The 72,089-nt window shown below is 36.4% G+C and overlaps 4 protein-coding genes across 4 annotated transcripts; 3 read left to right on the forward strand and 1 right to left on the reverse strand.

Annotated features, from left to right (window-relative positions):
• Positions 1–2,794: 2,794 nt before the first annotated feature.
• On the reverse strand, positions 2,795–24,916 carry LOC135696706 (TPR repeat-containing protein DDB_G0287407). Its single transcript, XM_065216188.2, has 22 exons — positions 24,195–24,916; positions 20,682–20,750; positions 20,196–20,302; positions 19,134–19,267; positions 18,308–18,435; positions 18,045–18,146; positions 17,572–17,664; positions 16,818–16,874; positions 15,534–15,679; positions 14,561–14,669; positions 13,858–13,962; positions 12,678–12,851; positions 11,844–12,031; positions 10,597–11,088; positions 9,854–9,959; positions 9,152–9,396; positions 8,644–8,776; positions 7,997–8,113; positions 7,565–7,699; positions 6,634–6,723; positions 5,800–5,958; positions 2,795–4,498 (listed from the first exon to the last, which is right to left on the reverse strand). The coding sequence occupies exons 1-22, from the start codon at positions 24,684–24,686 to the stop codon at positions 4,388–4,390; spliced, it is 3,492 nt and encodes a 1,163-aa protein (XP_065072260.2). The 5' UTR covers positions 24,687–24,916; the 3' UTR covers positions 2,795–4,387.
• A 6,286-nt stretch (positions 24,917–31,202) lies between these two features.
• LOC135696707 (ribonucleases P/MRP protein subunit POP1) lies at positions 31,203–40,309 on the forward strand. Its single transcript, XM_065216189.2, has 8 exons — positions 31,203–31,827; positions 33,216–33,455; positions 33,922–34,009; positions 34,599–35,375; positions 36,516–36,698; positions 37,298–37,345; positions 38,291–38,537; positions 39,386–40,309. Exons 1-8 carry the CDS (start codon positions 31,459–31,461, stop codon positions 40,215–40,217), a joined length of 2,784 nt encoding a protein of 927 aa, XP_065072261.2. The 5' UTR covers positions 31,203–31,458; the 3' UTR covers positions 40,218–40,309.
• Positions 40,310–40,896: 587 nt separating this feature from the next.
• LOC135696583 (V-type proton ATPase subunit C 1-B) lies at positions 40,897–50,513 on the forward strand. Its single transcript, XM_065216022.2, has 13 exons — positions 40,897–41,206; positions 42,782–42,849; positions 43,046–43,131; positions 43,321–43,415; positions 44,816–44,907; positions 45,211–45,309; positions 45,548–45,616; positions 46,322–46,414; positions 46,701–46,794; positions 47,413–47,478; positions 48,006–48,077; positions 48,339–48,431; positions 49,338–50,513. The coding sequence occupies exons 1-13, from the start codon at positions 41,084–41,086 to the stop codon at positions 49,422–49,424; spliced, it is 1,137 nt and encodes a 378-aa protein (XP_065072094.1). The 5' UTR covers positions 40,897–41,083; the 3' UTR covers positions 49,425–50,513.
• Positions 50,514–68,137: 17,624 nt separating this feature from the next.
• On the forward strand, positions 68,138–71,237 carry LOC148958082 (chymotrypsinogen B-like). Its single transcript, XM_089113686.1, has 5 exons — positions 68,138–68,298; positions 68,449–68,775; positions 69,644–69,971; positions 70,235–70,389; positions 70,802–71,237. Exons 1-5 carry the CDS (start codon positions 68,247–68,249, stop codon positions 71,146–71,148), a joined length of 1,209 nt encoding a protein of 402 aa, XP_088969812.1. The 5' UTR covers positions 68,138–68,246; the 3' UTR covers positions 71,149–71,237.
• Positions 71,238–72,089: the final 852 nt, after the last annotated feature.

The raw sequence follows: 72,089 nt of genomic DNA on the forward strand, positions 1-72,089 counted from the left end.
CTTGAAAAGCCTCAACCATTTTTGTCTGGGGTTGTAGGGTGCAATTTTACCCCAAGCCCATGTAAAGGTTATTAGGTTTCACCTTTAGACTTGTCTCTTCTCGTATCAAGATAAAACAATAGTTCTATTATTTCATCTTTCTTCTCTGCAAGTGCAAAGGCTTGCCTTTAGCTGAAGTACTCTAGAAAATATACGAAGCTTCACTTTCTCCCAGATGCCGTTACCCCCACTATCAACCTAAACTTAAAACATCTTTAAATAAAATTTCAAAAGGTATGGTCAAGAAAATTGTTCGATGGCTTTAATAACCTTAAGTTCTGTGAGGGTATCGAGGTTTTTCATTTACCATTTCATTCATTTACGAGGTATGCAACACTATTGATAATAACCTAGAAATAAGAAGTGTATCTTGTATGTTTAGGTGTTGCCACAAAATAAGTTGGATAGTGTATTAATCTATCACTGAAGATCATCTGCATTGTTACTTCAGATACCAATTTCCTTTTCTCAAGTTTGCATTACTTTGTGAATGGCGGATCAACAGATGATAAAGGTATCGCTGACAGAAAAGTAACATAGATTCTGTAGCGATTATAAATATTTAGATCTGTATCTTACCAACATCGGTAGGAGAGAACCCCAAGATGCTAACCTTAACCCTCGGGGTCCTGATATTTGAAACCTAATTGAAAGACAAAATCATAGCTTGAGAAAAGTAGCACTTCTTTTTAACAACGTGTGGTAAGCTAGCTTCAAGATTTTCGAGATTGAGTATACAAAGAAAGCTAAATCTTGCATTAGAATTAAGACTTTATGTGATCCCTACGGATACGTCACGTTAGAGGGTGGGCTTCTTCATTTCTGACGTCTACTGAGAAGCTCTTAAGTTGTTACGAAAAGAGTACTATTTAAAGATTGGATGAAATAAAACCGATTAAAGATTTCACACAGGCTTAGGAAGTGGCGTAGATAGAGACGGTCAGGGGAGGCGAACCCCCCCCTTCCCCCCTGTAGGGCTAACTGTCATTTTGCCAGAAAACTTGACATCTTGTACCAAAGTGTTACACTTTGAAAGAAATGAATATAGGGATTTCTCCCATTGTTCTGATTAAAATAGGAGGTGAAATGATTTATTTCAAATGGGTATGGAATCCAGTCCGTTCTTCACAAGTTAATCAAAGTTAAGGAACAAGTGCAGTAAACTGTAATTTGGCACAAAGTTATAAAAAATCCTTAAAAAGCTCATCCTATAAGGAGGGATTTTTTGCAATGTAAGACTGCTCTGTGGGAGAATTCTCAAACTTCTAAACACTTGAGAACAGCAACTAGCGATTGCATTGTTTGCAAGAATTCAAGAACAGCCAGGAAATTTAGACCTTAAATAGATTACTTGTCTGATGACGGTGATGAAGGCTACGGAAAACGAGATAAAACAAATTCAAGAATAATTAAAGGCCCCGGGGTCTACAGACGTCATATAATGTGCTGTCGTCAGAGGTGTCTTGGCTGCTACAATAATATGGAGAGTCTAGGTGTACTATAATCGAGCACTTCAAATGCTCCTGAGCAAAGGCAGAAAAAAGGGAGATGAGAAGAAATAGACTCTGGATAGTCTATTTCTATCCATAATCCATAATATAGTCTCTTTCCTTCATCTGCTGTCAGAAATGTGGCTTTTCTTTCGTATCCAGAATAGGTACAGTGAAACCTCGCTTTTCATAGTGCTCTAGAAACGGTAGAGCTGGAGAGACAAAGTTTGGAACTTTCTACATTAAGCTTGCAACAGTCAGGATGGTTTACAATATACAAAGTCGCAAAAACTGAAATTACATCTCTCAGAAGTGCAAAATTTTCAGGTTTTCGTGGTCTCATCATCTGTTAATTTGCTTCTTAGAATATTTAAATAAATGATTTGCAATGTAATAAATAAGAGATTAGGTAAAGAAAGAGTAGTCCTAAAGCTCAAAAGACGTCCAGAAAATACCCCTTAAATTTGCTCGATTATTACTTCTATATGACGTCATTAGTGCCCAGATCGTTTATTTCTGCTTCGCTAGCTTTCTATATTGTGATTGGCTTCCATAGAGCCGGGTAATATCTTACAGTAAGTTATGGATGGAACAGTCTGGTGTAAATAGTCAAAAGGTAACTATTAACAGAAAATCGTGATACTGTCGTATAGACGATAATCTAAAAATCCATTCAGGTTATTACCAACAGAAAAGAGTTGAGTGTAGATCTTAAAAAGACTTTACATAAACCGCTAATGCAGCGGTATCCTTTATGGCACATTGGCTATAGAGTGCCGAAGTGTGACGTCATCAAAAATCTATTTTTAGAATTTCTTAAATTTGATCCCATAATCTGAAAGAACAGCATAAAATACCTCTCAACGTGCAAAATTAGCTAGATACGTTCCAAATTGAGCGAGATATGGCCAACAGAAGATTTAAAGTTTGCTAACGGATTTCTGTTATTCTGGCCTGGTTCATAAAGTTATGAACCAAGACCAAATTACAGAGGTTTGATGGGGCAAGAGCCTATCCTTATGTGGCCATATCTCAGCCAATTCATAATGCCTTTAACTGATTTTGCATATTTAGAGGTATTTTATGTTGCTCTTTTTGGTTCTGGGATCAAAATTCAGAAATTCTAAAAATAGATATTTATGACGTCATCACTTCGGTATTCTATAGAGCAAGGCAAAATTGGCAATACAATTTTCCACTGGCTGTCAGCTGAAAAATATCTGTGTAAGCTGTCACTACAGGAACAAACAACAAGTAGCGAAAGATTTTCAAGCTATTTACTGTCATATTATCCCAATTAAAGTGTTTAGTATCACACTTTATAAACAAATGTATTACGAGATTGGGGGTAGCAAAACCTATTTACAAGATAAAACACAAAATTCCTCATAGAAAAGAAGCAATTGCTAGACAGAAGCGAAAGCGCTGACATCATTTCTTTAATAAAACTGGAGACATACTAAAAGCTTCTATGAATTACAGGAACTCTATGAGGTCTACTGGTAGCATGCCATAGTGGGGACTGTGTTCTTACTATCTGACTTCTGTGTTCTTACTATCTGACTTCCGCATGGAAGAGAGTTCTAAAAGAGCTTTTGCAACTTACTCGATTATACTTTATTACAGTCCCAACTAATTTTCAAGAGAACAGGCTCACAAGCAATGAAATTTCTTACGAATGAAAAAGACGGGCTTTGGGATCTTACGCGGGGGGGGGGGAGGGGTGCAGGGTTGGCTAATTTTAGTTCCCGGGTTTCGGGTACTTTCCGGAAAACAGGCTCGATTCCGGGTTTGAATATTGTATTTTTCCAAATTTAGTCCGGGTTCACGATTGTATCCAAACAGTCTTCCGGGTGTGATCAGTGGTTCCGATACCTCCCCTCTCAAAAAAGCCTCCCTTTGAGACTTTGATATTATAAACTGGATACTAACGGTGCTTATCGCATCTAATTGGCTCCAATGAAAGAGGCAATGCACTACCGAATTGCTTAGGAAACCCTAGACCATTTCGTGTTACTTTACGCTTAACAAAGAAAAAAAATTAAAATGTTTGGAAATTTGTAAAAAATTGAGTAAATTCAAAATATTATTGCTTGTTAATGAAATAAAACAAATACAGTGATACTTTAAATAATGGTTGACTTTTAAAAATAAAATCATAATCAGGATAAATATTCTACCCCCTAGCTGCCGCTATGAAGTTATCTAACAAGGGGTACACCGCAAGTACAAGCTGGGTTGCTACATTCATGACACAAGGGCCCTTGGAAACACACATCTTGCAATTACATACTTAAGGGACTTCTTTATTCAGTGCTCAAGAAGGCGGCCAGGAAACAATATTGGAATAAAACTGTCTTCCTCTCTCCTGACCTTTTCTCTTTAAATCAGGGAGGACGTAATTAGAAAAGGAGCGGGGAGTTGCCAGAGTGAGGAACAGAAAGGTCTTTATAGCAACCCATCAATCAGGGACATTTAGACCTTTAACAAGGAAACAACAATATATTGGGTAATTTCTTAAGCAGAAAAATTTGTTTTGTTGCTGTGCTGTGCACTGTGCAAGTTTTGTGGACTTTGAAATATACAGATCACAGACTAGCCCTCTAATTGGAGAAGCTAACCTTCTTCGCCAATTTCTCTGATGAGGCAACTTTCTTGAGAAACCCCTTATTTACCAAAAAGGGTAATTATGCTGCATGCATTAACATGTGATGCGGGGATTGCATAGGGCCGCTTGGCTGGTTCCATAGTTGGTGGGAATCCTCTTATTTACCGAAAATCTTAAAACAGGTATTCACATGTGATGCGGTGTAAACGATGGGTTAAAAAAATAATCAATTTCTGTATCCGGATGATTTTTAAGCGCTTCCAGCTGCAATTTTCTCTCTAGCCTGCCTGATTCGGATGTATGTTGGCTCAGCAAGGGTGTCCTTTGCTCTGATGCTTTTTGGATGGTCAGCACCAAGCACCTGGAACAAAAGGGTACAGTTAAAAGTGATAGAGTTGAATAGTAGGTATAAGGTAATAATTCAAATTAAATTAATACATATTGAAATTAATCAACAAACAAATTTGTCCATTCAACGACATCATCTGTTTTCTGACACCACATTGTCCGTGGCTTCGAGACAAAATGATCGGCCAAATACGACAAAATTAAGCATGGTTGTAAAATCCATTTGTGTGTGGTAGTCCAGATATGATTACAAATTACAAAAGACTAAACCTGAGGTTGATTTCTAGAAGCACAAGAACAGTCATTTAAATCAAAGACTGCTGGTCAAGAATCAAGATTTTGTACAGGTAGTATTGAGGATCTATGGCTGTTTAAAACCTGATGTATGTGAGAAAGACCACAGAAAAAAGTCCTGAACCTTTGGTTTCCCGTTTGCGACATCATTCATTGAGTCAATAGCCAAAAAATGACAGAGAAGCTCCAAATAGCTCAACAAGGCCATTAAAATACGCCGATAACGGACTGCGGTTTCAATGAATGAATTTACCGCAAGCCAATTTATAGATAACGGTTCGCATTCATAATACAAAATCAGTTCTCGGGTGAAAGCAATACCACCAAGATCGCACTGATTGACAACAACCGAATGCAAGAAAGCCTTCATTAATCGTCTTACGGATCAACATGAGCCACTCTGAATTAAGTCTCCTCAATAGACCTTTCTACGTTGACATGAACAAAGACATGGGCCATTTCAAATTTGAGAGGCAATACCAAACAGACAAGAACATACAGACAGGGAAGCTGTAGAAACTAAATTTTGAATGAATGAAAAACGCTTGGCAACAAATCCCCCCTTCTAAGAAATTTGATGATTATAAAATGTGCTTTATCTAAGAGAGACTTTAACAACAATACGGGCCAAAATGCAACATAGTAACATTTTAACCGCCCAATTTCCCCTTATAATAATCTGTACTGCAGTGTGTATTTCCAATCATTCTGTTACCATCTCACCAAACATAATGAAAAAAGGGGGGAGGCCACCAGCGTGTCCATCATGAACATAAGAGATCGATTTTCCTTTATTTGAAAAATGTTTGCCACTTTTTGCCAGATCTAAAACAAAATTTTCATATTATAGAATTATCCTAGCAGTCCTTCCAGTTGGGTACTTACCTTTGAATCGTAGCTATGAACAACTCGTAAATCAACGAAAGTCTAGTTTTTGGACCCTTCATTAAAAATCTTTATAGAGCGAGCATAACTTCAATAAATAACTTAAAACGATGACGCAAAAGGTAAAATACAAACCACGAGGCAGCATTCGTTCCACTTAACGAAATAATCATAGGCCATCTCGAAATCACGATTATCTTCATAAAGAATGCCAATGTTTAGATATAGCCTGCAGGCCAATAGATGTTTTTCACCGTACGCCTTCATGCACAACTCTCTGGATTTCTCTAGTTGCTGCAAAAAAGAAAATCTAACGTTAAACGGGTTAATTAGGTCCTCATGGGGTTGAATTTGTGTCTACTTTGCATTTAGGTTCAGTTTAAACCTCAAATTAATTTCGATGGTGATCTTAGTCAGGGAGGACGGTGAGGGAGATCTGGGGTATCTGTACAGAAACAAGAACACAGTAGGATCCCCCAGGATAATTCCGTTGTCAATTCGTAACACTTCGCCGTTGATTATATCTTTCTTTAGATAAAGCCATTTTTTGACAATACTATGACATGGTGACAAGGGTCATTTTTACAGACTCGCTCTTTGAGTTACACCAAACCCATTTTTCAGGGTATGACTTCACCACTTAATAACAAAAGCCTTAAATTTAGGCATTTAGCTCTCTTTTATTTTATGATTTGAGTCTAAAAGTGCACATTAAAAGCCAGCACCAATGTGCAACAAATCCGTTGTGACAAAAAGTCAAGATTTTCAAAGAAGCCATTCTGAATATCATAAGATAGGCATATGGGAATGGGATATGGGCACCAGATTACCATTTCGTCAATCATCCGTTTCGATCTAAACAATCAGTGCCGAAAAAATTTGACATCGTATCAATATCAATAGTAATATCAATTACATATTCAACTACATACATATTATGATACAAAAATTTACAAGGATTTCACTCACCACTTTCTTTTCACTAAAAAATCTTGTGCTACGTGGATTGACAAATGATTTTGTCATGATTGCTTCAGCAAGATGTCCGATATCCCCAATCTAAACATCGATTAATGAACCAATCAATAGGGCATAATCAATCATAACAAAACTGCGGAGGAGTAACACAGGGGTTTTTACGATGGCAAATGTCCCTCTGCCCTTGATGATGTAAGTACGATGATCTAGACTATGCGTTGAGACAAAACTGCAGCGACACAGGATTTTATATATTTATATGATCTACGATTCATCTTAAAGATGGCTAAACGGGGGAAGTTTTGAAAGATAGAGAATTTAACTGAACAAATATTCTTGCAGATACGATTTCGATATCACATAAGTATACAATTTTGCACAGCTCAAATGCACAGGGCTCTACAGTTTGCAAGCAAAATTCAATTGCATTTACATTTCACCCCTTGAGAAAATTATTGTATATACAAAGAATAGGTTATGGTAGCAAAGTTTTGGCAATAAAATCACAGCAATTTAACATGCAAATTTTGGTTTAGAAAAGTCTTAGCCAGGCAAAAACATTTTGGTACACAGAATGTAGATATACAGTCGTTTGGTATGAGCCTGCCATAAGAATTTGCCTGCCCCCTCCTATTTATAAAACTGCGTCAGATTCCCGGAGCAACAATTGAGTATCCGATAATACAATTCATAAAAAGTATATACATAGAAATAATAATAAATATTGTGAACAATTTTTGGCGATAAATTGCTTTGAAAAAGTGAAAAACTTCACAAAATATTAAAAGGTTTTTTCGCCTGACATTCAGAGAAAGAGATGAATAATATATACCGAATTGTGACCGGTTGATATAAGATATGACCGGTTAAGTTGTGCAATCAGTACCGCGGGCCCTATAAAGAAAACATATTCTACACTCACCTTTTCAAAGGTTGCAATGGCCTCATCAACTGCTTTAAATGCCTGTTGACGATGCTGAGCCCCCTTCGATGGCTCCAAATCTGCTATTATACTGAGATGATGGGCGACTAGGACATTGGTCATTGCAGCTTTGAACTACAAGGAGAATAAAAAGAAATGTAGATGGGGTGAAAATTTATCAAACGGTTGATTAAAACTATTTAAAGTGTTTCTGTCAAAACTGCCATCAGATCATATCTCCTCATAAATAACATAATTCAACATTATCCAATATCCCCTAGGTGCACTAAAGATAAAAATGACACTATAACTCTGCCTAGACGACATCAACGACATAAAAACAGACCGGTTAAACAGTAATTTTCATTAAGCGAATCTATTATATTCTCAATAGATTGTAGTTTTTGCCTTTTCAAATTTTAGCTAAAATACCTCGTGTTCTTCTCCCCTCATTTTTTTCCGGTATTCCAAACTTTTCATACAAAATTCCACAACTTCTTTGTCTTCCTCTAACTGATCTCTTGTCACGAAATTGTAATTTTTCACAACCTGAAACAATAATGGAAATTTCACCATTTAACCAAAAATAAAATGGACAAAGCATTGAAAACTTCTTACTATGTATAGCTACATCAATTGGAAGGATGTTTATAAAAAACCGTATTGCATACGACTTTTATGAAATTTCAAGCACCCAAACAAAAACTGGAATAAAACCAATGGCTTCAATATTTCAAAAAATTGTTAATGTCCTGTTATTAGGAAAGAGATCATTTTAAATCTTAACTTTTCTTTTTAAAGATTCAATTCCATTCAGTTCAGCTTGTTTCATACAATACAACATTAAAATAAATTTAAGAAAACTTGTATTTTATGCGACGCTTTTGCATCTTTATTATAAAAGAATCAAAAGCTAACTAAGACTACATACAAGCTATAGGGAACCCTTAGATATTTGACAAAACTTAAAGAAACATTTAGTATTAAAATCATTAAGAAACTGAGTACTTACTCTGTGGTTATTTCTTATGAGAAATGCGTGTACTTATTATTCTTAAGGAGAAGCATCTAATTCTCACCTCACTCTTGCATTTGCCCATTAGTTGGTAAATATCAGCAAGCTCATCACCACGTTTACCAAGCTGTTCTTCCTCGATCTCTAGTCTCTCTTCCAACATTGTGTATGCATCCTCGTATTGACCCGCCTGAATCCTGAAAACACAAGTCATTCCTTTAAACTACTGTATGAATAGACTGACCATGTGTGCATTTGTGTAACAGCTAGTGAAACGGAAATGCGCAAAATTAGTTGCTTTTATGGTGAGGGATCAAAGGAATTAGGAAAATTTTTATAGAGAAATGTCTGCCAGCGCCTACTTTTCAAACGTCCCTACCCCCTCTCCAAATTACTATGGCAAAACCATGTGTACCTTTAAATTCGCTAGTGCTAGAAGATTAGGTTGGGTTACAATAGCTTTCTATAGCATATATATTTGTGAATTTTATCGTCTTTCAACTCATTACTGGTTGTAAAAATCTCAAAACTCCTTATGACATAAAAAGTTTTTTAACGAAAATAATACTTACAGAAACATGACGACCTTCTCAAGTTGATCTCCATAATCAATCAAAGATATCCCCGATCTTTTTAATACTTTGCACGACTCTTTATACAGAGCTGATGCAACACTATATCCTCCAGCTTTTCTCCAAGAATGAAGAAGATCGATACTGAAATCTTCAGAGAACAGTCGGTTGAAAACAGGCCATTCTAACAAACATCGAATCAATCTGTTGTTGTCGAGCAACTGTTCCAAGTGATATGGCAATTCCTAAGTAATTAGAAGCATATGGTTAAATAATGGAAGAGATTAAGGAATTGGATATGAAAAAGCTTTATTACGTTGATCAATCATGTCTTTATTTACTCTCAGGTCTATTCAGTATCTAAACTTTACTTTACCTAAGTTGAAAGTTTTCCTGTTAACTATGCAAATTCTACAGTTGCGGCTTTTGCAAACAATCTTTTTGTAGTACAGAATTTAAAAATACCTTTTAAACATTTTAACATTTCAAAACATACTAAAGTTTTCGTCTGACACTCTTCAGAGTATAAAACTTCACAACATAGACGGAAAACTCCACGCTAAGAAAGATATATTGTGGATCTGAAAAGGGCAAACAGGAAAGGAAATGATGACAGTTGAGGTTGCCCAATCAGTGCCGCTTCTCTATTACGGCTTTTGTTGAGATAATGTAGCATCAAGCTCAAAAAACATCATTACATACCTCTGCCTTACGGTCCATATCATCAACATGTTCGAAATAGCCGGCAAGGACACCATGCCAATAATTGTAGACATGTTTATTGTATTCATCAGTGCCTGTGAAGTACCTAAAATTTGAAATCAGATATATGTGAATAAAAACTATCATAAGCGATTAAAAGGAAAAGCAATTAATTTATGTAAAAGTATAAAATGCAAAAAACAGACCATCTATATTCTTTTTCGATTCGGAAACATGTGGCAGATAAAGGGAAATTTGTGCTTCTCTGAAAAAATTTGTGCTTCTCTGAAAAACCAAGAAGGTCCATGTTGTTAAGAAAAACAAAGTACTTTTTCTCGTTCAAGCGGTTAAACAAGATCAGAGTGTACTGAATTTTAGAATTGTATCGCTTCCCATATTGTTTCTAATGCAAAGGCAATGCAACGAACAAACTGTTTCATGTTAGTCATTTTCTTATTCATCAGATCAAATTTAACAAACAAGGAGAATTCAAATGTTTGCTATCCTGTGCAGCTTTGAATTTTTGCATTAAGAATGAACTATTGTTAGAGAAAGACTTGATGCCCACTGGATAGCTTTGATGGATAGCAAACGGCTTGACCTGACCTATATCGGGTCAAGCAAAATTTGGCATGCTCTACATAAAAATAGTGGGACACTAAACGTTTTAAGACGATTTAAGGAAACTGATGTAAAAAGTGGGAAAGATTAATATCAGACTGATCTAGAAGGTAGCAACTCACTTTCTTCTAACTGCTTTGCTCAATGATCGGTGATAAAAATCAAGCCGACCCTCCCCTAGATCACCACAGGGCCTAAGCAGTTGCTTTAAATTTCGATAAATAATAGCCCATTCCCTGGCTGGCAAGAATTGAATCTGCTTTCCTTTCTTTCTTTTGTTTTTATTTTCATCTTTGTCATTCTTATCGTCATCATCCTTCACAACATAGGCATCATTCACCAACTTAGCAAACTGTTCCGTCAGTTTCTCAACATCATCTTTCTCAATACCAACTGTGACGTCACTCTGCACCATATCCTCTGTCTTTGCAACAATACCTGCTTCCTCGCCTTCCACATACTCGGGCGGCTTCAGATTGTTCTTGTCACCCAACAATGCAAGCAGTTCTGTTTCCAGAAGTCCGTGACGAGATACCTCAAGCAAACACAGCGTGGCTATCATAAGCTGGCCACCAGCCTCTTCTTCAAATCGAGAAAATACATCGATCTCAAGGCTATGAAAAGAGACGGTGAAGAAGTTAGAAGCAGTCATACCATACAAAAAATTTGAAAAAATGCTCCTTTACTTAAAAAAGAATACAAAGCATTTATTTGGTTAAAAGCAAGCCTAAGAAAAATTATACGTGTAAAGATAGCAACGCTTTCCCCTACCTTCTTTGTAGGTTACTAGCTACCGACTTTTCTCAAATGCAAAGGGAGGCAAAAATGTTTTGACTTAAAGTCCTTTGACTTGTCAAAAGTTTAATTGACAAGGGCCTATGCTCCGATGAATTTCAGTGGTCACCTAAATTCTCATTGGGTGAGTTTAGCAATAGGCTATTTTCAATGTTCCAATCAGAGCCCAGCGTTCCTGCTTCTCAAATTCAATTGTGAAGCACAAAATATTGTCAATGTGAATAGGACACCGAGGAAACATCGTGCTTTCAACGTGCATGATTTTCGTATTTTGTCAAATGCTGTCATACTTTCCAAACTGATCTGCTGGAAGCGATTTGGATTTTGGTTGCTTACAAATAATCAACTCGGATAACTTTTTCAAACTTTCTTAATCAAATTTTAGGATTAATTCGAACTGCTTAGCACGCAGCAAGAAACTGTGTACCAAACCAGCATTTTCTTGCTAATAATGGCAATAGCATCAAGTACTGTCTTTATTATGTGCAACGGATGACCTATATATTACCTTGACAAACATAGCCCTTCTATCTTGTAGAAAAGTTCTAAAGGGTGGAAAATATTTTGATTTTACCTGATGAGATCATTTGGTAAACTGTGAATTTTCTCCAGCAATTCTTCGAATTTGCCAAATACACGAAGTTCTTCGCAAGCAAGGGTCAACCACAATGGATTGGAGGAACCTTCTTTGTGCAGAAGGGTGTCCATTTGCTGTTGATCTAAGCGTTTGTTGTACTGTGAAAGAATGTTCTCTACGATGGCCTGTGTAATGGAGAAAGAAATTCGTCATGAATTGCACAGAGTCAAAATTATCAACTTAATTCCCTCACAACCGCCTCGTCACTAGACTAAATTTTATTCACTTAGCTTTTATTAAACCAGAGTAGTCAGAAACAATTCAAATAATAGAAAAATTATCCATAAAAACCTTTATATTCAGCTTTAATATATTTTATTTCTATTTATTACTAGCAAGGTTCTAAAAATAGTTTGTAGAACACTGAGAGCCTATGCTTTATCGAGCAGTGTCCTGGTCCTTCCTCTCAATGTTAGCACACCTCGTGTGATTCCATCAACGCCTACACACGACTCAATTCGAGGCTGGCGACTCTCCCAACATTAAGTAAAAGTTTGGGAACGGCAGGGACTTTTTATATGCAACCCATCACTCAAGCCACTGATCTTTTTATATGCAACCCACTCTATGAGTATTTTATATAACGATTGGAACTAAGGACAATGGTTTCTTGCTACAGTGCTGTTAAAACAAACCTAAACATACTCATTCCAGGACACAAGTCTTCAAAGTTTAGTTGCGTTGCAGTAGTTAAATGAACTTGTCTTCTTTTACATTAATCCAAGTATAAAACGCTGATACTATGAAAAGCTGCTTTCGTTTACTTCTTACCTGTCTTGAAGTCAGATCAAGAGGACCACAAATGATTTCTTTGGGATTGGTTTTATAAGCTCTCATCATGCGATGGGTTGGGGTTCCTTCTATCATTGAGACGACAACTTTGACGTTCTTAGCAAGGGTCTCCGGGAGCCATCGATTTAAGAAATGCTGTTTGTCTTCATCCAGCTAGAATATTATAAAGAGCGTTAGAGAAAATATGAGTGACAAAGGTATGAAAATTAAGACAATTCTGATTTACAGGATGTTACTGGCAGCATTATTGGCAGATGTTTTTTAAGACATCATGACCAAGCTGTGTGGCCTATGATTAATAACAAAGGGTAAAAGATAAAAAAGATTGTGTGGATGAAGAAAAGGTCACTGTAGCAGGCTGCTCGACGGGCTCCAAGGAGTTCTTGCGGCGAAAAGTCGATAAAAATGTAGCAAATAAGAAACACCGCAATACGCCGAGAATACACAACAATAAATACACGTAAATCAGTAAAGGCTATAAGAAAGATTGGTTGGATATCTGAAGAACGTTTGTGGATTTGAAATACCACAAAACCCCTTTATAACTTATGCCTGTATAATAAACGTACTTTCTGTTGTAGGCAAATGTCAATTGACGGGGGTTGATTCTGAGGAGACATTTACGCTTGTATACAGAGTAAGGGATTTCTACAAAAACAAAAGGATTTCCAGGGATTTCCAGATAAGACAATGGGATTTACGCCAAAAAATGTACGAGATTTCCATTAGGTGATACACTCCGTGGTTGTGTCTACAGGGTTTTGACACAAAAGAGGAAAATATAGGGTGAAATTGCTTATCTGTTAATTGGAAATGTCCGTTATTGGAAAGTGTTCGTTCTTTTGAAGTGTCAGCCCCCTTGCAATCAGGTTTCTTCTACAATACTCTGAGCGTAGGAAGAAATTTTGGGATGACAATACCTGTCCTAATTTAGTGCTGCCCTCTAATGAAGGTCTCACTGTACAAACTTGAATTGGGGAAAATCGAGAGCATAGGAAAATAAGTGTAGGAGAGATACCCATAGCATGATTATTAATTAATTGGCAAGAGCAGGTAGGTGTTGCCCACAATTACCATGAATTGATAGCCTGCAAATGCTGCAACCACAGGCTTACATGAAAAAAGAAAATCTATAAAAAGTAGGTCTGCTTTTATTTACCTGATTGACAGCATCAATGAACAATATCACAGGTTCCGTGTTCGGATTTGACAGCAAGCTGCCACTGAGTTGAATGAGAGACTCCAAATCACTGACAATGTCTTTCTGTTTGAATGTTAATAGTAGAATACGTTAGGCTATAAGCGGTAAAACCACGAGAATAATAAAAAATTGTCACTAAGCAAAAATACAACAAGAGTGGCGTCAGTGGCGTCAAAGTACAAAAATACTGTCATATGCTCAAGGTAAACGTGTAGGAGAAAGAAATTTTGAAATTTGCAGGTGTATTACTGTGCTAAGCAAGGTTATCAGATTAGTTGTTAATTTGAGGCCAGGGATAACAGAAAACATCGATATGAGTGCATGACCGTATAAATGAGGTGGCTTTTTCTATGATGGTTTTCAACAAGCAAGTAAAAAGTATAAAATGCATTTTCGAAGTTCATAAGGCTTTGGTCATTAAGTGATTGAAGCTGGGGGCTCAAGGGTGTTGAGCTCTCCTTGTTGATAAGGAAAATTAGCCCTTTTATACAACTTTCTATTGTTTTTTAAACTTATTCAGTGGGAGCCCCAATTGATCTTTTTATTACACAAGACCCCCGATTACCCAGGGGACCGCCCTTGGATTCTGATAATACTATCCAGTTTGGCAATGCTAAGAATAAGTTTAATAAATAGATGGGACACAAATACAGGTACTTACAAGATCAGGTTTGACTTCCTTTGTGAGTCTTTGAAGGAAAAACGCCAGATCTGTAGATCCAGGGGTGGCACCAACAAAGTGGAAGAATACTCGACACTTTTTGTAACCACTGGTGAAGGAAATGAGATTCGTGTTAAAATGAAATTACAAAACAACAATTTGGGAAAATGTTTGTTCAAAAATAACAAACAAATAACCTGTGAAAAATTCGGGGTCATTTCTTTGATAATCTAAAAAGCAACTTTGCAAATGCATACCTTAAGAATATCAAGCTGTGTTTACCAAGTGCAATGTGCCTTCAGTTATCTCATTTTGCGTACACTCAAAATTCACTACGCTTTGGGAAATTCTTCGAGTTTTGTTTTTCTTTGAAAACGGTTTTTTGGCACCTAGTGCAATGTGCCTTTAGTATAAGCAAGTATCTATTCGCCACCAAAAAATAAAATTTACAGTGGCCTTGGTTGAAAAAGTTAAAACGAGAATAAATTTAGTATCTTATGATGTTTCAAATATAATCAAAAGAATACTACAGAAATAAAAAAACAATTCCAGATTTAGAGAAAAATGAGTATGGGTAGCAGGGGTAATATTAAAAAGGCAAAGGAAGGAATTATTTCCCTAAAGGTGCATTTTAGAATATCATATCCAATTAGTGAATACAGAACTATATGGCAGAGGAAGTTTGAGGTTTGCATAAGAAGAGGCCCACAGAAGGACTATAGTTTAATCTAAGATAAAAACTAGTATTTTAAGGTATTATATCGCAGTTGCTGAAAGGTATTTTCAAACATTTCAAAAGCGTTAGCAGAGCTTACGATTTGAAACTACAATGAAGCACTAAATGATATTTTAAGTAAGCTCTTGTATATGCAATCTTGTATAAGCTCAACGGCTCGTGAACATATTTCGATCAAATATATTTTGAAAGTAAGGAAGTCAGATGAATAGATCAGAAAAGGTAAGAAAGATTTACTTTGATAGTGGAATCTTGTTTTCTTTTGCTAGTCTCACAGCATCAGCAGCAGCCTTGGCCATTACGGCTGATTTGCCAGCGCCCGCAGTACCAATGATCAGCAGTGGAGCAGCAGGAGCAGCAGGGGATGTTACGTAACTGTGCATCTGAAAAAGGAATACAAAACCATTTATTGACCCCCATCGGATCTGTGCTGGCCTTATCTAATTCTATTGCACTAAATGGTCACAAAATGAATCAAAGAGTATATAATTCAACAAGGCCCAACCAAGGGACACCAAATACAATCTACAAATCATTTGATTCTTGGGAATGCAAAGACCTAATAAAAAACTTCATAAGTATTCTATTGTACCCGTTGCTATATTCTAATTCTTTGAATATCCTATACTTTCTTTTCGTTTCTAAAAAACTTGATTGCGAGCCAAATCAACTGCTATATAAATAGGCAATTAAATTGAATAATTTGTCAACAATAACTTCAATATAAAATACTAAAAATCATGTTTTGTTAATAAAATGGTGATAAAAATCCTTATCGGCTGACGTTTTAGGCTAATAAGAATTATTATCTAGTCAGGAATGATTCGTTTGTCGCAATGTATTTCAAAGGTCTTTCCTTATAACAAACTTTCTCGCTTCCGCGATTGCTTGTTCATTTGTTTTGAAAAGCTGTGAATTAAAAGCTTTGTTGGACCAAAAGCATTACCAGCTTTTTATTAAAGATATTTAAAGAAGCTTGGTGAATCGGCATTAGGAGGCAAAATTAAACTCTTCTTTTATAAATAGCGTTGATTAGCATGATCGTCGCCAGGATGCCAAAAATACAATCAAGATCAACTCTAACTGTTCACTGAATACAATGAAAAATTCTAATTGATCTCGTATAACGATCTACATTGAATTGATCTTTTTGCAATGCTATACTCGATAAAACTTTTTGTATAGCAACCGAACCGACACATCTGCTGCACTGTTGATTCTTTGCTTCCAAGTTGCCGACTGAGTCAATTCATTTTCAAACAGAAAAGGCCGCTTTGGGAAAAGTTAGCTAATATCTCAAGAACTAAATATGTTGAAAACACTTTCTAGCACTTATCTACTAATTAACTCCGCTTCAAACAATGCAGACATTCGTCACAGCAATCGAAAATCTAGAACTCTAGGCAGATACGAATCAGGGCTTACGCAAAGTACATATGTGTAAAGAAAAGCAACGGAGAAAAAGATGACGTAGGCAGGATAAAATCAAATACGCTTTCCACGCCAGTGCAAAAACCTCACCTGCTCCAAAATCCCATCTCTTCCCAATACGCATTGCGATCTGCTATCAAGGAATGTCTGCAATAAAACAACACAAAATTCGTTTAGTTCATACTGGGAAATTTAAAACAAAATATTAACACGACCGAACGAAATAAACTGTTTAAGTTAGCAGAATGTGTTTAGAACAAGATTGAATTTCAAATAATATTGACAACAAAGATAAACGAAACTTAACCGGAATTAAAAAATTTCAACAGTCATTGAGACTGCATCATATTTTTGTATCTAAAATTTGGTTCTTATGAAAGTGATTATACTCTAAATAAGTTTGAAATCAGGTTATTCTGAGGAGGAAATAAGACTCATCACTAACTGCAATGAGAGGATACGCATTTTCAATAAATAATATTCTCATTCTTCGTCCATAAGGTAAATCGGGGTAATTTGGGGGAGGGAAAATTTGTAACAGCACTGTTAATAGTAAGATACCAACAGCAAATGAATATAAAAATATTTTTCTTCAATACCAATTCTTCATTTTCTAAATGTATATTAGCCATTAGCCATTTCAGTAGCTCCGATAGAATGGCAGGTAAAAACAAAGAAATTCTTAAAAATTACTCCGGTATACATCTTTACAAATACCTTAGGCTCCCACAGTAAATTCAAGATAAATGAGAATTTGAGAGTGAAATGAAAGTTAAATACAGCTTGTCGCGTTTAGAAGTTAAAGTCTGTATTTATGAAACAGTATTTCACAACATAAACATACCTCATGTGCCTCCCTTTGAACCTGCAAAGGATCTTCTGGACTTGGATCAAGAGGATAGAGTTCTTCAATTCTTTGTAGAAAAAAATCATAAGCCTGCAAAAAAGGTTTGAATTAAGTCATGGTTGGGAACATTCTGAAAAGAAGATGGGGCGTAGTAATACTTACTTACTTAGAAAAACAAAGTTTAGTTACAGCGTAGAATGGAAATTTTAACAAGTCAGGAAATTTTGAAGGACTTTTTAGCACTTTCTTGGAAACATATTTCACAGAATTCGCTAATAAAAACCGTAGGTTTGTTGAGAATACCTATTTAAATATTTATATCATTAATCATATAAATTATAAAACACAAAGTGAAGAAGAATAAAAAATTTCAATACAATTGAAGCTCCAGTTATAATACATCTGAAATGAAACAAGAAATCCTAGTGCTGAGCTGCAAAACCCAACCTTAACCAATAATAAAAACCAACCTTTTGACCAAAGCCAGTTCGTGAATCGTTTAGGCCACAAAATTCCAGAACATCTCCTTTATTTCGTACACTCTTCACGTCATAATTGTATATGCGACTTTCCTGCAATTCAGGGTAATAAAATTTGATTTTTCGGTAAGCGGTTTGACAAGGCCGGTGGTCGTTTTTAGTTAGTATCGATATTTATTTGACTATTGTACTCAATATAGAAAAACATTGAGAAATATAAATTAGAAAGATGGTTTCGAAAAATTCACACTTACAGGAAATTGTGATTGGATCACATGTTTTAGGGTTTTTACTTTTTGGACGCATTTTGGATCAGTATCAATGAAATCTTCTTTGACCGTTTCAGGGAGATCGTTGATGGTCTTGCGAAACATGAATAAAGCTGAAAACGTCAAAACAGAATATTTCAAATGGTAGGTAAATTATAATGCTTGGCGTAATGGCAAGCTTTATCCACAACCTCTGACAAGATTTCTAAATTCCTCTGTTTCGCTATTTGAAAATAAAGGTTGTAGTATCATTGAAAATAAAAAAAGGAAAGAGTCTGCAATAAATGTATTTCGAGGAATTAAATGCTTGAAAGGGTCAGCTACTAAATGTAAGGCCTTATATCTAGAACGCAAGCTAGAACCTATTCTTTGTTTACTAATCCTCCAGGAGAATTCTCTATATTTTCATTCCAACATACATAGATTGCCAAGTTCGACATATCTACTAAAAATATCCCATTTTGCTCAATTAAGAGAAAGTAGTCTCGCACTTTTTTTACTGCCTCTGTTAGAGAATAAAGGGATTCAAAAAGGGACTGAGTCAAATATGTTACTTTTTGCCTTGGATTTCAACATAACACCGACAAACAATATTTAGTAAACAACATTTTCAATGAAACTTCTAATATCCCTTTATATCAACAACGAAACACCAAACAACGAACACCTTCATTTTTTTGACAATGAATTAATGCTTTCTCTTTTAAAGGTTTCTATTAACCGTCCTCTCCATTGGAAAGCAAGAATTTATTTAAACACGGGGGGGTTGAGTATAGAATTTACCGTTCAAGTTTCTTAACAAAATACATACCATTTGGATTCAATTTACGAAATGCCCCGTGGACAATCTCCATCTCCGTTACAGAGAGGCCGTAAACCCATCCATATTGAGCAGCTAAATTGCGGCTCAAATCATCAATCGTTGGAATCCAGCCAGAGCGGTCCCTGGAAGATCAATGCATTATACATTAATTAGATAGAGCTTTTAAAAGGTAAAATAAATTGCAAATTAATGGCTCTTACACAACCGGCATGCTTAGCGGCAGCTGTTTTGAGAAATCTATCGTGTCTTCCAATTTCATGCAGTACGAAATTAGGCCGGTTTTGAAAATATAATCGCAAAGCATGCCGGTTGCGCAAGAGCCTTTAATTTCCAAAGCTATGAGAGTTTTGCATTGATTAAGCCAAGAGAAGAACCTATAAATTTGATTGTAAGCTTTTGTGATGATAAAAATATGCCATGAACTTCTTGAATTTAATTCGGAAACATTTTGAACTTCATGGACGGAAACAGTCAGAGGTGGTACTAGAACATATAAGCTTCCTCTCCATTTTCACCAAACTGGCTAAAAGACCTGGGAAAAGTTAGTTTAAAAAACAAAAAGGTCTCAGTGGTTTCTATACACTCGGCCAGATAACAGTTGAGGAAAAATTCTAATCTATGTATACATGAATTTCTAAAAATATTTCTTTACGCTAATACAGCATTAAAAAGATTCAGTTTTAAAGCCTATCAGATTTAGAAAATGCGGTGGATAGTTAATAAATAATTCATACTATAGATAAGGCTTTCATTTATTAATACATTGCGACTGACATAGCTTGTATTTTAGAGTCTTATTCTTCGTGGCATTATTTGTTAGAGTATTATTGATCTATAAATGATATAGTAAATGGCATTTCAATGATAAAAATTCAAAAAACATGGCATTTGAAACACAAAAACCAAAATGTCTATTCGAGGAAACTGGAAAATGACAGTGTTGTTTCAGTTCTCGAATAATTGCCAGTAAATAGCGAAAATTCACTTCAATTTGTTTAGAGAATCCAAAAAGAACTCCTGTTGATTAAATTGAAAATGTGAATAACTCACCCAGCTAAATTAAGAAAAAATGGTGCTGTGTTGTCCTCATAACAACGGTCAAGCTCGCTCAGGCAAATCTTTATCGTTTCTTCTGTTGTAGCATCTTTCGGAACCCCCTGAAATAAACGACAAAAACGGTTTTAATCGAAATGAAAACTCGTACAGCGGGAATGCACACTCTATGACGTATATTGCTAGCTCGCATCGATGGAAGGGGGGTTAATGATCCAGGACTTTTCACCACAATATATTGATAATAGTTGATTAGCAAAACCATCCAGCTTAGATATTCAAATATCAAATCGCGTTTTCATTCCCCTCTTACAAATATTTCTCCTCCCTCCCTCATACACTGAATCAGACAGTGACACGACAAATTCGAAGTAAGAGAAAACACCTTTAAATGAAAAAGAAGAATGGTATTTTTGTAACGTCTGATGCAAGAGCCGTGATTTAATAAAGAAAAATGATCTTCACTCATACAAAATTACCTACCCAACGCAAATCGCATTCTACCAATCTTAGTTTTCTTTGTTCACACCACAACCTCAAATCTGGGAACACCTAGAGAAAAAAAAATACAGTCACATTCAAGCATATAAATTATCTAGTTACAAATTCCCTCTGTATAAAGTACCAGTCTCAAGAACCAAGTCTTTTAACCGCAAGTCGTCAAAGAGAGTTGGATTCGTTTCAATGTAAGGGTACAAGAAATCTCTCATTTTATTTCTTGCTTTCCATAGAAGGTTTTTCAAATAGCAGAATCATTAATAAATGTTTTGACAACGAAGGGATTTTCCATTTTGGGTGTAATTGATGTAATGAACCCTACATTAACGCAGCCTCAAGCGGATGCTTATCACACTCCGTAGATTTACCTCATCTATCAAGTAAAGAAATGCAATGGGTAGAGACGCCGGAAGAGCTTTAGGGCAGGAGCGGGGGGCAAAGCGCCGAAAGGGCTAACAATAGCAAAATGCGAGGGTAAGGGGGTCTAAATTCGCGAGGGTAAGGGGGTCTTTCTTGCTCCAGCATTCCGGATAATTGGTAATAGAAAATAAAAATCTGGTCAAGATTTGGTGCACTACAAATCAACACAAAAACAACGCCAAATCAACAGTAGAAGATTCTACTCAACCACTTTTCTTTCCTAGCAACATTAAGAAAAATTATTTTCTTTGCTGGAAGTTCCTATATTTATTTCATATGAATGGAGTGGCAATGGCATCATAACTTGACACTGTTTCGCGTTTATGAAGGCAGAAGAATAAATATAAATTGTCTTCCTTCAACGGATACGAAACAGTTGACGACATGGAGGGCAGGAAGAAAGCTCAAGAGAAAATGAATTGTATGGTATTCTGTGGTATCATTGGCTCACAATGATATGACAATGATGTTTATTTCGATTTAATGGTTACTTTGGAAACCAAGGCCAACAAACAGTCTTTCCTGCTCTTCATTGGCTTGAAATGAAACGAAAGAATGCGGAATTGGAAATCTGTTGATTTGCCAATATAAATAGCCATCGTTCCATAATATCAGTAAGGTAAACAAAAATAGATACAATGGCGGTGGGGGTGTGGCAGGGCACATGACAAACACACGACCACGATTCGATTACTAGTGTTGTCAGAACGAAATTTTCTATCACACTGGGTGAAGGAGGAGGTAGTCGCCCCTTCAGCCAATGACCATACTTTAGCCAATTTATAAAAGATTCGACTGCTTTGACACACGAAGAGGCATTCGAAAGTGTTCTTCCAGACAAGAATATATATTTCTATGACATCCCCATTTTTCCTACTGTTGCAGACTTCTGAAATTTATTGACGTATAAATAATAGTCTTTTAACTAGGTTATTCATCCACATGATGATCTAATGATGAAAAATAAGCAGTTGACTGCTGGCCTACGATAACTCACACTTTATTTATTCCAACACAACACAACAGACTAGTTTGAACGCAATGAGGCAAAGTCTACGTTCTATAATCATGAGACTCATATATGACAAGCAAGATTTTTTCTTCATTACAGAGCTTGTAGAGTTTGCACTAGAGATTTGTAACAAAAACGCGGAAGGTCTTTAAGGTATCAAATGCAGGGACATAAGAGTTTTAAAGGCTTCCACTAGACTCAAATATTGGCTAACTGAAATTCAATCTTGCTTGCAGACTTTACTTTCCCCTTTGATCGTATTTGAACAGGGAAGTAAAAGATGAAGAGCGCACAAGCTATTCGTAGACATTGGGTTGGGAAATTATAAGCACTGCCTATCACAAAAGGCGAAAAAAACGTAATAATTACTTGAAATGCAAAAAAAAATAGAAAAAAATCATAGGAAGTGTCTTCATCACTAGGGTGTGCTTAGCGGTCCTACGGTACAGAGGGTACAAAAGAGGGGGGGGGGTTAAGATTCATCAAGAAGTGAACTTCTAAGAAACCTATGTAGGAAGTGTCTTCATCTCTGGGTGTGCTTAGTGGTTCTACAGTACAGGGGATACAAACGAAGGGGGGTTAAGATTCATCAAGAAGTGAACTTCTAAGAAACCTGTGTAGGAAGTGTCTTCATGTCTGGGTGTGCTTAGTGATTCTACAGTACAGGGGATACAAACGAAGGGGGGTTAAGATTCATCAAGCAAGAAGTGAACTTCTAAGAAACCTGTGTAGGAAGTGTCTTCATCTCTGGGTGTGCTTAGTGGTTCTATAGTACAGGGGATACAAACGAAGGGGGGTTAAAATTCATCAAGCAAGAAGTGAACTTCTAAGAAACCTGTGTAGGAAGTAGTTTCATCTCTGGGTGTGCTTAGTGGTCCTACACTTCAGGTACTTTAAAGTGTGCATTTATCGTTTTCATCACTTTTCGGGTATGCAATTGCCGTATTTTTCATGATAAACATATTAAACAGCCTATGGGGAGGCTACACGTCCTTCATAATTTAACTTTACTAGTCCAGGGTTTATTCACTCTAGGCCTAAAGCAGACATTCCAGTTTTTGTAGCGTTTACATCCCCTGGTTTCCATTTAAAAGACAAAAAATCAGCAGTGACCACAACATGAAGGCCTACAGCATCGTTGAGCATCGAGGCAGTTGGCCACAATTAGCAAAATAAGTGTTTAAATAGGCAGATGTGGCTTTTCGCCCATTTGGTACACGACTAATAAATAAATTTATCTCGATAGTCGTGAATAATTTAAAGATATACATGCGAATTCAATCTGCAACCAAACCACCTGCTACAGATAGGTGTTAAAGTGAGTTCGATGGGTGAATGTTTTTCAGTGAGCAGAACACTTTAAATTACTGAAAGGGGCAATAATGGACATTATGATGACGCAAATAGTAAAACGGGGAAACTATGAAGAATTTTTTTCCGTTTTTGCTTGGAATATAGTTCCTGTTTGAATATCCTTCAAACCATTAACGCAGCTATCTCGTGAAATAAGACTCTTTGAATGAATCAAGAAATAAAGTGATATAATCAAGTTTTGGCGTATTATGTAAAGCTAATTGAAAGAATCCTGGAATATTTGAGAAAGTTTATTTAAATCCAAAACCTTTGACCAGCATATAGTTTGCCAATAAAGTCTCTTTAACATATCATCCTAAAACATTGATTTTTAGAAGGTGAATCGACCGTGAACTGAGGCTTAATCTATGAGTTTTGGAGTTTACAAGAGCTACATATAAAAATCAACTGGTGTAAAGTGACTATATTAAAAGAATTTTTATGAAATATAGAAACATGCAGCTCAATGGACATATAGAAAACTTTTGGACGTCCGGCAAGCGTATCAATGTACGTCAAAAGAGGATAGAAAAATGCCATAGGATTTTAAAGGACAATGACGCCAAGGAAGCGTGTAATATGTTTTGAAATTAACTTAGCAAAGTGACCTGCAGATAAAAAAACCATGAGATTGGGTTTTCAAACAAAATGCAAAGAAAAATTCAAAGTATTTTTTCAAAAATTAAAAAAGGCTTTTTCTATCTAGTACAAACCTCTTTCACGAGAACTTCTCTTTCTTGGTGAAAATCTTTAAAAGTTGACGACACGAAAATTCGAATAGTTCTCCATCCTTTGCGATTTTTTAATGGTTCAATATGAATTCCAACTTTGTCACTGGTTCCTTTAACTATTGCCCACATTTCATCTGGATTCTGAGGTAGCAGTTGGGATGCTTTTTCGTATGATATCTTTTGGATATCCGCAGACTTTTCACTTGTTTTCTTTACTGGACTCGACTTTTGGACTGATGATTCCGCCGGCCTATCTGTAACTTCCTTTCGATGATCCTGTTTGATTTCTTGCACTGCTCCTGATCTTACGTTATCTGTGTCCGAATTCTGGTTAAAATCGGTAGTATCTGTATTCGCCGCAGACTTGTTAGGCGATGACTGCAGCAATAATTGTTTCTCCTCTTGTCTTGGCTGTGGTCTAGAGTGAGAATTCACAACAACCTGATTAGAATTTTTCGAGGGAGCACAGCCCATAGTAGATCAACCTTGTATGTCTGATTACATCCAGCTTGACATCATAGGTTGGTCAATGAAGAGCAGAGTAACTTACATCCACTAAATGTAACCCGCAATCAACATCAAATCGTGGAGATCGTTGCTGTTGCTAAGGCCATTCATAAGCAAATCTCACGCACTTTTGTTTACTTTCAATGCGCTTTGTCACACTGACATAAAACAATCATCAAAGCAGGAGCGAAAGCGGGTTTCCTTGACTACTGTAATCAAAACGATCTTTGTCCTTCTTCTCATGGGGGTTTTAAGGGTCTCAAGGCGATTTATTAAATTTCCCTCCAAAACAAGAACAAAACATGATAGCAACCTGTGCGCTAGAAAAATCACAAAGTCTGGAAGTGGTTATCAGGCTGGAGGCCTATAGAGTCTGATCATTTATTACGATACAGGGCCTACGCCACCGGGGGGCCGGGGTGGCCATGCCCCCACTTTTTTGCGAAGCAAGTAGTTTTGAAGCTGCAGTTTAAGGGGAACGAAGCCTTGGCCCCCTACTTTTGCTAGCCTTGCTCCTCCTCCCACTTTCAACTTCGTGGCGTGGCCCTTGCGATATTTAACTCCATAACGAATATTGTCTTAGGAAAGCGGCGTTTATAGCAGTGTCTGAAAAGATTCCCAAAAGGACACTTTAGCAGCAGCAGTGCCATTGGGAAAAAATCAAACTTTCTTTTTGGGATTGGGGAATGCTCCGAACGAAATTTCTTAAGCTTGAAACTGACTTGTCATGCAGAATTATTTTTGAATTGTTTAGTTTAAATGCTAAAAGGAAAAGACAGTGCTTAATGAGTCACACTACAAGGTGCTTTCTTTAAAAAAGCTTGATGAAAAATGTTGAAAACATGAAAAGTTTCAGTATTTCAGCTGATCTCACAACTTCTTTGTTTCTGGGAACCGTTTTAAGAATTTTGTTTGCTGGGCTAAATAATTATAATCAATATATTAGAATTTAGAAAAGAGTTAGCAGTAAAGGCTAAAACAATTAAGTCAATACCTGAAAAGTAAACATCTAAAAAATAGTCACAAGGTTCAGTTTTAACAACTGGCCTGATCCACAATCACATCATTAAATACAAACATATGTTGAACCCTAAAGTACATTTCCAGGAGTGTTTACATAAGATTAGGCCAATGCAGATAATGCATACATGGTATTGACATGGGCAGGGATTTGCAGTTTGCTTGCCATGCAAATACTTCTTCAGATGAGTATTATAAAATGAAGTCTCAGATCATTTTATACAAATTTATCTTATATAGTTTGAGTTGCGAATAAAATCTGCCTGGAAAAAGTGGAAGGAAATAGCCCTTGATTATATTTGACAGAACAGATTTCTGACTAATAAATTTGACAATAGGGGTAGCAATATGGCCACATCAGTGCTCCTACAGCAGTACTAGGCTTTAGATAAAGAGAGATAGCAGACAGGAAAAGGCATTTACACTTTATAACAAATCTTTTTGTTATGATTCCATAAAGAAGACCGGCTTGATCATATGGGACCAAGAGATAGGCTACCATACTTAATACCAAAGGATGCTAGAAAGAACTAATTGCAAATTGTGTCAAGATTGATTCTAAGCACCAGTCTCCCTGACGATATGAGTGTCCAGGCTTAGAAGAATGACCTTGGCAATCCTGGTGAAGTTTTCAACTACCTGGGGGCAAACTTCTGAACAGACAAACACTAAATGCATAGTTTCACATGTATTTGATATCATACAAACAAGAATCAAGGTGGCACACATTTTAACTTTTCAAGACAATAGTATCTGGCAATATAGCTACACATTTTTATAAAGTGTGGAAAAATTAAAGGTGATTTAGTACTTTACAAAATTATTTCCTGACATCCAGCTGAATTTTCTTGTTTAAGACTTGTTTAAGAACCGCATACTTACCACAATATCCATAGATTTGCATTGCATATGCAAAAAATACAAAAGTACAAAAAAACCACAGCAGAGTGCAAAAAACTCATTACAGCTAGGTGGGAAGCAACAATTTCCATTACTGCACAAATCAATAGCCATGTGCAAACTTGACTGCTTTCCTAAAGACAAGTTCATTCTAAAGCTATTATAACCTTTAATTAGATTAAAATTGCTTTTCTTGGCAATAAAAGTGTTACATATAACGAAATTGGCTGGCTAGCAGCACAAGCTCAGTCTTTTTTGTTTCATATGGGTGATCCCCCTTGCTCTTGCCTTTGCCAGTGCCCTCCTTAAAAAAATTGCATGGGCTTTTGACATCCATTGGAAAAATATTTCTTACCCTGCATAAACATAAAGAGCACTTGAGGAAAAGTTAGTTCCTATAAATTGCAGTATTCATGAGTGAAAGGTCAAGTTGCTAAAGAGAACAAAGCATTGTTGCTTCATTCTTTATGTTATATCATAGTTTGATCAAAAATTTGTATGCAACCATGCATTTAAAATCATGCATAAATGGGGGGGGGGGGGGTGATGATACCTAAATTTTGACCACTGCAGATGATTAAATTTTTTTCCTTTAAATATTATTGAACAGGTGATCGCCCTTCTAAGCTTATCCATTATGGGCAGTTTTTTACCCTTGTAAAAATTTCTTCACAAAAAGGCCTGTAAATGCATTTCACAATTCTTCTGCCATTAAACCAGTTGCCATTTTACATTACATAGTCAAAATTAAAATGCTGACACATAATGACACAGATTCTGTTATTGATTTGCAGACTCTACTGGGAGAGAAATCCTAAATATTCCATTCAACTATCAACTTAGCCTCAGGTAAACAAACTCGTCTCTGGAAAAACCAGTCAAGTCTGCATGCAGGCTATTGAAAATCTGTTGAAATTCTCTGAAATTTTATGGTATTCCTTTGACTTTTTCTAAAAATCAAATGCTTTCCAGATATTCCAGATTTATGTTAATACCTAATAAAACAGCTATAAAAAGGTAGACTATAACAATAGACTGGCATCTGTCGCTTGACAATTTTGAAAGAAGTGCAAGGCAGAAAGGCTAATGAAAAATCTTCCTGAATCAAACTTCCTTGTTCTACATGGATGGGTGTGGGCTTCTACTTTCATTTTGCCTTTAGGGACTCTCAACGCTACATTACATGGATGAGTCAATCTAACATAGGGTTAATTTAGAGTCTAAATTCAAAATCTGATATTTTTTAGATAACCAATAATAGAAATTATGGGGATATCAATATGTGGGTGCGAGGGCATGAAACTCATAAATGAGGACTTTTTGACATCTAGGGGATTATTCATCAGCAAATTTTCAAACTTGTTCAAATAAGTAAAGCACATTCTCATTGAGCAGAAAAGCTAACAAGGGCTCTGGTGTGACAGAAGCAAGACTGGAAACATTGTTGCTTGTGGGAAGAAACTCACTTTGAAAATTTGAGGTTTTGTGGGTTTGACATTGAGAGTTTGAGAATTTGAGATTTGGCTCCTGAAACAAAGCACACTTACAATTTTTTTGCTAATAAAGTTAAAAGCTACTTCCTAGTAATTTTGTGAGGCCAGTATTTAAAGCGTACAGGGGGACGTGCAATAAAGTTTCATGTCTGGGAGGGATTGTATTATAACATGATACTTTATGACATATATCATTTTTATGACTTTATGACATGTATTATAACATATATTGTGTTTTCGAAATTAAATATTTTACTTTGGATTATCTCAGAAGTTAAATTCAAAGTTGCATAAAATAACTTGCGGTGTGTAGCCCATTGATCCCTTATATAGGGTATGGGAAACAATAGTTCAGAAGTTTACAAATGAATTGTTGTGGTATATTTTGTTCCAAGTAGATTATAGTGGGCTTAACTTTCATTAGAAATTTCCTAAAGCCAAATTTGCGGATTTCTTACGATTCATTTGGCCTATCAATTAGATTGTTTATCATGCCACGACCCGTTATTCCATATTGGATTTCAATGACACAGGTCTTCAATTTCAAAGACGGAGTTGTTTGTTCGTTACCATTTAACACCATCGCCTCCTTTTTTGGCAGAACAATGCAAAGCAGGAATTGTGCCTCATAATACAAATAAAAAAGTTATTATTGGGCCTACGTCTAAGTGCTAGAGTTTCTTTGACACCTTTGCTGGCCCTGATCTTTTCTCGAAAACAGCTATTTTGTCACTAGGCCTAACCATAGTTTCCGCTTTACTTATTGAGTTCCTGTTTAATTTTAAGGTTATAATCATACAGAAACGCAGCAAGAAACTAGCAAATAAAAATAACGGCAAATAAATAAAAATATATGACAAATAAAAAAAAGACACTACAAGAAACTTTACCTTACAAGTCCCACATCAGCTTCCTACCCAAACTTTCCACTTGCGGAACTAATAAACTCGGGTGTGGTACCCAGTCTTCTTCCATGTAAACAATTGTGCCCATCTACACACTCAAATGGTTTTGTAGCAAGAGAGTTCATTTTCAGAAGTTCACAGATGTTGGATTTAGCACTTAAACTTGTCAATGAATATGGACAGCTGCTTTGCTAAGCGATTTAGGTTTAAAGCAATAAGCAATTCAGAATCTTCCTGGACAGATTCCACAAGGGGCACAAATAATAGTGGATAATTGAAGGGCAAGTTGAAGTAAATTTTAACAGTTTCAAAAAAGGGCGAATTCATATCCAGGTAACTCTGTGCCGACAACAACCAACATAGACAAGGACCAGTCAAAAGAAAGCTGTACATTTGGAAAAAGGCTAATTGAGAAAAAATTAGAGAAGAGCTCGATGCATATTCGATGAACTTCAGAAAAGATTTAAATGTAAACAGTGCAGTTCAAGATATGTGGGACTCCTTCAAGCAAATTTGTCATAAAATGATAAACGACCATGTCCCTAGCAAATTATCATCCACTAGATTTAATCAGCCATGGATCAACAAAACAGTAAGAAGTCTGTCACAGAAGAAACATCGAGATTGACTGGGCTAGACTCAAGGCATTGCAAAAGCAACAGAAAAAAGTTTGCAGGAGGGCATACACTTTATACGTCAACAACATGATAGCCACAGACTTGGAAGCAAAACCAAAAAAGTTCTGGCAATTTATCAAGAGTGAAAGACATGATACAGTTGGTGTCTCTCCAAGAAGCGCAGCAAATGGATTTACATACACAGATGACAAGGCAAAATCAAACATCTTGAATGCAACATTAAAATCAATATTTAATATCGAAGCTGACCAACATGATCCTGACTTAAGTCATTAGTGTCATTTTGTTTCAAGAACAAACTATTTCAACAATCTAGGCCTAATTTGTATTTACAATATCTTTGGATTTGGTCTTAAAGAGAAGCAGATGAATCTGAAGTGAGAATGAGGTCTTTTTACGTTGGCGGGAATTTTGTTATTATTTTGTCGCCCAGAGAAGACTTCGTAGCAATATGAGACACATTTCGGTTCTCGTTTATGCTAAGCGCAGCTAGCATTTGGAACTCACTAGCAGAAAATATAAGAAATCAGAATTCGTTGAACACCCTGAAAAGGACATTAGATGGTCTAAAGTAGAACCTCGCGAGTATTTGATACTTCGTTAATGTTGTTGTTTTGGCAAGGTGACCTCACTGTTACTAAATGCATCAATGCCTTTGCTTCCCTAATTTTTCTCCTCTAGTCTCTTCTATTTGCTGCCAGTCTAAGACCGAGGACCATCCTAGAACGTGTGCAATCAAGGACGTGGGGACGGTGTGAATATCGCCCTCACGCTCCTGGTAAAATTTGCAGTAAACCTACAATATTACCCTCATTCAGGCTCTTCATGGGAACACATAGCCTGTGTCCCAGACCCCTAACTTGAAAGTTAGGGGCCTGGAGCACAGGCTAGGGACCACACTGCCAAAATATTTATCAGTCATATTTACCTTTATCTTATTTTATTTTACAGACAACAGGATTTTAGAAGATAATTGATAGAGAGTGCTTGACGTACAAAGTCAGGGGTCGTGGGTTCTAGTCTCGCTCGGGTCGGTTATTTTCTCGCACTCTCTATTAATTATTTTATGTTCTTTAATTTGATTTTACTAACATACTAGCCATTGTACGCTATACCTATTTATAGGCTAATGCACAGTAAGTAAAGCCCAATCTCCAGTGAGAAAAAGTCTTGCGAAATTTCGCTCCGAAATACTTTACGCGACGAATTCGTTTTTTTTAACCTCAACACATTGGAATGGAAAGTTTGGAAGCATGACAAAGGGAATATGATTGGCTGCTGAAGGATTTAGCAAGCGAAAAGCGAAAAAGTTAAACTCATTTTAACTTTTTTTCGCAGAGAAATTCTTTGCGAGAAATCCCAACAAAAGATCACTGCGCATGCCTCAGACGTATTTCGCGCGAACTTTTTCGCATTTCGCTGATTTTTTTCTCGCTGGAAATTGGTCTTTATAGATAGATATAACATAAAGCCCGTTTGAGCGTTGCATTTCAAGTAAGAAGTAATGGTAAGGTGATGACTCTTTTAATAGGCCTGCTTTCAAGAAGGTATTGCATTTTTACAGTTTTTGAGAATCACCGTTGGTGAGTTCCACTGACAAAAACACTTTTTTAGATCATTGAAGATGGAAATCCGGACACGTCCAGTCAGTGACGTCATCAGTACACCTCAAGAGCAAGAAAAGAAAATATTTCGTGCAGAGTAACATAGAGAAATTTCCTCGTTTACCCACGAGGAGATACAATGGCGGTTCAGTAGGGAAAGAATTTGCCGCAGCAGTATTATGGATGGTGACTTTGTTACAGCAACGGGGGATATTTTTGGAAAGAGGAGAAAAAGAAAGCATGGTGAAGTAGGCCGTTCAGGAGAGAAAAAGCTAGAAAATGAGTCACTTAAAAAGGGTTTGAACTTTATTAGAGGTAGCACCAATTCTGCTTCTGCTATGTCTCAGGTTTTTAGGGGGGTTAATGTGGCAGAGTTTATTGAGGCTCGTGCTTTAGAAGTTTCAAATACTGTTAAAGCTTTAAGAGAAGCTGAAAGTATGGAAGGAAAACGAGTTTTTCAGAGTTTGCCAAGGCATATGCGACGAAGAGCTGCCAGCTACGACATCAGAAGAATTCCGAGAAACCAAAGAAAAATGGCTGCGAAAGAGGTATCAAATTCAATTTATTTAGCAACATACATGGTATATATAAAAGATCGATTTATTCCCGGGGGCCTCTTTGACCCTGACTGGACCCCCCTGTCAGGCCTTTATGGGAGAGTACTCCCGGGGGGATTTACTCAAGGACAACTTTCATCATAAACATAAGACGGCACAAAATTAGGAAAGAATGTTTGTAAAGTTCTGCCTAGGACACTGATGTAAGCCTAAGAAGTTATTTTAGATTTTTATCTCAAACAAAAAGAATAAAATTTAAATTTTAATTGCATAAATTTGATGTGAATAGATTACATTACAAATTCTAAATTTTAACCAATGAAAATAGTTGCTTATACAAAGAAGTAATACAATAACTTCATATGTTATTTTTACTCATTGTTTAGGACCCTCACAAAAAACTCCTTAAAGGCTATCGAGCTAAGGCCCCTGCTTTTTAAGCATTGCTAATTAACTGAACTGAAGATTAAAAACTGTAACAACAGCATAATAATAACTAATAACAGCATTAAAATGAACAAGCATAAATTGCAATTTTAATATGTATTTAAGGAAGGGGAAAATAAATTGTAGCTGATCAAAATTTACTAAAATGAATAGGTGTAATTTAAAAGGAAAAAAGGGGAAAATGGGATACACGAAAAGTAATTCTGGTAAAATCCTGTATTACCACATTCAAAATTTTGGAAATATTCAAAATTTGGGGGAACTGTTGGGGCTCCCAAAGAGTACTCTATTCATAAACAAGCAGTTGGCAGTTTCACTGGGAATTTTGGCGAGAAAATCCTGAATCAAAGAAAAACAACCCCTAATTTTCCATATGATTTCAGCTACCCCGCAGCTATGGTCCAGGTAAATATTTTCGAAAAAAGTCTAAAAATTATAGATATAAAACTATTGATCAAGCTCCAATTATAGAGTGCCCCCTTCTGGCGTATGTGCATATACACCATAGCTACCAACTTTTTATTTTCTCTAGAATAATTTTATAGGAACAAATTTGAATCATTTCAAATTTGAATTAATTTTGGTGTTTCCACAATTTTCTCAGCAGCTTCTATTCTCTTAGTGCTCCCCTCAAAAAATGCCAATGTCCTGTTCTTTGTTTTTGGATTTTTTTATGTCATTATAAGGGATCAATTTTTGTTTTGTAGATTGATTTGTAATTGGGATCTAAAAAGCACTTAAAGCACAGTTTCCTTAGTTTCACCTCTAAAAAGTTTTAAATTTAACCTTCCTCCTTTCAATTTTCATCACAACATCATTAGGGCTCCATGATTGTAAATGTGGTTCCCCTGTAACTTTGATAGCATGGAAAATGTTTTAATTTGGCCAACAATATATTTGTAAACATTTGGAAATTCATTACTTTTTTCAAGGATGAAAAAAACCCAATCAAAAGATCCAAGATGCCCAGTAGAAAACACAGAAGAAGACCAAAGATACTACTTGATGAGTATAATAGAAGAAAAAGAAAGACAGCTTGGTTGGAAACTCATATTTGGCATGCCAAAAGATTCAAAATGGTTGAAAAATGGGGTTACAAAATGGCAGAGCACCCAAATGATAAGGGCCTAAGATCAGCATTCAGGGCAAGTGCAAATGGCTGCTTGATGCAGGTTTGTAGCATATTATTTGCTTTTTATATCTACTAATATATATATGAATGAATTTAGTTATTTTTGTTGCACAAATGGTGATTGTCAATGGAATAAATAGTTTCAATGGAGTTGGAAACTGAATTTCTTCTCTTATATTTGGTTATAAAACATACTCATGAGTACAGAAAACAATGTTTCTAAGGATAAGTTAATACAATCAACTCCACTCAAAGTCACATAGCAGTTAACAGTTACATAAATTTTGGCAAAGCTGTTTAGTCATGCCCTGTTTACAGTCACTTTTGGCTTACTGTCATGGCTTCTCAAACAGTGATGTGACTATAAGCAAAATCTACTCTAATAAGCTTTTTTATTATTCATTTATTGCTGATCATTTATTCTCTGCACTTGATTTCCTTGCTTTTTTAAATATCTCATCTTTATTTAGAATTAAGTTTTTGATTTATTTGAGTTTGTTTCAAAGGATTTATCATTTTATGGATGTATTGAAATTATTGGATTGGAGGAACACATTATTGATGCTTTTAGCCATCTGACAAACAAAAATAACTGTAAGTGCTACACAGTCAATGTATTTTTGTAAGTTATATTTTGTAAGTTGGAAAGTTAGGCAAAATACTGAACAAAAATATTACTAAACCATCATTTGAAATGTTGTAATGAAAAAACAAAGATTTCCCCATAGTCTTATGTTTGCAATAACATAACATAACATAACATAACATAACATAACATAACATAACATAACATAACATAACATAACATAACATAACATAACATAACATAACATAACATAACATAACATAACATAACATAGCCATAACCTATTGATCACAAATGAAAACAGTTACTAAAGCTAAAGAATTCTAGGCAAGATTGGTGTTGGTTTCATTTTTAAATTTAAGAATTTTTCTGCATCAAGCAAGTTTGTGTAGGTAGAAAAAGTTTTCTTAGATTCTTTGATGGCAGTTGATTTGCTCCAACTGATCAAAAGGTGCAAATTTCCATTCACTGCTTGATTGTCACCTGAAGTTTTGTACTATGCGCACTGTCAAAAGTTCTTCACAAGTAGATGTTTGCTTTTTCCACTTTCATGAAATTTTAAGATTTTATTTTTTATTATCTATGATTTGTTAAAAGGTCTTGGTATGATTCAAAAGAAGACTCTGTCTGGAGAAAGAGCTTCAGATGTTATCATTTATAAATATAACTGCTACCCGCACAAAGCCATTGGTCCAGTCAAAGTAATCTGGAAACCAACTTTGTTACAAGACCATACCTCTCCTAGCTGTGTGAATAATGTTAGTAAAACTCAAACAGAACCTGAATCACAGGCACTCACAAGGAACCTATGGATCTGGTGCCATCCATCTTTCCATGATGAAGCTGTTGAAGCTATAAAAGAATCATTCACAAAGGCGTATATTGGCAAGAAAGAAGCAATGGATGTTGAAACTGGGGAGCATCCTGTGGAAGTTTTGAATACATTTGAATCCAAACAAGACATTAAGGATGATAAGATTGAACAAAATGATAATTTAGGAGACAGTAATGACAAAAAACCAACCATATTTTCAGAAACATTCAATGTAAATGGGAGGATCACAATCAAATCAATGAAACTAGACTTTGTATATATCAGACTTACAGGGCCACTGTCTCACAAGATCCTAGTTGACTCTTTGCAGTTGCATTGTAATGCAGACTATAACAATGAACATTGGTGGGGTGAATTTTACAAATCAGAAAACAGGAATTGCATCTTGAGTGAAACTTCAGAAGCTTGGGAAGTTCTAAAGCATGTGACGCATCCAGCTGAGCTTCCTCCTAATGTTGTGGTTGCTTTGACGACCATTGACCCTAGAATGAACCTGCCAATAAAGAAGACTTGGTCAGGCAGAGAATCAGTTGTGAAAGGTAACATCTTTATTGGCTTATAAGCTAAGCCTGGAGTTTAAGTGGAACATTCATTTTTGGTTTAAAATACTTCACCTGGAGTAGAGCAATACATGGCCTAAAAGTTGACCCCAAAAACTTGCTTGAATCAATTGTGAATGCTCAATGTTTTGTAATAAAAATTTAAAAATAATTTCTAGTTTTTTGTTGCTCCAAGATAAAAATTATTCTATTCATTTTTTTATTTTGACTAAAAAAATTCTTGACACTCACAAGAGAAAGAATTTTACTTCTAAAACCACAGTTCACTCTCTCTTATCAAAAGTTGTTCAAATGGAAATCTTTGTTTTAGAAGGAATTTTTTCTGCATAAATGTCCTATAAGCTACACTCATGAATACAGAGTAGGTTTAAGTAAGTTTTTTCAAAAACCTATCACGGTCGAGGTTGAGGTTTCATGTGTACTAAATGGAAATTGAAACTTGACTTACATGCCTAGACGATAACAATCTTTAATCTTTTGCTGTTCTGATCAGCACTATCATTGCTAAGAAGAATTATGTAAGCCATACAGCTGATTTTTTTTAGCTTTGTTTATATTTTCATTTTCAGTAATGTTGCCAGCCTTGGCAATGAAAAGCATACTTTTTCAAAGTGTTTTCAAAGCTCTCCCAACTCCCAATTATGATTGTTATTATACTTTATAAAAGTGCAGAAAGTTATATAATTTACCAATCTCAAGTAATAGAGATTAGTAATCTATCTGTCCTGGAATCATTGGTTTTAACACTTACAATCTTTATTTAAATTCTATAGAATAAACTGCATTTTTGGCTTGTTTAAATGGTTTGTTGAGGCTCAACTGGTATCTCAGCAATATATCAATTGTATTCTTTTTGGCATCATGCTCCTTTGAAAATGTTAGAAGGATGTATCCACTATCATAAGCTCCAGAATTTGTTATGTTTTTTCAATTATACTCTTTTCTGTAAAATACATTTCAAGATTTCAGCATGAGATGTCTTATTTTGTGTTTCTTAGAGTGAATTATGTTTCTTTGGTTGCTGTATGAACATTTTATGCACGTGGCAATCATCTGCTTCCAGACCTATCATTTCAATTCAAAGTAAGCTAATTTATAATAATTATAATTTTGTTGTAGACGTGCCAGGTGAATTCATTGAAAAGAAAAAAGACCTCCTAACCAACTGGTCAAGTAGATTGTGTCATTCTCCAATCTGGAATGAAAATGTCAGGAAAGAAGTTAAGGGAACGAAAATTACTGAAGCTGAATTAAACAGCCTGAGATCTGCAAAACTTGATGTTGGTGAACATCTTGAAGTTGGTAAGTTTTTCTGAAGGGCAAATCACTCTAAGGAAATCCCGTACACCTTTGGTGGAGATCCTTTTGTTTTATCTGAAAATCCTAAAAATCTTTTTGATTTGCTGAAAATCTTGTGCGCTATTTGCAAGAGAGACTTGCCTCTCAAGTTGTTCACGTGGAACGTGGAAAGTTTAGGTAAAATATTAACTAAGAGTTCAGAAAAAGGCTCTCACCCAAATATTTACGTTATATTACTAGCATTTACTAGCATTACTAGCATATGCAACTAATATTACTAGCATTTTAACCTTGTTTGTGAATAGAAATGAAGTTTTCTTGGCACATCACTTCTTAGCATAAAGGTAAATACACCATTTGGCTGCCACAATCTGAAAATGATCCTATGAATTTTTTGATTTTTTGTTTAAGTGTATAATCGGTTACGTAAAATTTGATTTCAAGATTTTAAACTGAATTCTGTATATATATGAACAGTGCTTGATAAAAACTTAATTTTGCAGTTTGTGGAGCTACTGAACCCTGGATTATTTCAATAGATTAATAATGTTGCGTGCATTATCTTTTGTTAAGGGAGACTGAGCATTCTTTTTTTCATATAGATGAAGACACATCAAGAATACCGGTTTTGTTAATACAAAGGCCTGGAGGTAAACATTTGTTTCACTCAACATTATACTAATGCAAAACCCAAAGCATGTTGCGTACAATGCCTGCCAAAACTAAACTACAAGAACCCCAAGCAAAGGAACCCAATATTTTTATATTTTTCATTTCTGATTTCTCTTTCTAATCTCCTGTGTCGCTTTATAAATAACTAACATTGTTCCCAAGGGGTGAAGGGCTGGCTGAATTTTCTCTTGAAAACAGATATAAGTGTTCCCAAAAATTTAGCAGGGATTGTAGGTTGCAACTTTGTCTGCTGCCAGGTTCTGGTCTGACCTCGGTGTTTTCTTTCTACGCATATGCTAACTGTCAATTAAGCCATCTGTTAAGAGTTTTTACACGTTTTGTTTGTCATTTTTCAGTTTTTTCTAAGACTGACGTGTCATAAACCGGATCTCATTACAAGAGATTGACGTTTTGTAAATTGTGATTTTTTCTTCTGGATATTTGGACCATAATTGTTATTACTGAGAACCCTCTAATGAGCATCTAAAAAATTATTGAAAGTTTTAAGGGGTGCTTGTTTAAAGGGGGGCTGCTTGTTTAAATGGGGGGTTGCTTGTTTAAATGGGGGGTTCTGATAAGTTCATGAACATTCTTCATTTTGAGACGGCAAAAAACTAGATTGATGGGTACCAATCTGTTCGATCTAGGCTTTTTTAAAACATTAATCTTAAGGTTTTTACTCCAGATCATTTTACATGTCAGTTTATTCGTTATCATCATAACCATCATAACCTAACGGATACACATTTAAGAGATGAGACACACATTCGGGGGAATTTTAGAATGTGTGTCCAATTCAGGGGGAGGGGAAGTTTTATAATAGAGGGTAGAAGGAGCTAACTAATCAAGGGGTAACATTCTTCTATTTGATTGAGAGCAAACAAATATTTCAAGAGAAAGCTGAGAATTCTGTCTTTTTCAAGGTACTGCTGCATTGGATGCACCCTCTCATTTTGGCTGTGGCTGGGATGTTATTGTTCCAAGCGAATGGGGTATGGCATTCTGGGTTAGCCTCATATACAGAGGTGCCCATGCCTGTGGTCTGAGAGAGGAAAGAAGCATCGCTCTTGAGAGCAAGGGATTGTATTTCCCTAAAGAATATCCGGACACTGTCGCCGGGGAAAAATATATAGAGTCCGACAGGAAATGCAATGAAGAATCGTATAACAGGCAAGTTAGGTTTCAATACGTCCTTTTGGTGTATTTAGGTGTCACATGGACATTGGAACTTCAAGTCAATTGGTCATTATTTTATTATTGCCATAGCTCTATCTTTTGTTTGAATAAATTCATTTTCCAAATGTGACAGCGTATAAAATATGGGAAGGGTATCCAAATTAGAGGCCTTTTCTTCAGTGGAGATCGTCAAGATTTTTGACTATAGCTTTTTAATGGAGCTTTTATCATATGTCTGTTTCTGTGGAGCAAAATATGCTAATACATATGTCAGATTTAAAGATTGGTACTCCAATCTTAGATGAAACCTTGAGATTATTAAAGCTCCCGTTAATTGCATGGCCACTCGGGACTTTGGGAGGGAAAGAGGAATGTTTTATTGAAGAATAGGCCAGGAGACCAATTTAGATTGCTAACGAACTGTCTCCAAGGCAGATGTAGATGCTGTTGACAAAGCTTGAGGATAATGATATCTAACGCCATGGAAGTTAACGGATGTCATTTTTATTCAAAATGTCCCCAGGTTCGAATCCTGGCCATGGTTTTATCCCAAGCTATAACGCTGACAGCTACCATTCTGCCTTTTCCAGGGTCCCTACTATGCTAATATCGTGCAGACACCCGTACAGATACCGGTGGACCTTTTATCAAAATATCAAATTTATTAAATCCTGTAAATTTCAAATTAATGTTACAATGTTAAAGTAGTTTTCTTATCATTATTTCTTATTTTGACTTCCTTTGGAAGTTGGTTTAATTTTCCTAAGTGGCGAATTGTTTTTCTGTTTGGTATTTCTAGTATACTGTCATTGCTGTTTCTACCTCAATGTTTTAATCCGTAGGCATCCAGCAGGTAAAAGACCTAACTTTGAGAAGCTTGGCGTCAGCAGTCCTTTTGCCCCTGACTGGCAGAAGCTTGTGAAAGAGTGGCAGAGAAATTTAAATGCGGTGTTGGAATATTTAGGAAAGGCATCGAAAAATGGTGATGGGATGATGGAAGGAATGCCGAGTCAGTCTAAAGAACAAGGTGCTTATGCTGAGGCAGAGGGATTGATATCTGGTTTGCAGATTGCAGACGATGTACACAGTTTTTATGTCTTGCGGGATATTGCTACTCTGCGGAGACTTGGCGAATTGTTAGGTCATTGCACTAAGAAGAGAGGAAAGCATGTCGTTGATGAATCACAGAGAAACAGCGAAGTTTTGGCCCAAAAGGAGGCTCTACTTCGACATCTATTAAGCATACCACAAAATCCACTGATTGCGATCTCACTTGAGTGCATCGGTAAAGGCGAGGCTACTAACAACGCTATGATCTGCATACCAAGTTCAGATGATTTCGAAAAACTGCAGATGGAAAAGAAGTATAATGGACCTCTGGAGCCACTTCACAAAGGACCAAAAAACTTGTTTACGACAATTGCACATGAATTTGGAGTTACAGTGTCCCAAGCTACGTATACTGGCCAATGTACCAGATGGATAGCTGGATATGTGACAACTGGGAGGTATTCGTTAAGAAGTGGCAAGAGTGCTGGTGTAGGTTTCGTTAGTGCTGCAAGTCTTGCTGCTTGCATTGCAGTGCAAAAATCATTAGTGAATGGCTGCATCGTCCTCGTTAGGAACATCACATCACAGCAATATAGATTTGCAAAAATAAGCATAATTGCATGATTCTGTTGTAAAACTTTTTGTATTTTTTATATTTTCAACCTTTCATCCTATTTTGTGTTATTTTTGATAGTAAGATCTTGTGTGGTTGCGATTTATTGAGTTTTCTCTCAGAATTTCTCAGGAAAGACTTTGCCTTATATTTTTATACATTTGCTTCATACTTGAAATTTTTCTTTTTAGGTTAGTGTCGTTTAATCTGAAATTTTGCTCATTGAGTCAGAGTATGTTGAGTCTCTTTCCTTAAGTTTCCTGGTGAATTCACAAGGCAATGTTCTCGATTAAGATACCTGACAAATCAGATCAAACGATTTAGTTAGAAAAAAGCTATCAAAACGATCAGATTTTGAATGAAAGTTATATATAAAGAGAGGGACCGTGTATGTAGTTTTAAATTGATAATTAGTTTAAACCAATTCGCGGATTTTAAGGTATTGTTGGTATTCTTAAGTTGGCAATTTCATTCTCAATAATTTTCAAGTGGCAAGAAATTAACTTCGAAACTCCCCGGTTAAAAATGAAAACAGTTTACTGTGAATATCGAAAGGCAACACTGGTCAGAAGTTCGACACCCCCAACAAATCCAACCAGATTAACCTCGTAATAATATTGTTTGAAAAAGAGGGCTTCGCACAATATTTCGCGTAACTTTGCTGGATTTACATTACGCGAAAATTTGTCTGCGATTTCGCGGTATATTAGGTCATCTGCACAGTTTGGTTGGCTTCACGGCTGGGTCATGCATTGGCCTAAAGAACGCGTTGTGAATTTTTGAACTCTATCTTTTTGGGAAAATTCGTGAAAGAAACGAAGCAAAATAACGGGTTTTTGTGTGAGTTCTATTAGCCTTTGTTCGAAAAAGAATCAAGATGGCTGAATTTTGGTTGATTTCAGCACCCGGAGATCGCAGTCCACAACAAACTTGGGAGAAATGCAAAGTGGCAACAAAAGATTTGTCATTGAACTATAAATTAATTCTTCCTGAATTGAAGGTAAATTGTCAGCTTAGAGTCTTCCTGAATGTGAACATATCTTTATCGAAGCTCGCCATGTTTGTAAAAACCTGTCATTGGCCTAAAATGGTAACTTTTTTAACTGGTTTTCTTTCAACATCTAAAATTACGAAAGTACAAAGAAGAATCTTAGAGCATTTTGTTTTTTTAATAAAAAATAAAAGGCGATAATTTTTATTCTATCAGAAAGAACTTAAGATTGATAAAATTTCAGTATCAATTTTATTACCACACCCATCTTCACTGCTAGAAATCTACAGTGTTTACGTTAACATGAAACCGAAAATTTAGGTATCAGGTTTATTTCTTTGAAATTTACTCGTAGAATAAAATTGAACTGTTAAGTCTAAAACAATGCATTAGTGTTAGCTTTTACCCTTTTCCCTGTTAAAAGTCTTTGGTGCACTGTCCTTGAAACTTTTGCTGGTTGATCATGCCAATGTCAAAAAATTAACAAACTGAATTTATGTTATGGGTACATGGCTCTGTAATCCCCATTGCATTTTAAGTTTTGCTACTGCTTTTTATCATTTGAAGATAATTATTAAATGTATGAATTTCTTGTTTTGCTGAGAGTGGAAATTTTGAATTTTAGTTGAATATAATGTACCTGTGCAGTTATACTCTGGGTGATATTTCAAAATGCTAAATAAAGTAACAGAAGGAATTTAATAGATGTTTAATGCCATAAAAATGATGTAAAGCAAGGAGTAACAACAAAACTTTTTGATGATGTACATAAGGTACAAATATACAAGTGTGCAAATTTTGAAGCAAAATGGTCAATAATATTTTAATTGGATAAAGGTTATTTATTTGGTAATGGAAGGAGGGATAGATTCACTAGAATAAAATCTTTATGGGAGATTGTAAATTCTATCTTGATGCTGCAGCATAGCTACTGCTAGACTGTTTATGAAAGATGCTGAAGGATCTCTCTTTTTAAATCACTGGCAAAATTTCAATGTCAAGATGTTAAGTTAAAAAGTGTTAATAAGCCAGGTTTATTAATACTTTTTCAAATAATGTGTTTAGCTTTTAACATTGTAACTGATTAGATAATGGATTTCAATTTGCTGTCATTCCAATGTTCATCTACAGTAGGGGTAAAGCAAGAGAGCAGCTTGCTGGCTTTGAGTCAGCCACTAAGCCTGCCACTAAGATTTTAGGAAGAAAAGGTCAAAAAGGCTATCTCATGCACTCTTACCGGTTCTCAGTGGATCATTGCATGGGTGCAGTCAAGCCTTTGTTTGCCACAAGTGTCTGAACATAGATAGAAATGGAGGCCTGCCCAGGGAAAGGGTTATCAAGTTTGAGACCAAAATTGCCGAACCTTGTGAAAATTTATTATAAAAAAGCTTGTTAAATCCGAGTCTGCAATGAAATTTCAGGCTTTTAATAGATAAGGTTTAATGTGATTTTTCTCCAATTTTTAACTTGTGACAATGAAATCTAGAATTTATGAGACAATAAGAAAATATTTTATGGGTTTGAATTTGAAAAAAGCAAGCAATGCAATTATCAGGATCACTAAGCTAAGCATTTTCGTTGTAGGTTGGAACTCTGGACACACTTGTAGGTTTATCAGATGACCTTGGTAAATTGGATGCTTTTGTTGAAAGGTGATTCCATGTGATTTTTTTTAGCTTCCATAATTGTTTTATTAATGCTAAAATTCTTTGTACATATGATGTGAAATTATTTTGTCTCAAGCCAGCTATCATTCCATACCAGAAATTATATATATTTAAATAAATATATATGTTACTTGCAAATATTTATTGTAGATTTATCTTTCACTCTGTTTTGTTTTTTAAGCATTGTGAAAAAAGTTGCTGGATACACAGTAGATGTTCTGGAGGAAAAGCAAGATAAAGTAATGGAGAACCTGCAAGTTAATAGAAGTGAGTAATGAGTTGGTAATCCATGACAAAATTCAATTTTGCTTAACCAAACTGTATGTTTTCTTCTTCCTTATTTTATGATCTGTATAAACAGTGTTCATTATTGTATTATTAGAGCTTTGACAAATATGAACTTAGAATATGTATGGTTAATGCTGTTAAACATTTCAAGATGTTGATTTTTTTCAGTGGACCCTGCAACCTATCTGACAAAGTTCCAGTGGGACTCAGCGAAATACCCAATCAAACAACCTCTTAGAAATCTTGCAGAGATCATTAGCAAGGTGAGTTCAAACTGAAGAACTTGCCAACATTTATCCACTTTCAGCAAAATGAATTTTCTGTAGATAAGCAAAAATATGGAAACATAACATTCAAAATGCATTAATTAATTTTGTTTTTTAAGCCACATTGTCTAAAATGAGTTACTGTTGAGTAACTATAAAGTGCTACATTTACCCTCTGTTACTTTCCTTGGTTGCATGCATTATCAGAAATTTAGTGTATCTGCACAGTAGAACACACCCGATTTTATTCACTCCTCCTCTTCAAACCTCATTGTAATATTTATCCAGAAATTTTGATTGAAAAGTAGACATTATATGTTTTTTTCAACTTTATCAAACATGTCAACCCCACATTATCTTGTAACAGGGCCATTTTCCAGCGTTCATGGCCTCAAAAATTTGGTTATGCCCTTTTAAGCCCTCCCCTCACTTTAAGACTGGTGCACAGTGCCTGTCTCAAAACCCTCAACCTATGCTCTGACCAACCATAAGAATGCATCATTTCATCTTTTCAACAAAAGTTTTAGCCAAATTCAAAGATCCTCTGGTACTCTCAGAAAATCCCAAACCTTAATTGATTCCAAATCTCTTAGGGTTAGGAACAAGCTAGTGTAACCTTGATAGAATCCATTGAAAATATTTACAGATGAATCACAAATCATCTTTGCTGCTGATTTTCTGTTTTTATTTGACCAGTATCATGTTCTTTTGGTGTCAGTTTTGAAACTTGATAAAAATGTATGTGATGAAGAGGTGGACAATTCCTTTAAAATGACTGTCTCCAAGTAGGAGATTAGCAGCTCTTTCTGTGATCTTCTATAAATAGCCAGTTTTCTTGTGTTGTCAGTTGTGTTGCTTGCTGTATCTGTTATGTATTATTATCTAAGATTAATCATTGTCTTGTGTCAATGTGTAGTTTTGGCCATTGTGTTTTTGTTAACTCTTGAATGTATGCAAAGTGATGTATAACTGTTGACTGATGTGAGCAGCTTTTTTCAGACTTGAGCTGGTGTTGTTGGTTTCAACATGCAGTGCTACATTTAGAATCCCTGTTGATAAGAATTACTCACCATTGCAACTTGTGTTCTTTTGAAAATATCCCTTTGGTGGGTGATATAGAGATACACTCAAAAAACTTGAGCTCCCCAGGGTTTCCCAGTGTAGCAATAAGCAGCCTCTCACAGTTAAAAGCTGATTGTCTCAGGTGCACAGGAGTCCAATTTGCCCAGCCCTGTATTTTAAGTCTTGAAATTAGGCACAGCTATAATCTCTATCGCTGAATGCCAGAGTAGTGCAATTTCTTTTAAATGCTTTTTTCATGCTATTTCCCTTAAATTCTGAGACTGATTCAACCAATTATATTGCTTTCAAAGATTTTTTAATTACCTTTATTTTAGCAAGTTACCCAAATTGATGCAGATTTAAAAACAAAGGCAAATGCTTATAACACAGTAAAGGGCTCACTTCAGTCCCTTGAAAGGAAGGCCACGTAAGATTTGACTATACATCTTAAATTATGTTTATATTATGGAAAATTTCATAGTTATTCTATAAGGAGTCACGCTCAAAAATCAATAGTATAAATCAAAGAATTCAGTTGCCCACTTCCCTCCCCTTTAGCCAGGCAACCTGCATATAATTTTGAGCTCTGTTTCAGTTTCACAGTTTAGTTATAATATGGGTATTAACTGTTAAAAAATCGAATATATAAGATGTACTGTTTCTTAATGCAGGACGTTTATTATTTTACCCAGCCGTTAGATGTCTGATCATTTTTGCTTTTTTATTGTAGGGGCAGCTTAATGACAAGGAACCTGAATGATATTGTGAAAAAGGAAAACTTTGTTCTAGGTTCTGAGTATCTTTCAACTCTGCTAGTTGTGGTGCCAAAGTAAGGATTTTCAGTTGCTTCAACAAATTTTAATTGCAACTTGGCTCTAAATTGCATGGTTTAAGGCTTCCTGTTACAAATTCATTTTCCATCATAATTTGTTTAGGGAAGGACCTTTCAAACAACTCATATAAGCATACCAACATTCTTGCTTTAGGAAACTGAAATGAAATCTTTCGTCGATTTTGATAACTTCCATGTTGCTTTCTATTTTGAATTAAATTCTACCAATCCATAGAAGCCAAATGGATGACTGGAAATTAGCCTATGAAAAACTAACAGATATGGTTGTACCAAGATCTTCAAAGTATGTCATTTTATCATACATAATATTATCATCTATTATCATATATTATCATCTTGATTCAGTTGATAGATTTAAATAGTTATATGTTTATACTTTTAGAAACAGTAGAATAGCTAGATTTATAGAAAATCATTGAGCACAACTGTGGTGGTTGCCAGATCTATTAAAATGATACCAATAACAGCTTTGGATACAAATGATGCCAAAGTTTATATTTAAATCTTTCTATAGTATTGTTCTCTCTCCCTTATAAATCATTGTAACTTTTTTGTACTGAAACGCTCTGGTATCTACAGACTTGTCGTTGTATTTTTGCAGGTGAGTTGTGAATTTCTCGCTATCACAAGAATAAATATCAAGAATTTATTTATTTAAAATGGCCTAGAAGTCGACCAAAATTAGAAAAAACCAATGCAGTATTATTCAAAGCAATTGTTGTTCAAGTCTCCTTCATTTTCTGGTGTCGACAATTTCGTTAGCAGCTCTTTTCAAGATACATTTCAACAGAACCTGGAAATTAATTGATCTTTGTGGGGAGCAATTTTTCCTACATATTCAGTTTTAGGGAGTGATCCGCAGCTTCACTAAACTTGTGTGAAGAGCATTGAGAGGGTTGCGAGCAGTAGCTCGCCTCAATCAACAAGCCTTGTCCATTAAAGCTGAAAATCCACTGTGTCTTTTAATTTCTTCTTATGTTTTTTTAAGATTATTGTATGAAGACGGAGAAAATGGTTTGTTCTCTGTCACACTCTTCAAAAAAGTGGTAGATGAATTCAAGCTGCATGCAAGGGAGAAAAAGTTAGTTGAAATAGTTCTTCTATAAGTACTGGCGATATTCTACTCTTTATCTAGTTTACGAAGTTCTTCCGATTGATACTAGCCATTTATAGTATACAGAATGCCAGCTGAAGCTAAAACTATTTTTGATATTGCTTGAAACAGCCTAAGTATTTTGCAGGATTCCTGAATACGTTCTGATCTTCACTCCTCAGAGAAACTTATGTCAAATAATGATTAAAAGATGAACAGACTTTTGATGTTTGTAAAAAAGAGTATTATTTAGAGACATTTTTTTAATCCTAAGGTTTGTTGTGCGGGATTTTGTTTACGACGAAGAAGAGTTGGCTGCAAGCAAAAACGAGATCTCTCGTCTTACATCTGACAAAAAGAAGCTATTTGTGAGTATTCAAATTTCAAAACTTGTCAACACAATTTACCATTGTAGATTAATTTATGAAGCCATCTTTCGTATTCAATATTGTAGACAATACAGGCGAACTTTGCTCTAAAAAATATGGCTTGTGTGGGCCCGTTCATTAAGAAAATGTTTGCTTGATCAAGAAAATTGCTTACGATATTTACGGCGCAATATTCGTTTCATCTATTCCGGTCACAGCAGTTTGCTTTGATAAAGTGGTGTAATATTTTCAAATGCAGCTAAAATTTTTTCTTTGCGATGATATGATTTTTCAGTAATCATGATGACAGGAATGTTCTTTATGCTCACTTCCTTGTCAATCCACCTAATGCCCACAGCCTGAAAAAGATTGTATGTAAATAAAGGAAAGGTCACAATAACTGGCTGCTCGACGGTATTCCGATGGAATTCTACGTCGATAAAAATGTAGCAAATATGGAACACCTCAACGCGCCGAATCAAACATCAACAAACTGTGGCTACTATTTCAACCCGGATCACAGGGCTTCATCAACAGTGCAAAAGACAAAGATTCCCGCGTTCGCATGATGATGTCACATTAAAGCATTAATTATTGTTTGATATTGTTTTTTCACAGGGACCGCTTGTAAAATGGCTGCGAGTCAATTTTGGCGAATCATTCATTGCTTGGATTCATGTCAAGGTAGTCGCTTCAATTAGTTCTTTTTTCGATTTTTAAATCTTAAGAAAATCCTGGAGCATAGCAGGGCCTTTTGCCCCCCCGCAGCCCCAATTACTTTCCAGTGTTTTAAACAAAATGCTTTTGTCCCCCGTTTAGTATAAACAAAGGTTTGCCCCCGCCGCTAATTTCCCTTGGAATAGGCTATGGAGCGTGGTGTTGACTTGTAAAAGTTGAAACACACACTAATGATACTTCCATAAGCAGATGATAGTTACCTTTCCAATTCTAAGCTCAGCACTCACTTTTATGCAAGAGAGCTTGAAAACTTCATTAGAAAAAACATTACAAGAGGAAATAGATAAATATTCAATTACCAAATTTAAGGGATTCATTACTTAGCTTTGAAACTTGGAAGGAAATTATTCTTCTCTTGAAGTTGAAGTTTTGAAATTCAATGATATTCAAGTTTCAAGCGAGAAAATTTATTTGAAACATGAATGTCAAAGAAACGAAATTTCATTATAGCTACACCTTTCACTTTTTTGTAGGCCCTCCGTGTTTTCGTCGAATCGGTCCTTCGATACGGATTACCCGTCAACTTTCAAGCAATGTTGTTACAGGTAGTTATAATCGTTTATGATATAACATTGTTATTATTTGTTGTGAAGAATGAAAATGCAATCGTTGTGACATGTTCCTTTTCCGTACGAGCCAATCTTATTTGTTTCAAATTTATGAATCCAGTTCTCACATTTTAGCACTGCTTTGTTTTATCTTTACTTCACATATCGTTTTAGTTCATAGGCCTATGTGCTTCGTGTACTTTGGTTTATATTTCTTAGGAATTATATACCTATAAGTTTGTGTTGTTTTACTTCCAGCCAAACAAAGGGAAAACAAGAAAACTGCGAGATGTCTTGCTTGATTTATATGCTCACTTAGATTCACAAGCATCCAAAGGAACGCAAGGAGATGTAAGTAACAGCATATTGCATTTTTCCAATTCTTCGGTAGATCATTGCTGGTTTGTCTCCCCCAACTTTAAGTGACATTTACAACAGCCTTGCTTTAAGTGACATCTTTAACCCCTAACTTTAAGTGACATTTACAACAGCCTTGCTTTAAATGACATCTTTAACCCCCAACTTTAAGTGACATTTACAACAGCCTTGCTTTAAATGACATCTTTAACCCCCAACTTTAAGTGACATTTACAACAGCCTTGCTTTAAATGACATCTTTAACCCCCAACTTTAAGTGACATTTACAACAGCCTTGCTTTAAATGACATCTTTAACCCCCAACTTTAAGTGACATTTACAACAGCCTTGCTTTAAATGACATCTTTAACCCCCAACTTTAAGTGACATTTACAACAGCCTTGCTTTAAATGACATCTTTAACCCCCAACTTTAAGTGGCATCTAAAACAATAAAAACGTTTAGGTTTGGTCCTTTGCTTTTCCAAATCTTAACCAGGGCATCGTCAAATTGTACCGATATGAACATTCCACCATCTCGTGTTGTTAACAATTCAATGTATAAAAGCAAAGTTTTTCCAGTACCTCCGGTCGTTGAAACTTGAATGTTAATCTAACATTTCACGTCTTTTAAAATTACATGGACAAAATTTGTCAACCTTTTTATTTTGTCAACCTTAGTAATCATCTACATGCTAGTCGTGTACATTTCTAACCAAAATTTGTGTAGGACTTGAATTTAGAATGCCAGATAAAATTAAATCTTTACCATTTTATTTCCCTGTTTTGAAGTTGCAAGCAGAAAGCAAGTTTGGCCCAATCTACAATGTAAACTTTACCACCATTTTTCTGATATTTAACACTTTATAATGTTTGAAATTATTTTGTATTCTAATTTTAGGTGGACATACCTGGGCTGATGCTGGGGCAACGGGAATATTATCCTTATGTATGCTTTAACATCAAATTAAATATTTTTGAACGCTAGAAATCGATTAATGAATTTTATTGTATCGAATCATGGAATTTTTTTCAAAATTAGAATTGATTTACCTGAAGCTCCTATTTTGGTAAAGGTGACATCAAAATTTTGGAGCTGTGCTATTCTTTTGAGTTAGCTATCGGTCTGAATTGATTATACTTTTGTTAAAATAGCAAGTTTTTGAAAAACTCTTTTAACTGACTTTGGCAACCCTATGAAAGCTGGTGAATCCAAAAACTTAACTCAAGAAATCAGGAATAACATCTAATATACGTTTCCAGAATTTTTTGTTGTCATGCTTTGGATCTATGTAGCATTGGTATGAATTTTATGTCACTACATTTAATAAGACTCTGTCACAGCAAAACAGGAATGGGGTTGGGAGTAACAGAAGAATTCCTAAAATATCAGTTGTTGCTTTCATTCTAATTGACTGTAGATGTCCAGGCTAGGATACTTAGGCCGAAATGCCATAAATTATGTTTGATAAAACTGTAATTCTGTCACAGCAAAAGAGTAATGGGGTTTGAAGTAACAGAATAATTTTTAAAATTTAGTTGTTGTTTTCATTCTGAATGACTGTAGATGTCCAGGCTAGGATTCATAGGCCGAGACGCCATAAATTATGTTTGATACCAAGCCTTTTAGGAAATCAACAGTATTGGATAAGGAGTGCTGCTAATCTTTTCCATGTGCTGTTAGTTTTTGCCTGCATTTATTTATTTAAGAAGAGACCCTTTATATATAGAGTTATGATTGTGTGGTCACTTTTAAAGGTCATACCTTTGCGGGGCAGAGAGATCATCAAATTGCTCTTTAACTTTGTCAAATTTCCGTATTTTTTTATTTTAAGTGCACTTGTCAATGTCGTGACGCAGTTGCCTTATTAATGCATCTTCCCTCAAAGTAAACATACTAATCCAAGTAAAGATACTGAGTCAGTTTTCACGGGATATTCGACCAAATAACAGATTTAATAACTCCTTCTCTTTATCTTGGCTATTGATTTTTACGTAACTGTGTTTATGAATGAACTTATTTCTGTAGAATTGGCAAATATTTTATATGCATTAATTTCAGTTTCTTGTTGTTAAATATGTCTTACTTTCGTTGTTTCCTTCAGTTGTCTGAATTCCTTGTGTGCTTTCAAGTTGGCGTAAGAAAAACACCTGGGACCCATATATTATAAGAACCACTAAGAATATTTGCTACCGAAATAATTTCTCCCAAATCAAATTTCGTGCAGTCTCGTTCATGTTTATCGTATGGGGATGAGAACGAGATAGAGTGGCACCACTATGGTGGTACTAAGGCACTGGAAAAACACAACTCGTGGAAACCAGTGGGTTTTCTCGCAACTGTTTCTTGTACGATTTAAGGAAAACCTGTCAGTATTTGAGTGCAGATGGTAAAAAAGGGAAAAACAGCAATTTTGCAACTTTTTGTCGTAAAGAGACATCCAGCAGTTTGCCACTTGGTATGTGTCCTTTAACCTGTGGACTCGGCTGCACGCGAGAGAAAGAAACGGCCTAGGCATGGACCAGTCATTCGATACTGCAAGTGAGGACATTATAATGGAGCTGGAAAATCCGTCAGGGATAACAGTAACTATAAATTCTTCAGAGTTCAATGTTTTTCGTCGAGTTATTCGTATTTGTGGCTTCTGGCATCCCCCACGCGCACACTTTGCTGAGAGAGTCAGCCATAGTGGGCCGGAGCCGTCGCTCTCATGCAAATGGTACCCCTCATGTCAAATATGTACCTGACGTGTCGAATTTTCAAACGCGAAAAAAAATATAAAGATACCAATAAAACCAACAGATGATGATATTCATGTATTCGGCAACTCTTCTTTATCCGTTTTCACTTAATATCGGGGTTATTGCCGATCGTTTTCTGTCAATATTCAGTAAAGTAAACCAACCACTATAGGCCCGGTGAACACAAAATAAAGCTCCCACGACTAAGTGTCGAGTCTTGTTCAGAAAGGCAGGGGATTCCCTGTGTATCAGCAATGATTGCTGGGGGGTACGGTCAAAAATTAATCGAATTTATCTTCAAACACGTAATTCGAAGAAACAAAAACACTCAATGAAACGACATTTGCTACAAAGAATACAAAGTATCATCAAATACGTGTGTAATAAGATTGGTACCACAAAATAAATCAGAATCTAGCTTTTTTCGCTCCGCCACCAAGAGACGGTAGAGACTTAGTCTCTGGAAGGGTCGGCTCCGTGTACCCCTCCTGTCGAATTTTGGAAAACTTGCCAAAATGCGCCGCTTCTCAAGTTTAGATGAAATTTAATGTCAAATACGTGTGTAATAAGATTGGTACCACATTATCTTGATCAAAATAAATCAGAATCTAGCTTTTTTCGCTCCGCCACCAAGAGACGGTAGAGACTTAGTCTCTCGAAGGGTCGGCTCCGTGTACCCCTCCTGTCGAATTTTGGAAAACTTGCCAAAATGCGCCGCTTCTCAAGTTAAGATGAAATTTAATGTCAAATACGCGTGTAATAAGATTGGTAACACATTATCTTGATCAAAATAAATCAGAATCTAGCTTTTTTCGCTCCGCCACCAAGAGACGGTAGAGACTTAGTCTCTGGAAGGGTCGGCTCCGTGTACCCCTCCTGTCGAATTTTGGAAAACTTGCCAAAATGCGCCGCTTCTCAAGTTTAGATGAAATTTAATGTCAAATACGTGTGTAATAAGATTGGTAACACATTATCTTGATCAAAATAAATCAGAATCTAGCTTTTTTCGCTCCGCCACCAAGAGACGGTAGAGACTTAGTCTCTGGAAGGGTCGGCTCCGTGTACCCCTCCTGTCGAATTTTGGAAAACTTGCCAAAATGCGCCGCTTCTCAAGTTAAGATGAAATTTAATGTCAAATACGCGTGTAATAAGATTGGTAACACATTATCTTGATCAAAATAAATCAGAATCTAGCTTTTTTCGCTCCGCCACCAAGAGACGGTAGAGACTTAGTCTCTGGAAGGGTCGGCTCCGTGTACCCCTCCTGTCGAATTTTGGAAAACTTGCCAAAATGCGCCGCTTCTCAAGTTTAGATGAAATTTAATGTCAAATACGTGTGTAATAAGATTGGTAACACATTATCTTGATCAAAATAAATCAGAATCTAGCTTTTTTCGCTCCGCCACCAAGAGACGGTAGAGACTTAGTCTCTCGAAGGGTCGGCTCCGTGTACCCCTCCTGTCGAATTTTGGAAAACTTGCCAAAATGCGCCGCTTCTCAAGTTAAGATGAAATTTAATGTCAAATACGCGTGTAATAAGATTGGTAACACATTATCTTGATCAAAATAAATCAGAATCTAGCTTTTTTCGCTCCGCCACCAAGAGACGGTAGAGACTTAGTCTCTCGAAGGGTCGGCTCCGTGTACCCCTCCTGTCGAATTTTGGAAAACTTGCCAAAATGCGCCGCTTCTCAAGTTAAGATGAAATTTAATGTCAAATACGCGTGTAATAAGATTGGTAACACATTATCTTGATCAAAATAAATCAGAATCTAGCTTTTTTCGCTCCGCCACCAAGAGACGGTAGAGACTTAGTCTCTCGAAGGGTCGGCTCCGTGTACCCCTCCTGTCGAATTTTGGAAAACTTGCCAAAATGCGCCGCTTCTCAAGTTAAGATGAAATTTAATGTCAAATACGCGTGTAATAAGATTGGTAACACATTATCTTGATCAAAATAAATCAGAATCTAGCTTTTTTCGCTCCGCCACCAAGAGACGGTAGAGACTTAGTCTCTGGAAGGGTCGGCTCCGTGTACCCCTCCTGTCGAATTTTGGAAAACTTGCCAAAATGCGCCGCTTCTCAAGTTAAGATGAAATTTAATGTCAAATACGCGTGTAATAAGATTGGTAACACAATTTCTCGTCACGAGGAGAGGTTATAGCCAGAAAGATTGATTTTCCCAATGTTCTAATGTTTTGTTAGCATACAGGAATTTCAGCGACTACTAAAGACCACTTACACGTATGTCGAAAACGTTATTTACAGTAAGAATTTTGCAGTATCGTTAATCAAGAGTCATTAAGATTGGGTATAAATTATACATAATAATCCTAATTAAGCTTAGAATATCTGATTCATAGTCGCATTTATAAATACTTGTAACGATAGAAGCGTTTGTATACGGGCTATTGATATAAGCCAGCTTAATTTCTTAGGGACATCAAATGTTTCTACTGGGTAAGATAATCTGAGATTCGATATACATTGTTTAGTTCAAATCTATGCGCGCTAATGTGCAACGGAAACAGGCCTCTGTGCGTCTTGACATTCTAGTAACGAAGGTTTGTAGGACGTGTACATTTTACGCTTGATATAGATTTAAACTAACTTTCATCCGCCTATCTAGAAGAAAAATCGGTTCTTCTTTTCAAAAATTGCTATCACTTGATTGAGAGCTTTCATCTAAGGAGCGTAACTGAACCTTGGCAAGAAGTTCTTTGAATGAAGCCTTTTTTTTTATTTTTCCTTCCCTTTTCTTCTTAATCCCACCCTTGACTCCCCTGCGGATCTTCATTTTACCGCGAGACCGTTCTTGTAAGGACAAATTGTCATTTTCGTCGCTATCATGCACTGTGATTATTTTTGGACCATGCTTGCATTTCTTGCAAAGCCACGGCGAAGAATTAATATCTGACTCACAATCATTGTGATACCAGGCTTTGCATTTTTCACAGCATATCATTTTCGTCTTCAAGTCAGGTAAGTTGCAATGACAATACAGAACTGGTTTTATGACAAACTTCGTACCAGAGGGTTCCCGGGGCGAGCCTGCAAACTGTACCCCTTCGAAACTATTTCTGTTTAGCGCTTTGAAGAGTTCCTGTCTTAAAGTTTTGTAGTTGTAATAGATTACCTGTGGGTCAAGTTTCCTGCAAAGACTGAGTGCATAAAATATAGCAGCTATTCCGCTGTCTGCATTTTTTAATGATGACGTGGTATCTGCAACGTGAATTTCGAAGCTATCTTTCTTTGGATGTCTAAGTCTTGCAGCATAACCCTCTACAGAAATATCGTATTTACATTCTCTTTTGTTTTTGGACAAATGATTTCTTACAAGACTGTCATACAATAAAATAGTTCTAGACGACAAGACATTTGACAGGGTGCCCCATTCAATGCATCCATCCCCTAAATCATTGAAGGGAATAATTTGGACGAAACTTCTGCCGCTGCCCCACATATTATTAAGATTACAAATGGGGTTCAATCCCTCTAGACTAGGAAACTGATGGCGCAAGATATCCATTGCAGCATTAATGACAGAGCAAGTCAGGGGTAAACCCGATTCAATTTCATTTAGATTAATTTTACATTCGTCAACTTTTGCACTATTAGCCCCTGGTTCTTCAATATTATTGATACTTGGGGAGGTATCAAACGAGCGAATATTCGCTGCCGAATCTAGAACCACGTTATGACTATCAATAACTTTACCGCAGTCAAGGTCATCATCAGATAATACAATAGTATTGTCAAAATCAAGGGGTTCCTCGACGTCTAATGGGAAGAGATCATCAATAGGCCCCTCTGTATCTTCAGGCTCGATATCACTTGTTATAGAGATATTGATATTTTGCGGACACCTATTTTTTAGCTGGTTTTCAAAACTTTTGTTTGGAGATGAAGAAAGATTCCGGCGTATGCCGTCCTGGACAAATCCGTTGACAAATTCTTCATAGTCGGGTTTTGATGTTTGGTCTGCCTTAGAAAATGAAACTTCGTCAAAGCATGGGATTGGATCTATAGATGTTATCCCAACGAAGGATCTGTCAACGGATTCTTCTGAGCTATGATCGTCATCAAATTGGTCCTCTTCTCTCGAATGGGCAAGAATTGCACGACCAAATTTGTCGTATTTAGCAACAAGTCTTGTTCTTTTTTCCATTTCAGAAATAACTTGCCGGTTCCTGGCTTCGTTTGTCAAATCAATGATTGAACGGAACATAAATATATGATTAGATGGAGACATTTTATTGAGAAAGTATCTGTTTAGGTTGAATGAGCCGTGAATTTGTTCTGCAACTTGACTATTAATTTGACCACAGAGCTCATTAATACAAGCTATTCTTCGCAGTGCCTCAACTTCATTAGAGCTGTTTCTCTCATGAAGTCGGTCAAAAAGGGCCAAATGGTGCGCACTACCGGTGATTGGATGACAGTTAGCATCTGCATCATTTCCTTGCTTTGCTGATGAATTAATCCAAGGAAAGGATAGCTGCAGGGCTCCTTCATTCGCCATTTGAACGTTCTCCTCAGTAGCCTCTGCAGCACGGCCTTCGTTTGGTGAAAAGAAACCGTCAAAATTTCTGTTGCCAAATGCAGCAACAATGTGGGCCATGTCATTTATAAATATATTTGGCCTGTGTTTCAGTCCGCGCAAAATATCTATATAGTCTCTTGGACTTTCAGAGCGAAGCAAGAATTTGAGTGCGTAAATTATTCCGTGACGACATGCTACTGTCAACCAACCACCAGAAAATCCAAACATTTTCCGAAAAATTTTGTTAAATTTAACGTTGTTCTTACCAAGACCGGTCTTGATGCGATTTATAATATCGAGTTTCGTTCCTTTTGAGGACACACCTAATTTTCTTGCAAGCAATCTTACGTCCTTGGATGAGCTCTCAAACAGTGTTTCCAGCAATCGCTCTTCGGACATCTCTCTACATTCCACCTCAACATTTTCATCATCCCTATGAACTTTAAGGTGCTCGGAATTATAAATTACATTTGCTATCCTACTCTGTTTACCTATAAAAGGTGCCCAATATGACAGATTCGGACCCACTTTTAGAGACTCTAGTTTTCTTGAACGATACCCCCTGCTCATCATCTCCATTGCAACGTCATCCCAAAATTTTTGTGAATCGACTTCATCCGAACCATCTTCATTAAAATCATTTTCTGTAGGAGGGGTATACTTAAATGCAACTTTACGATTAACATCGGCGATCAAGATATGGGGGTAAAAACCACATATCACGCAGTTAAACTCGTAACTACGTTCGCTAAGGCATTCAAAATGCAAATAGGAATTCAAAATGAGGTTGCTATCAATCTTGGTCTTCAATACAGCCTCTGCCACAGCACATATTTTGCCTATGGCTAAGTGATTTTTTAGACATTCACGCAGAAGATTGCAAAAGTCTAACCCAATCAGAAAAACATCATCAAAATTATGGATACCATCATTGTATTCCTGGTACCTATAAAACATGCTACAGGTGTCGCATTTAACAAAGAATGTCTCAATCGATTCTAAGTAGCCAGACAAGGTCAGTATCCTGGCATTTCTAGTTATTCTTATTGGTTCACCAAGTTTTCCAAGACATAAATGGCATGCTGACTCTACTGGCTTAAGTGATCTCGGCAGATCTTTCCGGGGAAGATGTACCAAGTCGGTTGGTAAAGGGAAGGGAATTAATTTATTTTCACTTGCGTATTCCATCATTCTTTTAAGCACATCTTCTGAATCTGGTGGATAAAGAACACTTGGGGGCTTTTGTTCTGTCATACTACTGCCTACCTCTTCAACTTCAACTGCCTGTACCGGTTTAGGAGTTTCTTCGTCCAACTCTCTTAGTTCGTTTCGCTCATGCAAATACCATAAGGCAACAGCTTTGTGAACGCAAAAGTATTTTGGGTTTTTGCACTTACAGTTTAGACGACCAGATAGACTGTTGTAAGAAACTATACATCGAGAGCGTATCGGTATGTGCATATACTTGCTGTTATAGACCGACAAATGAATATGATTTTGGTCCTTCCAAGCAACTACTAATGGATGGTTATAAAAATCACAACCGTGTTTTAACTCAATGCATGTGTTAACTGTTTCCTCGGACAAAATTCTATACTTTCCACTGGAGGCCAATTCAAATAGCTTGCCTTCATTCAATGTAAACGGTTTTGGATAGAATGCATTATTAACTAGCAGCAAATGACTGCATTCCCTTCCGTTCATGCCTGACCGCGCAGCAGTCGCCATCTCTTCTCGACACCTCTCATCTTCACAATCGATTAACCCACTTCTAAGTAATTTTTGTACATGTAAAGGATAACCCACACCCCCATGTGATGACTTTTTAACCATGTACAAGCCTTCGTGTTTATCACAACAAACTGCAGTGTATGTATATTCTTGGTTATGCCACCTTTTATAATGGCGATTCATATTCTTTTTGGTAACCTTTCTTTTGCAAATATCACATTCTACGCGCTCGATGTTTAGTTGTCTTCTAGAAACAACGGTTTTCTCTTTTAACACCTGTTTGTCCTTTTTAGATGATAGTTTCTTCAAACCAAAATCATCTTTTTTAAGGGGAAGAATTTTTTTTGAAGATCGAAAATGTTTTTCTAAATGACTTTGAAATCTGCATTTCCTCTCTATAGTTGCAGAACATTCTGTGCAGTGATAATGCATTTTGCCTGCCTTAGCTTTTGGTTGGTTTCTATCTAGTTTTTTGCAAGGAAGGATGGTCTTATCACCATATGTGACAATGCGAGACTCATTCAAATGCACGTGACACACATGACGGTTTATTAGGGACTGGAAATCAAATTTCGTTGAATTGGGACATAAAATGCAATGGAGATGATGTACAGTATCGTTGCACCTTCGTAATCCACCCTCAGTGCAAGTTACAGAAAATGCCGATGGATCTAGACTGTCATTTTTTGTAAGAATAGAGGGCAGGCTTCGGGTACGTGTAGAACATTTACTCTCCTCAAATGCTTCACTTATTTCGTCAAGCTCCATATTTTGATTTAGTTCACAATTATCTGAGCAAGACGAATCTAATAATAATTCTAATGATTCAGACGTTTGTGATTTATCTTCCGACTCTTCGACAGAGCCTAGACTTACATCTCGCTTACTATCTGCACGGTTAAATGAAGCAGGTTGTTTTGCCTTTTCATCCCTAATTTCTGTCTTGTTTGAAAATACCTGATCATCGCTGATTACATTTCCTACAGAGCAAATTTTTAAATCAATTTTGTTTCCCATGATCCACGTAATAAGGACGGCTCGTAAATAGTCGTTATAATACGAGATGTTTTTTAAGTAGCGGAACCCAACACATTTAGTTTCGGTAGCCGACGCAGCTTTAAGAGACATGAATTTTTCGTCGTCTAAAGCCGCAAGACACATAATTATAATAGTTGAAACCCCACAACTATTGCCATCTTTTTGCAAGGGGAAATATGACCAGCACTTACGAGAGCATTTGTGGCCATTAATTGGGTCAGATGATGCATTTACTGCGTGCATGGATTTAACGGAGATCGGGGTGTCATCAATTAACCCAACCCTTCTCAAACATTTCTCAAGTAAAGAGGGCAGATCATCTGGAATGTCCCAAGCGAGAGAATCCCCGTAATATAAAATCCTACTTTCTATGTAGTAGACACAGACGGTAAAATGGCATCCAGCAGGATTCATTTTACCGCCGTATCTTTCTCCGCCAATAAACGTTTTACCAAACCGTTGTCCAACGTTCAAGCAGCAAATTATCTTCTCGAGGCTTTTTAAGCGTGTATCTCGCCTGAAAGTTCTTGCAAAAGCTTCGGGGTCGCTCAAAATTACGTCATTAAAGTAGATACAATGGGTATCATCAGAAGACCTATTCAGTAACCCGATGTAGTGGTTCAAAATATCACTTGAAAGCCAACGGTTCCCTACAAGAAATTTCAGGCTAGACACTGGGAGATGAAGGGAATCGATGACGTGATCATCGGACGACTCGCAAATACAATCAATAAACCTTTTAATCACCCCTACATCAAGATCTTCCGAGCCTACTGGACGCCTAGAGAGGAACGTTGCCTTCCGCAGCCATGCCTTCTCCTCCAGCACCTCCTGTAACCTCTTGCGGCCTTCAACACATTTCTTTCTCTAAGTAAAACAAAAAGGAGCAACATTTCTTTAAGTCGAAGAATTTGCTGGATAAAATCTGCTTTGAACCGAAAAATTAACTATGTGAATAGTAAAGATATCGCTTAAGTGAATGGCCAAAAATGCTTGCTGCTTAGTTTGAAACGTAAATATACCAACCTGGATTCAAACATTTCAAATGAACATGAATTTGGTCATACCTTTTTTCCATCGACGGACGCCAATCGACCACCCCCAGACGCAGCATCTACTCTTTCTGCATCTTAAAGTTAAAAATATGACAATTTAATAATGTAACTGTTAGCTAAAGTAAACTGTTAGCTTAAAAGCAATATCGATGAGGGAAAAGTATTAACTTGTGATATGTTACGTTTTTGCGTCATGGAGCCACAATTGGAGACTGTACATACCTCCACAAGATATCTCGCCCAAAGGAGAATCGCTGTTTTCCTTCGATAAAAAATAAATTTATCAACATATAAAACTATATGTATAGAAATTGTTGGATAACAGAGGTTTATGCGGGAGATTTTTTTTCAATGCGATGAACAACGAATTAATTTCAAGGATGTTTAATAACAAAATAAACATTCAGTCGGATTTCAGGTATAAAGGTCCGTCACTCTTGAACATTTACATGCAACTTTCAGCCGTATCAAGGAAAGAAAATTCGATAAGGAAAAGTGTAAAATAATGGATTTCGAAAAGAGTGGACCTTACCTTAAATATCAGATGCTTAAAGACATCGAAAGTACAATTCGTGGTACTATTCGAAAGCAACTTGCAGTGCAAATTGACGATGAGCATGAAATACAAAATAATGCATGACCCTGCAGCCCCTTTCAATTTGGTAACTGCTAAAACAACATTTGTTTGTAAGAATTGGCATGCATATTGAAAATTGAAACTTTTCACACATGCTAGGCATGGCCGAGTTTGTTCGCAATAGTTTCTACACGACCGAAAATTCGTTTGCAAACATTTTCATTCATATGCATGGTGTTGTTACAACAAATGTATGATTGTGTAGACGGGCATCAAGACCCTTTATTTGACTACAACTCCTAGAATTCTTCTCACCTGTTTCCTGTCTGTCCCTGCTTTTCCGTTTTCTCTCTCTCTGCGCAACTGCCAAATGGGAGTATACGTTTACATAACATTTTTATACTCGTGTTTTTATCGTTTACTGTATAGTTAGAAAATACAAAAGAAACTTGGTAGGAACGGAATACTAAGAATTCAGTTTAGATGGAGAAGATACTAAGCAATACTGCTATTGAAAGGACAACCGCTTCACCTTTCCTTTCTTCTGCTTTCCTTGTGACGGGAGACGCTTGTCGTCCGGACGCTTTTCCTATGAAAAAAATTAACTTCCAATTAAAATGAACATGTTTTAAGGTGTAACTGCTTAGAATAAATATCGACAACACAATGTTTTACAACAATTAAAAGAATATACTAAATCACTGAATCTCATGTTTCATTCACACCTCTTTGCAGTAGCCCTTCATCCATTTCCAGCGTACCTGTACATTCTCGACAAAAGTACCAAAGGGGACCATTTCAAGTGCCCGTGTTTTGGGAGCAGAGCTGTGAAAAAAGGGAAGTTCTTTTTAAAATGAGCAAATAAAAAATATCACCAAAATTTTGCAATGAACCATGAATGTTATAAATTATATATTTTATTACCGACGAGCTTTCCTAAACGCATTCAGTTTGGGAGTTGAACTCTCTTTGACATCTTCAGGGACACAAAGCACGGAAGAAGAGTTAACTACAAAAAAGAAAACTATTGTTACGAATTTATTTCGAAGATGTAATATAGTAACAAAAGTGTTGTTGCAGAATATGTTGAGAAAATGGATTGGCTTTTAATCATATATTTCAATAGCTCCATTGAATCACAACCCAGATTTGCACAAAAATCTTTCAAAAATTTATGCTAACAAATTTAGATTTACGATGAAAAAGACATAAAAATGCCTGTAGTTATATTTGTCAATCAAAACCCGTTTCTAAGTTATTTGTACCTGTAAGTGTCTGTCAATAGTTTCAAATGTTTATTCGGTTCAATAGAGAAAAAATCAAATAGGAGAGGCCAGAGTCAGGAAAACATTACGGTCACACGGCCACTGACAGGCGAATGGTCCACGAAAAACAATAGAAGCTTCTATGACACCCAAGCCACATCCACTTTATATCGTTTTGTGAGGAAGGTTTGCCTGGAGGTTTGTCTGTACTCTGAGGGATGCGGAGATGGAGTTCCTATGTAATTTCAGCAAAGACCGAGTTCTGAATAATTGAAAATGTTGAAATTTGAACATGTCGCTGATCCTTACCTGGCGTGTTTCGGTACTCCTTAGCATCATGGAGTTTTTTCAAAGTGTCAGATAACACGGATACAAGTCTTGGAATACCAACATCTTCACTGATGTGGATACTGTCCCTATGTGAATACAGACACCGCTCCCTTCGGCTGAAGTGGGGGTCGAGGTCTAAAAACGTAACGCCAGCCCGAGCACAACAGCTCTTCATAATCGACGCGTAAAGACCAGACTTCGAGTCCGCTTCATCCAGGCGTGGCAATATCGATGGAACAATTATCTGAGGAGAGAATTCCCATGAAGGAACTTTAAGAAGTTATAGCTTTCGTGATAAAATCATTTAAAGACAATAGATTCATGTATTCCAAGTAATGCAGAAAATTGCTGAAGTTTTTTATGTACGTAAGTTTGGCCAAAAAACACGTTAACATAGCAGAATGTTTTAGGTCGATTATAAACAAGGCAGTTGGAGTAAAAATCATGTATTTGACGTAAGCACTAATGATTCGGCACCCCTGAAAGTAGGCAAAGCCGAAATAAAGCAAAATACCTTCGAAGATGGAAACCGCAGTTTTGCAGTAATAAGAAAGCTTCTAAACTCTTCTTCGATGCGCGTCAGGTTAGTATGTCGGGACATGTCATTCGTTCCCGCGAGGAGGATTACAAAAGCAGGTGGAGATTCTTCTGGAATTTTGCTGGAACGAAGTTCAATGCCAACGTGATAAAACTTTCCTCCTGGCGTGCTGTTGACATACCAGTTAGACGGGCAAGCGACTCTCTTCTCTACAATTGGCCGCAACTGGGAGTCCGAAAAAACTGCAACCTGCTCATTTAAAAAATTCAAAACTTTCACATGATACGCAATAAATGCAACAACATTTTGCGTAAGGCTGCATAGAGTTATTAAACTGGTTACGCAGCGTGCCGACAATTGTACCAAGTTTTGATTGTTGTCACATTTCTTATGATATACTTTCTTTGCATTACTTGTCCAGAATTTAATTTTCGGAAATAGATTATGGAAAGGGGGAAAAGGCGAAAATAGGAACCAGTATCTGCCTAGAATGCTAATAACCTGACTGACAGATTTGTACATAAGCTTCGCGTCTACAACGAAAGTCTAACATTAAAAAACAAACTACACACTGTAATTTTTTCAAAACGGTAAGTAGATCAATTAAAAAGTTTACTTACGGTATCGGTATTGAAGCCCTTCTTTGGTAGCAAAAACCTGTTCTGCTTGCCGCTCAGACCTTCCGGCCACTTCGAGGCGGGGGCACGCCATCCTGTACCTTTAAAGTCTTCTCCTTTAGGGACCCATTCCTTTGATGCACTGCCACACCGCAACGCGAGATAATTACAATCTTTAGCTAAAACCTGTGTACTCATTGTCGTTTCTCAAGCAGAAGGAAGGGAAAATGCTCTAGCACTGAAGTTTAAGGAGGAACTTTATTGCTAATTGCGCAAGACCAGATATGAGCAATGGGATATCGTCACCAATTTAAGAATAAAAAGACACCTATCAAGAACACACCAGAAAAAGTAGACTTAACAAATAACCTAGCAACCAAAGTAAATATCACTATCAAAGATATCAGCCTGCGCTGCATAGATCAAAATCTAAATTACGCAACTATAATTACCTGTACAAATCGACCAAAGCATCGTATATTCGAAGACATTTAGGTATAGAAATTTTTACGCAACAACAATTTACAATCAGGAAATTGTGAAAATGAATCGCGAATACCAACTTCCTAACAAAAACTGTATTTCTACCAAAACCCAGCAATGGTTGTCTTCTATACTGGCACAAAGCAAAAAAGGGAAAGGCAGGGGGCACTGCCCGCCCAACTAGAATTTTTTGCCCCTCTGTGCCCGTCCAAAAATTTTGGAAACAACATATACCTTTAACTCTTGTTTATTATCAACAATAAACTTTAAACAATAAATCTGATTACACAGTTATTTGATATTAGATTTCATCTAAACTTGAGAAGCGGCGCATTTTGGCAAGTTTTCCAAAATTCGACAGGAGGGGTACACGGAGCCGACCCTTCCAGAGACTAAGTCTCTACCGTCTCTTGGTGGCGGAGCGAAAAAAGCTAGATTCTGATTTATTTTGATCAAGATAATGTGTTACCAATCTTATTACACGCGTATTTGACATTAAATTTCATCTTAACTTGAGAAGCGGCGCATTTTGGCAAGTTTTCCAAAATTCGACAGGAGGGGTACACGGAGCCGACCCTTCCAGAGACTAAGTCTCTACCGTCTCTTGGTGGCGGAGCGAAAAAAGCTAGATTCTGATTTATTTTGATCAAGATAATGTGTTACCAATCTTATTACACACGTATTTGACATTAAATTTCATCTAAACTTGAGAAGCGGCGCATTTTGGCAAGTTTTCCAAAATTCGACAGGAGGGGTACACGGAGCCGACCCTTCCAGAGACTAAGTCTCTACCGTCTCTTGGTGGCGGAGCGAAAAAAGCTAGATTCTGATTTATTTTGATCAAGATAATGTGTTACCAATCTTATTACACGCGTATTTGACATTAAATTTCATCTTAACTTGAGAAGCGGCGCATTTTGGCAAGTTTTCCAAAATTCGACAGGAGGGGTACACGGAGCCGACCCTTCGAGAGACTAAGTCTCTACCGTCGCTTGGTGGCGGAGCGAAAAAAGCTAGATTCTGATTTATTTTGATCAAGATAATGTGGTACCAATCTTATTACACACGTATTTGACATTAAATTTCATCTAAACTTGAGAAGCGGCGCATTTTGGCAAGTTTTCCAAAATTCGACAGGAGGGGTACACGGAGCCGACCCTTCGAGAGACTAAGTCTCTACCGTCTCTTGGTGGCGGAGCGAAAAAAGCTAGATTCTGATTTATTTTGATCAAGATAATGTGGTACCAATCTTATTACACACGTATTTGACATTAAATTTCATCTAAACTTGAGAAGCGGCGCATTTTGGCAAGTTTTCCAAAATTCGACAGGAGGGGTACACGGAGCCGACCCTTCCAGAGACTAAGTCTCTACCGTCTCTTGGTGGCGGAGCGAAAAAAGCTAGATTCTGATTTATTTTGTGGTACCAATCTTATTACACACGTATTTGATGATACTTTGTATTCTTTGTAGCAAATGTCGTTTCATTGAGTGTTTTTGTTTCTTCGAATTACGTGTTTGAAGATAAATTCGATTAATTTTTGACCGTACCCCCCAGCAATCATTGCTGATACACAGGGAATCCCCTGCCTTTCTGAACAAGACTCGACACTTAGTCGTGGGAGCTTTATTTTGTGTTCACCGGGCCTATAGTGGTTGGTTTACTTTACTGAATATTGACAGAAAACGATCGGCAATAACCCCGATATTAAGTGAAAACGGATAAAGAAGAGTTGCCGAATACATGAATATCATCATCTGTTGGTTTTATTGGTATCTTTATATTTTTTTTCGCGTTTGAAAATTCGACACGTCAGGTACATATTTGACATGAGGGGTACCATTTGCATGAGAGCGACGGCTCCGGCCCAACATCGCTCGAGAGAGTAGCATACCCCCTCTTTGTGAACCTGTTTCTACTAACCATTCTAGTTTACGATATTACTGCTCTTATTTTCACGTTCAAGCAAGATTCCAACACCCCTGAATCATTTATAGAACTCTACTTCTTGAGGCTAATGTTCCGAGTCTGGATCTGGCTCTGCCATGTACTTACAATAAAGTATTTCAAGACTAGGGGTATGGAGCAAAATATCTTAGGTTTTGAAGTGCACTATGACGTCATAAAGGATCTGAAATCAGCTTCCAGGTGTCTAAATATTATCATTTTCTTTTCCTTGATGCTAGCAGCGTTTGTTATTGTCATGCCTTTATTGGTTTTATGGAAACTGGATCCTCTTCTTTGGCTGAAAGTCTATGGTCAGCCAAAGATGGGGACTAATTATGGCCCTATATTATTTGGAGATCCTTTTTGTTTATGGGACATACCTATTTGCATGTCTCTGATATGGATTATGTTTGTACTCAACAAGACGTTCAAGATTCGTCTGAATAACTTACTGAGAATGTATCAGAGGTGGGAAAGCCAAGTAGAAGATGCAATTGAGTTCCACTATCAATATTACTCACAAAAGATAAGAAAAAGCAGTGAGGCCCTTGTGCCTTTATTTGCAAGTCACAATATTTTTATGATTATAACTACACCCATCATTTTCCATTTTTACATCCAAATGATAGGAAGTTTGGTAGCAAACAAGAGGCTCAATTTGGAATGGAATGTGTATCAAGCTGTGGTTTTCACTTTATATTTAATTGCTCTGTTTTTAAGCTGGATTGTACCAATGTATCTTGCTCAAAACCTTTTTGTCAATGAGGAAGAGTTTGCATCTAGAGTTAATGACTTCTGCCCTACAAATATGATCTCCAACATTGATGAAAGCATTTTCAGAAGAACTTTTTCTTCTCGGAGTGAACTGCAAAAATTTGTCTTTTACCTTAATGCAAGAAAATCAGGTTTTAGCCTAGGCAGTTACAGTTTTCAAGTAAAAATGTCATATTTGTCTTTTTATCTAGGACTGATTGTACTTGCACTCAGACTTATCACATGAATTATGTATATATTTTGTTTGTAGTATACAGTTTCTAGCTTTGATAAATTTTGCCAGATACAAATCATCTTGATGACCTCAGAAATGGTAGAAATAACTGTTGGTCTATATCAAGCAAATGAATAATTTATTGGACTAAGATGGTCTTGAACCATTCTTCTACAAGTGTGGTAGATGAAATTTAGGAAGTGTATAAGAAATGTGGCATCTATACATCACTGAATGTGTCAAACCAAATCTTTATTGTGTGCTTTTATATCCCAGTATAGACACCCACAGAGCTGTTGAGATGGATGCATGTATAGTCCAGACTCTATCCCCCTGCTCCCATTCATAACCAGGGTGCATAGTCTTTAGTGACAGATATATCAACATTACGCTGCGGAAAGGGGGTCTTGCCAATAGCCACCATTCTGCCTCTTAATCAAAGTTCCTAGGCACATTTGGCCCTCTGTCATTTTGGAACTAGGACATGGTAGGCACATTTTTAGGAGGCCCTCTGTCTATTGGTGCTATGGATGTATCTTTAATGGCATTGAATCTCATTTTACATTTGCTTTAAATACTTTCCAACCTATAAAATGTATTTTTCTCACAACGGTCATCAGATATACCAATTGTCTTCACTTTTACCTTGTTCTTTAAGGCAGCTCTTTTGTTTTGATTTCTTTGAACTTAACCTATATTAATTTACAGCTTAAAAATTTTATGCAGGTATAAAGCAATGAAAGCACTAATATTTACTGAAAACCTGGGGATTCCATATTTTTAATGTTCATTAGCAAAGAATTTTACTATTGAGATTCGTTTTTTGTGGTAATTAAGAGATGTTTCCAATTAGTTTTGAGGTCGCCAAAGCTGTTAATTTGTCATGGACAGTTTCTGAGGAACAAAACATGTTGCCCAGTAATAATTCAAATCTGTTTAGCTCTTATTGATATTATAGTTTTAGTGTTGATTTTAACCAATTTGAAGTTTGCTTATTAACTATAATGTTATGCACAACAAAGTATTGGAATATTGAACACGTTTTCTTTTCTGCAATGCTTTAACACCTTAGCAAACGGTTTCCAAAAAAGATATCCTGGTTAAAGCAATTTTTTGCTTAATTCTATTTGTAAAAATCTTAATACAGGGTTCTATTATGGAAAAAAATACAAACCAAAATGAGTGACGAGCAGTATCTATCTGAATATGCTATTTGACTACGTTTTCTATCTAAAAGATTAAGAGGAAGTGGATTAGAATATTCCAATTGATGGTAACTCGAAGATTAATCAATATTTTTTTTTGTCAGATGACTTTCAAAGGGTAGTCAAATTTGTACAAATCATTTGAAGTTTGATTTTTTAAAAATTTTCCTAAGCAAAATTGACTTTAATGCGGTCGAATTGTAGGTCTTTGATTTTAATTCACGAATCTGCAAGCTATTTAAAAAAATGAACGGAATAGAAAGAAACAAGATTTACCACTACAGAAGGTTCTCAAGATTTAAGTTTACTGATTCAGTATTGTACCCAGCAGCCAGATATACTGGGAACTATTTTTGTCAAGCTCATTGCATTCACAAAGATACACACCTCTTGTAATTCCTCGTTAATTGAGTGTTCCTATGGCATCGTATGATTACATTCCTGCAACTGAATACACAATCAAACAAACCATCTTCAAATTTCCATGGATTAGCACCACTATCGTAATTACCGCTTTTTGTTGCAGCCATCTTCCGTTTGATCGCATTAAGCTGTGAACTTAAGGAAAGAAAAACATTTTTGCCTTCAACGTAGCAACATGTAGGATCAGATGTAAGAAATAAAGGCCAATAGAGCAAACATGTTTTGAGCTTTGCCTATAAAAGTACATCATTTAAAATGGTATGAGCGTATCTTGTTGATCAGACAACTGCAAGTCGTTTTGATCAGTGGTCATCTACGTATGGTATCACGATGAATGCTTTCTTCTCTGTTTTGGCTTTGGTGGTTCTGCCACTATGCCTTGGTAAGCTTATGGATTTTTATTTATATCACGTTATTTCTTAGTGTTTTCTCTTGTCATTCTTATCTCAATTTTGTGCACCTCCTTTGTGTGAGTTTGTTCGTATCGTTGTAATAAGAACGTTTCTCAAACATTTCTTTACCGTCATTTCAGCTTGTGACAGCAACCTGTCAGGACTATCTGGGACATTTACATCTCCAAATTACCCTTCAAATTACCCAGATGGCAAAACCTGCACAACAACAATAACAGCCCCGACAGGAAAGATCATCAAACTGAAATTCATGGACTTCGATTTAGAAGAAGAGAGTAATTGCTATTTCGATAGCGTCGAGATAAAAGATGGTGCAATAGCCAAGAAGTACTGTGGAAAGCAAATACCTCCAGAATATGTTTCAAAGGGCAACATAATTACAGTGACGTTTGTCAGTGATGTGATGACAAACGGCAAAGGATTTTCAGCTTCATACATTGCCAGTGGTAGGTTACTGTACTTTATTACTATCTTTGTTAATATTGATATTCAACAACTATGAATTTATTACCACTATTTTTATTTTTGTCATACTTATGTATTGTTGCATTAATTGCTTCACTCACCGAATTTCTCAAGAAAAAGACCATATCGTTTTCGTACATCTTTAATTTTCTGTTTTATTCCACATACAATTATTACGTGACTCTACGTTGCTCGTCTCTTACCTACATTTCGAGCGACTCTACTCTAACTCTACTTTAGTGTTTCTATTGAAATCTTTTATACGAAATTGCTCCAATTATCTAATAATACTGATTACTATGCTAATTTGCTTGACTTACAGTTTTTACTGCGATTTAACCATGTGCCTGTGCATCATGCAGGATGTTGAGTGCATTTATGGTTCCTTAATTTCTGTTTCCACGAGTCTATTTAATTTTACTGTATCTGTAAGTATCTAATTTGGTTCCTTAAACATGCGGATAACTAAATCTATACGTACTGATAAGTTACTAATTTCCCACAACACATGTGTGAGCACGTCTCCAGCACATATATCATAGTCCTTGCTAGCACTACCTCCCTCCCTCCTTGAGAAGATCCTACAATTGCTCGTCGACAAGAAAGTAATTGGAAAAACGCAGAGGTTTATCAGCAGAAGTTCGAGACTAGGGCAACGTCATTGCATTCAAGTTTGTCAGTGTTGTGATGAAAAAGGGTTTTCAGCTTCATGCGTTGTTAGTGCTATGCTGTTTGTTACGTGTTCTGTTCCTAAACTCTTGATTTCATGACGAGAATGATGCTCTAGATACTCTTAAACCTAAAGGCTGTCATAAATAGGAATCTATTTTTGTGACATTTCGTTTCAAGACCCTCCACCACCACTGCCACCAGCAACAGTGAATGCAAAGAACTGTGGCACCACGAAAGTTGCTCAATCCAGAGTTATTGCTGGTCAAAATGCAACCAAAGGTGCTTGGCCATGGCAGGTTGGACTTTACACAAAATACGGGACCTTCTTCTGTGGTGGATCTCTCATTGCTCCAAACTGGGTTGTCACTGCTGCTCATTGCCTTGAACGCTCAAAGCCAGCAGATATCAAGATCAAAGTCGGTGATCATGACACTCAAGTTAACGAAGGAACAGAACAGCAGGTTGATGTTGAGAAAGTGCTTCCACATCCGAGATACAACGTTGGGTATGTGTAAATCTAGAACATCAAACCAGACTTTTTCCACTCAATATTTTTCATTATGATTTCCACTCAATAGTTTTCTTTCAATAAATTTTGAAAATGCAATCAGATTACATACTGTAATTACACTGCAGCAAATGCCAGAATATTTTGGTTATAAACTTTTCTCTTGTTAACGGAAAGAATTGTTAATGGATTTGCTTGTTTTATCTGAATAACTTGTAAAAGTATATGACCTTTGGTGATTAAATTGTTTCTTTACAAAGAAAAAACGCACAAGGCTGTGTCCACCATCAGCTGAATAACGATGTTGGTTTATTGAAGCTTGATAGACCTGTGATGCTTAACGATCATGTCAACACGATATGCCTTCCACCTCAAGGACAAAACGTTCCTGTTTCAACCCGCTGCTACATTACTGGTAAGATGCTTTTTTGTTTTTCAAATTTGATATCATGATATCCTTTCCTTTTTCTTGAGTTTCATTTAGTTGAGTTGAGTGAGCAAATAAACGACGAAAGGATTTTCAGGGATTTTGAGATAAAACAATAATTAGGAAATTTATAAACCCATGCGGTCACGCCCATTACCCTCCCACTCTGCATTAGCTGGCATTGGCACTGCTGTAGACTCTTATGTCTATGAACTGATCAAGTGAGCTGGAAGTTCCAGCCGATGTAAAGCAAAGAAAAAGTTACCCTACCTATCAATAAAGAAAGCACGTTTTGTTTGAAGGATGCTTTCTAAAATGTTAGGTCAACCTTTACTGCTGCGATATTCTTTAAATTCTGAAGAAGTCTCTCTCCTTTGTGCAACTCTTCCTTGTTTTTTAGGCTGGGGCAAAATCAAGCATCCTGGGGACACTCACCACTTATTGCAGCAAGCAATTCTCCCAGTTGTTGATTCAGCAGTATGCCAAACTAAGATCGACCAAGTAAATTATGGTTTGAAGATGTCCAACCAAATGGTTTGCGCAGGTGAAGAGGGTTCCAAGAAAAGCGGCTGTCATGGTGACAGTGGTGGTCCATTTGTTTGCATGGACGTATCCGCCAATAAGTACATCTTGCAAGGTGACGTAAGCTGGGGCTCAGGTCGCTGTGATACAGCCGATGTTTTTTCTGTGTTTGGTCGTATGTCTGAGTTCAGGCAATGGATCGATGATACATTAAAGGCCAACTAAAGAAATATAATGAAAATGAAATTAGATTTTTAATGTAAAGTACCTGCTGTCAATAGCGTATACACATTACAATCCATGAGGACATGAAAGACTGTGTTTCTCAGTTTCCCTCTGCTCTTGGACACCTACAGTAACAATTTCTACATGTGTCGGGAGTCTGTGACACTTTGAACTGACACAGTTGTGTTTTTAAGACAGATACTTTTCCCATACGATCGATACACGGGTGATATACTTCAAAGTCCTCTCTTTCTCCAATGTGGTAGATAATCCCGGAATATTAATGATAGTAAATTATCAGTATAACTGACAGTATAGCAATAGAAAAAGTTTATATTCAATGCAGATTCATGTATGACCATCTTCTAATGGTTTTCTTCATAACTTTCAAGGAAGACACTTATTCAACAATATTGGAAATATAGAAATAAGCAATGTTAAACTGATGTTAAAAGCCCAAGTAAGAAATGGATAATACCAAAAGAGTCCGATAACCTCATTCCACCATCTAAATCAGGGGTCGGCAACCTTTATAAAACAGGGGGCTAAATTTGATTTTTAAAATGCATACGAGGGCCGCAACTCAAAATACAGTATAATTTTAATATATACCAATTCTACCTGGCTACTAATCTAATCAATAAAAATGTATTTATCGGTAAATGTACTGTAACGTGGAAGCTGTACGTAAATACAAACATAGATGTAAAGTACATGTTCACTGTTCAGTGTATTACAAGAAGCTAATGGGCAATTTGGTGCTGCACGTCCTTGGCCAACTTCTCAATATTTGGCAGAATTGTTGATGTTGGCAGCCGCAAGTTGCCTTCAAGGTGCTGATCAGTCATTCGAGATCGCATTTGACTCTTCGCATGATTCATCTTTGAGAAGAGACTTTCGCAAAGGAGAGAAGTACTTCCAAACATGCAACACATCTTCTT

This window comes from Rhopilema esculentum, chromosome 18 (assembly GCF_057945365.1).
Source record: "Rhopilema esculentum isolate cy_ngs chromosome 18, ASM5794536v1, whole genome shotgun sequence".
In the NCBI taxonomy this organism is placed as follows: Eukaryota; Metazoa; Cnidaria; class Scyphozoa; order Rhizostomeae; family Rhizostomatidae; genus Rhopilema; species Rhopilema esculentum.

Coding starts and splice junctions, on each gene's coding strand:
- LOC135696583 (XM_065216022.2), top strand. CDS start 41,084: ATGGCTGAATTTTGGTTGATTTCAGCACCCGGAGATCGCAGTCCACAA. Junction 48,078..48,338: donor TTCAAGCAATGTTGTTACAG/GTAGTTATAATC, acceptor TTTTACTTCCAG/CCAAACAAAGGGAAAACAAG. Junction 48,432..49,337: donor CCAAAGGAACGCAAGGAGAT/GTAAGTAACAGC, acceptor TTCTAATTTTAG/GTGGACATACCTGGGCTGAT.
- LOC135696706 (XM_065216188.2), bottom strand. CDS start 24,686: ATGGGCTGTGCTCCCTCGAAAAATTCTAATCAGGTTGTTGTGAATTCT. Junction 18,147..18,307: donor TGATCCAATCACAATTTCCT/GTAAGTGTGAAT, acceptor CCTGAATTGCAG/GAAAGTCGCATATACAATTA. Junction 14,670..15,533: donor AACAAGATTCCACTATCAAA/GTAAATCTTTCT, acceptor TTCCTTCACCAG/TGGTTACAAAAAGTGTCGAG.
- LOC148958082 (XM_089113686.1), top strand. CDS start 68,247: ATGAATGCTTTCTTCTCTGTTTTGGCTTTGGTGGTTCTGCCACTATGC. Junction 69,972..70,234: donor CATCCGAGATACAACGTTGG/GTATGTGTAAAT, acceptor TTCTTTACAAAG/AAAAAACGCACAAGGCTGTG. Junction 70,390..70,801: donor AACCCGCTGCTACATTACTG/GTAAGATGCTTT, acceptor CTTGTTTTTTAG/GCTGGGGCAAAATCAAGCAT.
- LOC135696707 (XM_065216189.2), top strand. CDS start 31,459: ATGGATGGTGACTTTGTTACAGCAACGGGGGATATTTTTGGAAAGAGG. Junction 31,828..33,215: donor GAAAAATGGCTGCGAAAGAG/GTATCAAATTCA, acceptor ACTTTTTTCAAG/GATGAAAAAAACCCAATCAA. Junction 36,699..37,297: donor TGGTGAACATCTTGAAGTTG/GTAAGTTTTTCT, acceptor TTTTTCATATAG/ATGAAGACACATCAAGAATA.